This window comes from Cervus canadensis, chromosome 32 (assembly GCF_019320065.1).
Source record: "Cervus canadensis isolate Bull #8, Minnesota chromosome 32, ASM1932006v1, whole genome shotgun sequence".
Classification (NCBI taxonomy): Eukaryota; Metazoa; Chordata; class Mammalia; order Artiodactyla; family Cervidae; genus Cervus; species Cervus canadensis.
Window position 1 is genome coordinate 32,503,106 of NC_057417.1, and position 70,162 is coordinate 32,573,267.

The window sequence follows — 70,162 nt, forward strand, 5'->3', positions numbered from 1 at the left end:
TACCCATGGATAATCTCACAGATGTAACATTGAGTGAGAAAAGCCAGACACAAAAGAATATATACACAAGTCCACTTATATGAAGTCAAAAACAGGCAGCGTGGTGGTGGTTACTTCTGGTGGGGAATTGCTTGGGAGGGGGCTGAAGGAGCCAGCTGAAGACGTTTTAGTGGTTGGCTGTATGGACATATACATATGAGGTGTGCGTGTATGTGTACATATGTGTAGGTGTATGTAGGTGTACATATGTGTATGTGCGTGCGTTAGTCACTCAGTTGTGTCCGACTTTTTGCGACCCCATGGACTGTAGCCCGCCAGGCTTCTCTGTCCGTGGGATTCTCCAGGCAAGAATGTTGGAGTGCATTGCCGTTCCCTTCTCCAGAGGATCTTCCCGACACAGGGATCAAACCCTGATCTCCTTCATTAACCGTTTGAGCTACAAGGAAGTCCTTATGTAGGTGTGTTAATGTGTAAATGTGAATGCCCATCAAGATATAGAGCAGAATCAGTGTCTTCAGGTGGTTCTGTATTAGTTGGCACAGTTTCTTTTGGTCCATTATTATTGAACGAAGGCACACAAAGGGGTCCCCAAGTGAATCCCTGGGTTTTAGACAGCCCTTGACTTCACCTTGAAATGCCACCCGATTTCCCCTTGTTCATCAGAATCTATCAGTCCATTCAGGGTAGTAACTCCTTCTCTGTCTACTGGTTGGGCAGGTGGAAATTCCCAAATGCCCCAGGAGTTGACTGTTTCCAATTTACCAGAACTGTGACTGTATTCCCTGTAGTGATAGGTGACTGAATCTCAAAATCTAGTGAATGTAGGGTTGTGTGATGGAGACAGAAATTTCTTTTTTTTGTTTGTTTTTTTTTCAAACTTTTAAAAAATTTTATTGAAATGTAGTTGATCTACAATGTTGTTAATTTCTTCTGAACAACGCAGTGTCTTCAGTTATACATATGGATATTCTTTTTCATATTCTTCTCCATGATGGTCTGTCACAGGATATTGTATATAGTTCCCTGTGCTATACCATTAGACCTTGTTGTTTATCCACCCTGTATAAATAGCTTGCCTCTGCTAAGCCCAAACTCCCAGCCCTTCCCTCCACTGCGGACCACCCCTCCCCCCAACTTGGCAACCTCAAGTCTATTCTCTGTATCTTTGAGTCTGTTTTGCTCAGTTAGTCGTGTCTGACTCTTTGCAGCCCCATTGACTGTAGCCTGCCAGGCTCCTCTGTCCATGGAATTTTCCAGGCAAGAATCCTGGAGCCAGTTGCCATTTCTTACTCCAGGGGATCTTCCTAACCCAGAGATCGAACCGTCCATCTCTTGAATCTCCTGTATTGGCAGGCAGATTCCTTACCACTAGCGCCACCTGGGAAGCCCTGAGTCCGTTTTGGGGAAACAGAAATTTAAGTGAATAATTAGATGTAATCTGGAAGAAAACACTCTGCCTCCACTTCTAGTTTGCAGCCGTGAATGGCGTCTTGTTTTTGTTTTTGGCTGTGCCTCTCGGCTTGCAGGATCTTAGTTCCCTGACCTGGGGTCAGTCCAGTGCTCCCTGCAGTGAAAGTGTGGAGTCTTAACCCCTGGACCACCAGGGTCGCCCCTGTACTGTGTGTTGTAGTAGAATGACACCTGGGCCTCACAGGGCATGGTCTCTTAGCTGGCACCACAACTGAACCTTCAGTGAAGCCATCCCATCTTCTGAGTAACAGGGCACATGCTAAGGGTGGTGAATTCCAAGGGCATGAGCCCGTTGCCAAGCTCCCTTCACCTAAATGGAAGGGACTTGGTCAGAAGACGTGTGGTGTGGACACCTGAATAACCGTATTGAAAACAGTAGCCTCCACCCTTCTGCATATTCCCCATGCCTTTCATTGTGCTATATTTCCATTAACATGTATTATAGAAGGCTGCATGCTGCTGCTTTTGAATTATGGTGCTGGAGAAGACTTTTGAGAGTCTCTTGGACTGCCAGGAAATCAAAGCAGTCAATCCTAGAGGAAATCAACCCTGAATATTCATTGGAAGGACTGATGCTGTAGTTAAACATAAAACAGTTTGGCCCTTGATGCGAAGAGCTGATTCATTGCAAAAGACCCTGATACTGGGAAAGACTGAGGGCAAAAGGAGAAGGGGGCAGCAGAGGGTGAGATGGTTGGACGGCGTCGTTGACTCAATGGACATGAGTTTGAGCAAACTCTGGGAGATGGTGAAGGACAGAGAAGCCTGGTGTGCTGCAGTTCATGGGGTCGCAAAGGGTCTGACACAACTCAGCAACTGAACAACAACAATGATAGCTCTTATCTCGTCCGATATGTCCAATAATCTTCCTTCCCAACCAGAACACATGCTCCATGAAGGCAGAATTTTTGTCAGTGTTGTTTACTCTTTTCCCATGGCTTACAGCACTGCCTGGAGAACTAAATTCTAGGCCTCCAATCCTGGTGACGGGGATGAGCTGAGGGCTCACCCAGCTTTTGTTTCACCGCTTTATTATCTGCGTGGTATTCAGACACCTGCACATGTTGGCGAGCAGGCTGGCTTTGTGCCAGAGACCTGGACCTGCGTGTGATTCATACACCCTCGGGTCCCTGCACACCTGGGGATGGCATGGCTGACATTCCTGATGGCATGTGGGGCAGGAAGGAGGCTCAGGGGTTTGTCATCATTTCAGGATTCCTCGAGGTGACTGGCCTGAGGCCAGTCCCACAGAGAAGCACTTCGGTTCCTCTGATCAACCGTAGAACTGTTACCCAAAGTTGGGGGTCTGGCTGCTTGCTGCTGAAATGCCAATAAACAGGCCAGGTTGGTGGAAGGGAAAATCTGCTTTATTTCAGATGCCGGCAACTGGGGAGGGGGAGGGCAGACATCTGTCCAAAGGCTGACTCTCCCCACTGGCAACCAGTGGGCAAGAGCTTTTATAGAGAGCAGGAGGGGGCTACACGCAGAAACAGCACAGTCAGCTCTGACAGTCATCTTCAGGTTGGTCATCGGTGGTCTGACCAGCATCACCTTGACTGTTTTGGGTACAGCTAATCTTCAGTTCCCCTTCATGGGTCACAGCCTTGTCATGGGAAAGGGGCTTGCATCACTCAATGAAGCTATGAGTCATGCCATGCAAGGAGATCAGACTAGTCAGTCCTAAAGGAAATCAATCCTGAATATTCATTGGAACGATTGATGCTGCAGCTCCAATACTTTGGCCATCTGATGCAAAGAGCTGACTCATTGCAAAAGACTCTGATGCTGGGAAAGATTGAGGGCAGGAGGAGAAGGGGGAAACTGAGGATAGTTAGATAGCATCACCGATGTGAATGGACATGAATCTGAGCAAACTGCAGAAGCTGGTGAAGGACAGGGAAGCCTGTCGTACTACAGTCCGTGGGGTCATGAAGAGTCGGACTTGACTTAGCAACTGAACAACAACACATCTTCAGTTCCAGAGCTGTCTCATTTCCAATTCTTTGAGGTCAGTTCTCTGATTGTGGCAGCTCATGTCATGGGTACAGTCTGGTGATTATGTAGTTAATTTCTCCACCTGGGATTTCAGTATCTATAAGACAGCTCACAGGATGTGGATCAGAATATTATCTATTGCCCTTGAGAAAGAACTAAAGGTCCTTGACTGTACTTAGTGACCACATCATTATCATTTGATCTCCTTTGACTTTGTTTTTCGTGTGTTCTCATTTCTCTGATTAAACTTACTCTTTGACTGAAGGCAAAATGCAGGCAGAGGACATGAAGTGGGAGTGGGGGCAGGCAAGGACAGGGTCCTGCCCTGTTTCAGAACAGAGGCATCAGCTGCAACTGTACAACAGTCCTCGAGTAGTATTCTCACGTGCAACGCTGAGAGATCAGCAGCCCCCCGCCCACAGGGAAGGTCCCGCACAAACTCGTAGCATACACAGCTGGCGCAGAGGAGGGAGGGACGCGCGGGAGTGAAAGGGTGGTGGCGGGCATGTTGCTCGGGGTGCGGTGGTGGGAGGGGGGTCAGGATGTACGGAACACCGAGATCAGACAATGGCTCAGGTTCTTACCAGCTGTATGTTCTTGGGTCAGTCACCCAACCTCTCCGAGCATCAGCTTCCTCGGTAATCACCAGGACTAAGATAACTCACCTCCTGAGACTGCTAGAAGAAAGGTTGAACGGAGGCTTTCCCGACACTCCAGTGGTTGACTCCACACTTCCAATGCAGGGGGTGCGGGTTCAGTCCTTCGTTGGGGAACTGAGATCCCACATGCCGTGTGGCCCGGCCCAACCAACCAACCAGCCAACCTCCTGGCTTCCAAGAGTGGCCACTGCGAAGGAGCAGCTCGCTGTCTGGTGGCGGTTAGGTCAGGAGTTCCGGCGAGGCCCCGTGCCAAGGGGGCATCCATCTGTTTGGTGGGGCTGGATGCGCGTGGGGAAGGCTTTCCCCTTGACCCCGAGTGTTGCCCTGAGTGGGCATACCCTTGCCGCCTCCAGGATTGTCTGCGACCCCAGGAGGGCGTTTCTTGGTTGTCTCTCTGGCGCTCTCTCTTAAACTCCCGGACGTCCAAGCATCCCCACCAAGACGTGTGAGGTCTCCCTTTAGGCTTGGCGTGTTCGGCTCAGGGTTCCCATGTGGCCGGTCCCCTCAGGCACGAGAGCTGAGTCCTCGAGTCTTGCCGCTTTCTCTGAGCAGAATCCTGGGTCGCCTCACCTGAGCTGGGGGTGGCGACCAGCCCATCTCGCAGTGACACGCACGTCATCCAAGCTGTCCAAGCCAGCCCTGGGGGGACGCGGGGGCAGCCTACTTTCCTCCGCACGCACGTCTCGAGGTGGAGAGTGGACTGGGGTGGGGTCGCTGGGGACCCCAGTGTCCTCAGTGATGACTGGCGCACAGCTTCCGCCCACGAGGGCTGGCTGGAGAGCAGAGATGGGTCCTTTAGGCTGGTCACATGGGCCCGGACTGCAGTTCCTGCAACAGGGGTTGATGAGAAACTGGGGGAGCCCTTCCCTCCCATCCTGGGCTGGAGGGAGCCACATCATCTTCTTGGCCTTCCCAGCCGTCCGTGGAGCTTCTGTGACGTGGCCGTGGGGTTGGGTGATGTCCGGGGGTTGTGGCTCAAAAGCTATGGACTGCTGCTTTTCATCGATTTAGTCAGTATTCTCGAAAGAATGTGGCTCTACTTGCTGTCTGCCCCAAGGACCATTTCCAGAGATGTTGATTGATTGTTCTGGAATACTCGCACCAGTTACAGCTGTCTCCCAGGCAGAGGGGCCGCTGAACTCCTTATCGATCCTTAATGTAAGTCATACCTCTACCTGTAGCTTTTCCACTTAACCACGCAGCCTGGGGACACTTCGAGGCCAACCCAGATGGAATGCGTTGTTTTCTACAAGTTGCTCTGGAGTCCCACCATCTGGCTGTCCCACCCGTGTTTAAAGCAGCATTTCTGAGTTGATAGGTATCTAGCATGTTTCCACTTTTTCACTATTTCAGGACGTGTCGTCCCTTCTCTCATATTGTCCTAAATTGGCTGCACTGGGTCTTAGTGGCAGGCGTGTGGGATCTCATTCCCCAACCAGAGACGAAGCCCCGGCCCCCTGTGTTGGGAGCGTGGAGTCTTAGCCAGTGGACCACCAGGGAGGTGGTCCATCTTATTTTTGACTCCCAGATTTATTCCTTCTCCCCGACCTCTCCCCTGGGCTCTAGAATGTTGGAGTCTTCCCTTTAGAGACTTCACATGGAGCATCTCCAACTTAAAGACCCAAAAAAGCAGGCTCTGAGCCAAAGTGGTTTCCCCGAAGCCACTCTCCCCCTAGGCCTTCCCCACCTCGGCCAGGGACCCCCCTCCCCACCCCCCCACCTTTCTCTCACCGCCGTGGGCAGGAGCAACCACCACCTGCATGAGAACAAGCAGAGGCTGTCTACTCCGCACTTGCTATAGCAGGAGGGTCGCCCACCATCGCTGGGGGCTGGCAGAGACTCAGGCAGAGGGGTGGGGCTTCATGGGGAAAAGAAGGGGAGGTGTCAGGTGGGTCCTGCCTGGAGCCTGCCGCCGGGGGAGGCTGCAGGCAGGCTCCCTGGAAGTGAGACGTCCCGGTGCTCCTGCTGAGGGGCGCGTACTTGCTTTTCTCTGGTTGGTCCTGAGTTGGAAGTGGGGCAGTTGTCAGTTACGGATCAAGTCCCGGCATCTGGGGCCGATGGCTGCAGGGGTGTCTGTCTGGGGCCCTGGACTTACTGATCTGGCTGTGGGATGTTTGTGCATCTAGTCAGCCGCACGCTCAGCAAACTGCAGATCCTGCCTCCACAATAGAGTTAGAGACAGACCCCCACCCCCCGCCATCCGTGTCCTGTACCGTCGTCTCTCATGCTGGGGTGAGAAAAGGCTTTCATCTGGGCGCCCTCCTTGGCGTCCTGCGATAAGCGCTGACCTTTTCCTGCTCCACGACCGAGTGTCAGCAGACTGGCTTTCCTGCGTGCAGGCGAGCAGACCCAGGTTTGCTTTTGTAACGTGACCATGCAGGCCCCCAAGTCCCTGTCCCGCTGTCTTCTCTGCTCCCCCTTCATTTACTCATTTTGGCCATGCCACGTGGTGTATGGGATCTTACTTCCCTGACCAGGGGCCGAACCCGGGCCCTCAGCAGTGAAAGCATGGAGTCCTAACCACTGGACCACCAGGGAATTCCTCTGCTCCTCTTTAAGCACTTAATTAAAAAAAAATATGGATAGTTTCATATTCACCAAAAGCATAGAGCACAATGCATTTCTACAAACCCATAACCCAGTCTCACTGGCAGTCAGCACTTCACTGTCCTTGTTTCAGCTCCACTCCCCGACATCTGGTGGGAATATTTGAGAAGTCAATCCCAGATGCCATTTCATTTCACCCATAGTACCTCAGTTTACATCCCAGAAAACCTCCCCCCTGCCTTTAACACGGCCATAAATCCATGTCTCACCTCACAAAATGAACACTTGCTCCTTAACGTTATCAAGCACACAGTCCAGGCTCCACTCCCCCCTGACGGTCTAACAGGTCTTGTTTATGGTGGTTTCCTTTGAATCACAATGTGATGAGCCTGGAAGCCTCATTTTAATCAAAACAGTCTCCCCTCTCTCTGTTTTCATGCCAGGGATTTGTTGAAGAGACAGAACCAGTGGATCATAGCCTTGTGTAACTCCATGAAGCTAGGAGCCATGTGGTGAAGGACCACCCAAGACAGAAGGGTCATGGTGGAGAGTTCTGACAAAACGTGGTCCCTCGGAGAAGGGAATGGCAACCACTGCAGTGTTCTTGCCTTGAGAGGTCTGTGAACACTGGTCCTGCAGGGACACCCACATTCTGGGTTATGTGGTTTCTTTGATCTCGACGATGAGAACGTTCCTCTTATCTCTTTTACTGAGAGCCAGAGGAAGTGTGTTTTGGTGAGAAAGCTCATCCGGGATACCCAGAGCTGGGGTCAGCGGGTCGGAGAATTGGTGCATCTTAAGTTCCGACGTGTACCGCTGAGAAGGTTTTCCTAGTTTATAACCCCCACCCCCAGCCCCAGTCAGAGCCAAGCCCTGGATTGCCTTGTTCTTTAACATGTGATAATTCTACTTCTGGCCACAAGAGGCCAGCAAGGCCCAGATGTTGGACCCAAGGGACCCTCCAAGGCTGGATCCTGGGCTTTGGATCCTCTTGAGCGGGGCCAGGGTTGGGGTGTCAGTAAGCAGGAGGTGGGTGAGTGGAGTGGATGGGGCCGGTATGGATGAGGGGCTTGGCATGTCAGAGAGGAAGAGAGACGGGCTGGCCTGTCAGGGCTAGTGGTCAGCTCCTGGGAATTTGAGTGCAGAACATTTCTGTGATTAAAAACACGTGCTGGTTTTCCAATCATTATCTTAATTTTTAGTGCTATGGATAAAGAATTTGGAGCTTAGTCCACTGCTCTTGACTGAGGTCAGGAGGGGAGGCGTGATCAAAGGGAGTTGATGTGAATGGTTATTTCAAGTGCTGGACAGTGGCTGTGGACGTGCTTGCTAAGTCGATTCATTCGTGTCCGACTCTCTTGACCCTGTGGACTGTAGGCCTCCAGGCTCCTCTGTCCATGAGATTCTCCAGGCAAGAACGCTGGAGTGGGTGGCCATGGCCTCCTCTAGGGGATCTTCCCGACTCAGAGATCGAACCCACATCTCTTATGTCTCCTGAATTGGCAGGCAGGCCTTTACCACTAGTATCACCTGGGAAGCCCCAAAATGCCAGGCTTATCTGCCTGCTTCCTTGCTCAGCTGGGAGGCACAGTTCATGGGATTCTCCAGGCAAGAATACTGGAATGGGATGCCATTCCCTTTTCCAGGAGATCTTCCCGACCCAGGGATTGAACCTGTTTCTCCTGCATTGCAGGCAGATTCTTTACTGACTGAGCCACCTGGGAAGCATGGACAGCTATGGGTGAATCCCTTAAGGAGTCTGGATAAATACAGATGGCTGCTAAAACAGAGAAATTCAAATTGTCTATCCATATCCTTAGCAAGTTCATGTATATAGTTTTTATGAGAATGTCATTCCTAAGGTTTAATGAAATTGAGCTTCTACGATATTTAAGAATATGCTAGCTCACTCAATTCAGGCATGTTATCTGATGGCAAACAGAAATGATAAAGAAACGTCATTTTAAAAAAGTTAAAGTTGATAACCATCAATTACAGCAGAAAATGGGCCCCCAAACAACACACACTTTCTGTCTGCCTTTCTTGTGCACACACACACACACAGAGCAGGTACAACAATGTGGCTTTTTTTCTATATTGTTACATGTATTTTAAGTCTTTTCAGTCTAATTAAAGTATAATTTACACATAGCAAAGTACACTCTCGTGAAGCGTTCAGTTCTAAGAGTTTTGACAGGTTTATACAGTCATGTAATCACCCTCAAGAGTGAGATCCAAGACAAATCCATCACCCCTAAAATTCACTCATATCCCTTTGCTGTCACATGCAGCCACCCCAGTCCCCAGGCCCCAGAAACCACTGATGTCTATGAGTTCGTTTCTGTATATGATGTGAGATATGGAGGCAACAATATTTTTGCACATGGATATTAAGTTTTTCCCAGCACCATTTGTTGAAGAGACCGTCCTCTATAGCCATTAAGTTACCTTGACATCTTTGTAAAAAAATCAAAGGATCTGTTTTATTCTGCTGGTCTGTATGTTATTTTCCCCTGTTCATAACGGCTTGATTAGTGTAGCTTTAAAATAAATTGAAATCACCTAGCAGGATTACTCCAACTTCATTCTTCTTTTGGTATCGCTATATTTTTATTTTAGAGTTTTTTAAAGATTATTTTTAAAATCTTTTGGCCGTGCCTCATGGCATATGGGATCTCAGTCCCCCCACCAGGGATCGAAACCAGCCCCTTGCACTGGATGGGTGGAGTCCTAACCACTGGCCCACCAGTGGTTCCAATTTTAGTTTTAGAGCAGGAATACCTTCTCCTTCTCCTCCTCCTGCCCTTCTTCCCCTCCCCCTCCATCTAGGCCTCCAGATCATTGGAGAGCCTGGCGTTGAACTTGGCTTCTTTCTCTTAGAAGGTCCCTCCAGCCCTAGTGGTCTCTTTGAACATGAGACTGGTTTCACTGGAATGACGCCCTTGGGCACTTTGCAAACAGATCACGGGCTGAATAAGAGGTGTCTGGAGGATGAAGTCCAGACCCTGACAGCCCCACGGCCCTCCTCCAGTCCTGGTCTCTGCTGCTGGGGTGGTTTGGGGTTTGGACCCCCAGCTAAGTCAGGAGAGAAGTGATGTGTTTGGAGGAGGTGGGGGGCAGGGAAGAGAGTGAGGGGGCCCAGGCGGAGGCGGCAGTTGGGAGCCGCAAGACCCCCAATCAGAGTTACCCTCCAGGCTGCCAGGCCCGCCCCCCCCACCCCGGGGTTGCCTCACCCACCTCCTTCCTCTTCCTGCAGCTGCACCCCGTGACTGACGGATGGGGTGTGAAGACCCAGCTCCCTCACTCCTGGAGGGTCTCCCCAGCTTCAGAATGCCCCTGGGGACCTGCTGAAGCCAAGGCTTCACTGCAGCCCAAGGGCTCGCCCTGCCCTGCTGCCCACCCAGAAATACTGCCTCAATACATCCCCTCACTAAGCTCATCTCAGAGTCCGAGTCCTGGGAACCCGGCTGGGGGAGTTGCTTTCCCCTTTCTGGCCAGACCTGAAGCCGGCTGCTGGGGGAGGGGGTCAAGGCAGGAAAGGAGGAAGAGTCCCCTCCCCAGCCATCGCCTCGGCCCCCAACCCTGCCTTCCTGGGCGGGCAGTTCTCTCAGGCCACGGCACACGGTGGCCCGAGCGAGGGGCGCGTGGTCGAGCCCCAGGTTCAGCTGATGACAGAGGACGGAGCAGGCTGGCGAGACCAGCACTCCCGCAGTGATGCACACACTTAATGCAGGCTGTAAAATCTGGAATGTGCTATAAAATCTGAGATGTATATGTGTATGTAAGCCTCTTTGCTTCTCTGGTGACTCAGAGAGTTAAAGAATCTGCCTGCAACGCAGGGGACCTTGGTTCAGTTCCTGGATCAGGAAGATCCCCCGGAGAAGGGCATGGCTTCCCCTTCCAGTGTTCTTGCCTGGAGAATCCACGGGCAGAGGAGCCTGGCAGGCTACAGTCCATGGGGGTCACAAATAATCGGACGCGACTGAGTGACTAACACACTAACATATGTATTTCATCCATATACATGTATATATAGCTACACACATATACACATGTACACACACATACGTGCACACATGTATACATGCGCGCACACATGTACACACATATATACATATACACAACACACATGTACATGTATATACATATGTAACATACAGATAAGACACACGCTGGCTCCAAGGTGGCACAAAGGAAGAAGCTGTTTTCTTGAAAGCTCCCGCAGAGCCCTTTGATCTGAGTCTGGAAGAACAAATCGAGGCCTGCCAGGCAGATTAAGGCGGAAAGGCGTTCCAGGCGGAGGAAACAGCATCCATGTGGTCATGGAGCGGGAGAAAGCCATGCATGCTTGGAGGAGTTTAGAGTCACTTACTGTGATGGTGGGTGAGGCCCTTTTCTCCTGATTCCACCCTGAGGGCCATGGGAAGGAGAGGGAGCCTGGCCTGATCTGGTCTGCATTTCAGAGAGGCTGCTCTGGTAGGGAGGGGGTGGGAGGGAGGGGTCCTGGCAAGGACTCTGCTGGGCCCCTGAAGCCCGATGGGGGAGGGCAGGTCCTGGGCCCCTGTTGTCACCCCCTCTCTGTAGCTGGGGGTGCTTGGGTGGGCCTGTGAGTTCTGCCCCAGGAAGCTTCCCCGAGTCCTCCCTCCACTCCAGGGCCTGTCTGGCCCTTGGAGGGTCTATAGCCTCCCCCACAAAGCCTGGATCTTTGCAGGGCCCTCAAGATACAGGCAACCAGTAGTGGCACACTCTTGGGGTACGACCCAGGCACATTAGGCACCCCAGCCCCGCCTCCAGGGTGGGCAGCAGAGACGTTAAGCCCTGGACCCATCCTCCATGGCTTTGCCTCCTGACCCCTCCTCTCTCCGCTGTTTGACTTGGGCATGTCATTGAACCTCTTTCTACCTCAGTTTCCCCCTTTGTACAACAGGGAGGGAAATCTACCAAGGGATGCTGAAATGAGTGAGTCTGTGCAAACCACACACCTTGCAGGTAGTAAGTTCTCAGTTCACATTGGCTGGTACTGTAGTTCCCACTTTAGCCCTGAAATCAGGATGTGTCTTAGCATTCGGTGACCTCTTTATTGGCAATAACAGCCAGACACTGGAAAACAGCCCAGGTGTCAGTCAACAGTGGAGTGCGCACGCTAACCTCGGTACGCCCACACCCTGGGGAACGGACTCAGTGATAAAAGGAACCAGTTACTGATCCATGAAGCAACTTGGATGAATCTCAGAGGCGTTACACTAAAGATCAAAGGATATCAAAGGACATCAAAGGCATTATGTTGAATACAGACTGTGTGTGAAGTTCTAGAACAGGCAAAACTAACCAGAAGAGTGGTTTTCCCTGGGAATGGGTATGGAGGTTGACTGGCACATGAAGGAACTTTCTGGGGTTCTATATCTTGAAAGAATTTGGCTTATGCATGTGTATGTTCTTGTCAAATACCCATGACTGTTCGCTCAAGATTTGTATTTCATTTTTTGTAGATTTTCTCGTAAAAAAGGATGGTAAACACATATTCAACTCGCATTAATGATATGTACCCTAGTGTCTATTATGACTCCAAGCTACTTTGAAATGCACTCAAAAGAAACAAAAGATGGAATGATGGTATGGATCGAGGCATAGATACGTGACAGGACCAAATGCTAGCTATAGATTCTGGGTGGTGTGTACCTGCATGTTCGCCGTACCATTCTGTGAAGCCTGTATGCCTGAAAGAAGTTTGTGATACCATGCTGGCAAAATTAATTGCCAGCAATTTATCTTTCTGAGTGTCCCCTAGAAGTGCACCTTACCTGGATGGTGTCTTAGATTTGACGAAATGTGGCATTGTCGATGAGAAGCTGGGTCTCAGCTGGGAATTGGGGGGGTGCCCTCATGACTTCTCTTCCTCCATTTCCACTTGCAGACATTCTTTATTTATTACTTATTTTTGGCTGTGCAGGGTCTTCATTGCCGTGCGAGGGCCCCCCCCCCCACAGTGGCAGCGAGCAGGGGCTGCTCTCTGTTGGGGTCCAAGGGCTTCGTGTGGCTCTAGAGCACCCAGGCTCAGTAGCTGTGGCACCCGGGCTCCACGTGGCCTCAGGGCACGTGGGAATCTTCCTGGGCCAGGGGTCGAATCTGTGTCCCTGCACTGATGGTGGACTCTTAACCACTGCACCACCAGGGAAGCCCTTGAAGACACGTGGCTTCTGTCTCCCAGCATCTCTGTTCTCTGTTCCCTCAGCTCAGCTGGGTGTCTCTGCCTTCAATGGCCGCTGCTCTCCTGTGAGCACCCCCGCTACGTCCTCTGTACTGTGGAGAGGGCCACGCGCCCACGGCGTTGCTTAAAACCCGCTGCCTCTCCAGTGCCTGGAGGGTGTTGTCCAGACCCCGCACCCAGGCTGCCTCTGCACACGCCCTTCCCTCTGCCCGGAAGGCGCTTCCTCCCGTGGCTGCCCCTGGTCCTCCTGGCTCACGTCCAGCCATCGAACAGCCTCAGCTGAGATGCCTTCCCCTAGTCCTGGCCCCCAAGGCAAAGCCACTTCCCCTTTGTGGTCCCCGCATCCCCCAAGACCTCACCTGCGCCTTGGCTGTTGCTTTCCCCAGACCTGCCTCCTCCATCCACCTGGTGCCTCAAGCTGGGAGGCTGGGGGACTGAAAGGGAAATTCTAGAGACAAGCAGGGGGTTTGCTGTGAGGTCGGTGTGGGTTTACAACCTGGCTCCACCCTTCCTGTTGGTCCCCAGCCTCCTGTCCAAGCCTCAGTTGATCAACTGAACGGGAATCACTGTCCGACTGTTGAAAGGATCCATGCGATGATGTATGTGAAGAGTCAGGCAGGTGACAGGTACTCAAATTGATCACTTGGGCATCAAACAAATGGTTTGCGATCATCAGACCCCACGCTCTAGGCGGCCAGGACTTTGCCAGCTTTTAGTCCCAGACCCTGCTAGGAACATCATAGGTGCCCATTCATATCTACTGTTGGAGATTAACGTCACCAAGAGGGAGGGGGAGGAGGGTCGGGTCAGGGCGTGCTGGGGGGCCCCAGGCAGAGATGGCCCCATGGCTGGGGGTTGATCTGGGTGATGGGGAATGTCAGGGCTCCAAGGAAGGGGATAGAAGCATGGGCGGATGGGCAAGCTTTATCTCACCCACCTACTTCCCGCTCTGCCCCTCCGAATCACTGGGAACGCGCTGAGTGTGTGATCAACATCTGTTCGATAGCGTAGGGGCTCCAGGCTTAGACAGAATCGGCGGTGATTTTCAGTCTAGCCATGTGGCTTAAGTTGGCTGAGCCTGCTTCCTCACCTGTAAACTAGAGAGAGGATTCCGGGGAAACAGACTTTCCATAATCACATCAGACCCAGGCTGCCTTTGTTGCCTGGTGATTCTGCAAGGTGGGTGCTGCTACCCCGATTCTGCAAGTTGGGGCGGCGCTGAGGCTGGAGCACTAGCCCCCGGCCTTGAGTCCCGGGGAGGCCACTTCAGAGCTTCCCAGGCACTACCCAGGGGGTAGTGCTGGTACCACCTTTGGGGCTCGGGGGACCGAAGGAGGAGCAGCAGAGAGGAAGGGGAGCTCGCGAGTGTGGTTGCGGCCAGGCGAGGCTGAGGGGCTGACCCTCTCGGTCCGTGAGCTGTCACCATGGCGGAGCTGCAGGTCCCATCTGGAGATGAGGGGTGTCGCCCAGTCCCAGGAGAGGTGAGCCAGGCTTTGGTGACGAGGCCGGGCCGAGCCTGGGACCACAGACCTAGCAGGAGGCAGGACTTCCCAGGTGGCGCTAGTGGTCAAGAGCCCTCTGCCAATGCAGGAGATGTCAGAGACGCCAGTTTGATCCCCGGGTTGGGAAGATCCCCTGGAGAAGGAAATGGCAACCCACTCCAGTATTCTTGCCTAGAGAATCCCATGGACAGAGGAGCCTGGAGTCCATGGGGTCTCACGGAGTTGGACATGACTGAAGCAACTTACCGCGCGCACACACACACACGCACACACACACACACACACACACACACGCACGGGCTTGCACCAAAGGGTCAGCAGTGAGCAGGGCTGGACCTCCCTTCGGGGTGGGGGTGGGGGTGGGGCAGACCCGGGCCCTTTGCCCCGAGGGCGGGGGCCTGAGGCTTGTCCACCAGCCCCTGCTACCCTGGAGCCCACTTATCTTCTTTCTCACACGCAGCCCAACCCTGACTCCTGTGCAGGAGTCAGGCCCTCGGTTGCTATAACAACTGGATTCCGGTGGTAAAAATAGTAACTTATTTTTTATTCAACTTCTCTTGCTCTTGGAGGAAAAGAAAATCCATTTCTAGGCTTGTGTTTCCTTATGGGGGTCTTCGCTGGGGCCCTGCTGAGCTCACTGGCAACACCTGCTTGAAGGCTGACCATGGATGGGGGCTGGGAGGAGGTGAGCGGAGCCGGAGCCGGGGAAGGCCCAGGTCCCCTGCTCTAAGCGTCTCTGCTGGGCCTCTGGGGTTGTGGTCAGCAGCGGACACCCTGAGCCTGGGCCTGGCTACCCCAGAAAGGGGGGGACTCTCACCTTTGAAAAGCCAGCAGGGGCGTTTTGGAAATTGAGGTGGAGGGCATTGGAGGAGGTCTGGCTGGTGCCTGGGGACCGGTGTGTCCTGGTGCAGCTGATGGTGAGGCTGGGGGCAGAGATTGGGGTTCAGAGCAATGGCGATGGAGGTCGTCAGGGAAAAATAGCCACGATGTTCAGGGCTTGGCCTTAGCTGCCTCAGTGTGACTTTGGGCTCCTGGAGGTCTAAGAACTCCTTGGAACGGGAGGTTCTGTGCGGGCAGTGAACTCGGAGTCTGCAGAGCAGGGCTCCTCAGGCTGTGTGACCTGGGGAGGGTTCCCTGGTCCCTTTCAGCCTCACTTTCCCTCCTGTATACAAGGGGAAGAGGCACTGGCCACCAACGCCATGAGCCCCGCCCTTCTTAACCACGAGACCCAGTAAGAAACCCATTTTCCTTCCCAACCGGGACCCAGATGTATACAAACAAAAGTTTCTTGAATGTACGTGCGGGTTCAGTCCTGTCTTGACTCTTTGCGACCCTATAGATAGTAGCCCACCTTGATCCTCTGTACATGAGATTTTCCCAGCAAGAAGACAAGGTCCTCCTCCAGGGGATCTCCCAACTCAGGGCTCGAACCTGCGTCTCCTGCATTGGCAGATGGATTCTTTACCGCTGAGCCACCGGGGAAGGCCCTTCTTGAACGTGACCTGTTCCCATTGTCTCTCTTCTACTTCGCTTTCTTTTTAAACGCTGCTCACCATCCTGAGATTGACTTCATGATCGTCTTGTCGTGTGGTCCCACGGAACCTTCCATGATGTTGGCAGCGGTCTGATACGGTAGCCCCTTGAAATACAACTAGTGTAACCTGGGAACCACATTTTCAATTTTATTTGGTTTTCACTCAGTGTGAGATGTAAAGACCTGCCCGAGGCTGGTGGCCACTGTACTGAAAGTCACAGCCTTGGCAGGTCCAGAGAGCAAGTCGAACCCACGGGTCTCCTTCCAGCCCGGCCCTCCCGGGCCCTCCTCACTGGCTGGACCCTCAGCCCTGCCAGACCCTGTGGCCCACACATCTATCCCTTGGCCTTCATGCTTGGCATGCTTGGCGTCATCCCTTGGCACTCATGCCAACCTTGACCTCAAGCTCACCTGGCCAAAACCCCATTCATGCCCTCCCGGCTTCCTGTCGCTGCCCCTCTGGCCTCCTCCTCCTCCTTTCCCCACCCTCCTCCCTGTGCTGTCCTGTGCTTCCTTGCTCAGTCGTGTCCGATTCTTTGCAGCCCACCAGGCTCCTCTGTCCATGGGGATTTTCTAGACAAGAACATTGGAGTGGGTTGCCATGCCCCCCTCCGGGGATCTTCCCAAGCCAGGGAGAGAACCCAGGTCTCCCATATGGCAGGCGGATTCTTTACCACCTGAGCCAACAGGGAAGCTAGGTGGCATCCATACCCACCCAGCAGGGCCAGCCAGAAACCCAGGGGCCATCCCCTACTTCTAATCCTCCATCAGCAGGGTCTGCTGGATTTTACCTCCTAAGCACTCCTGGATCCCTTGCCTTGTCCATCCCGCCCCCCTAGCCCCGCTGTGGCCTCTGAATGCATATACCTGCAACCCTTCTGGTCCTTACCCGTTCCATGTGTGTGTGCTCAGCGTCTGGAACCCAAAATGAATTTGATGGAGTTCCTTTGTCTTTCTCCTTCTTCTTCTAGCTACCTTGGGGCAGAGGACGTGGGTGGGATTATTCTCTGACTGTGTAGTAAGATCTCAAATAAAGCTGGTTATAAAAAGTAGCAAGGAGCTGGGGCTTGGGAAGGGAGGGGAGGAGGGAGAGGTGTGTGGGTGCGAAGGGATGGCCTGTCCTTCTATTTGGGGACTTATCCTTCCCTGTTGGAGGCTGGCCTGCCCTCCAGCAGCCCCTCAGGGTGTCGCCTCTCCCAGTAGGTGGTTTCACAGAGCCCATCACCCAAGCCAAGGTCCTCTAAAGGAGACAGCTGCATTTTGTACAGACCCGGGGTGGGGGTGGGCAGATCCTGGTTATCTGGAATCTGGCGACCAAATGTCCAGACGCTTGTGCCCCTGTCTGGGGATCACGAGGGTCCCCAGAATCATAGCCTCTGGGAGTTGGGGGGTTCCCCAGAGATTGCGGCCATCTCCTTGGGGCCGTCGAGCCTCGAAGGGGCGTCAAGGCGGCGGGGGGATCGCGAGGTACAAGTACCCTCTGGGGCCGGGCACGCAAGGGGCTGCGGGGCAGGCTCGCCTGCAGGCTCCGCACGCCTTGCTGCCCAGCCCCGGCCGGGGCGGGGGTGGGAACAGTAAAGCCAGGGCAGCGTGGCTCCGTCTAACAGGCCGTCTTCGGGCTGGAAGAACTACGTGAGGAGGGGGCCCGGGGAGTGAGGGGGAAGGGGCTGCATTCGGAACCCCCGGGCCCCCCCTCCTCCTCCAGGCCCCCCGCCCCCCAGCGAGGCCGGGAGGGGTCCGCCCCGCGCGGGGAGGGGGCCGGGGCCGCGGGGACTCAGGCGATTGGCCCGGAGCCCCCCCGCCCCGCCCGCCACCATCTGCTCGGGATTTGGCGTCGGCGGCTCCCGGCTCCGCTCCAGCTCGGCTCCGCGCGCCCCCGGCCGCCCCCGCCCCGCGCCCGCCGACCTGCTGCTCCCGCCCCGCGGCCTCTCCGAGTTGCCGCGGTCGGAGCCCCCGGCTGGAGGCCAATGGAACCGCCGCGATGTTCGCCCCGCGGCTCCTGGATTTCCAGAAGACCAAGTACGCGAGGTGAGTGGCGGGGGCGCGCGGGCGCGGGGGCGCGGGTCCGGCTCCCCGCACGGCCAGCGCGCCCCCCGACCCGAGAATTCGGGGTGACCAGTGGACCCTGTCCCCGGGCCGGAAGAACCCGGACGCGAGACGTCGCGGTCTTTGTGAGCTCTGCGCTCTGGACCCTGGAGGCGCTCGGGTTCCCAGCGCCTCAGACACACTTAGCGGGGTGCCCTGGGGCCAGTCGCTTCACCTCTCGGAACCTCGATTTCCAGGTCTGCAAGGCAGGGATAACGAGCGTCCCCACCCCGGGGGCCCCCCGCGAGGGTTAAGTGAGACGATCCCTTGAAAGCTCTTTGCACGGGCTCAGTCGCTACCTGGAGCTTTTGTTAATGATGAAAGGCGTTGGCCAGTACCGCCCAGTCCCCCCGACCACCGCTGTCCCCGCGCTGACCCTTATCCCCAGCCGCCCCTGTCCCCCGATCACCCTGTCCTCCTTGACTACCCCTGTCCCCCCGACCGGCCCTGTCCCCTCACCACCCCTGACCGCCCTCACCGCAAGCAGGACGAATGGGCAAGTGCTCTTTTCAGGTGGGTAAACTGAGGCTCAGCGCCAGGACCTGTGCGTCTTGGCCTTTTCATAATATGAAATCCGTGGTCCCTCCTGAGCTTCCGTTTCCTCTTCTGAAGTGGTGATTTCAGATTGCTGAGTGGAAGCCAAGGTCCTGTGGCTCAGATTCCCAACTAAGGGGCTGGGGGAGGGGAGGGAACACTAAATGGCTCTAAGATCTGGGGAGGGTGGACTTGCCTGCAAGCTGGATGAAAACCCTTTTCTAGGGTTGCCCCTTGGCCCCAGGGGTCTCGGGGGAGATCAGGCCGCTCTGGGCGTGCAGCCCTGCCTTCTGCCTCCTGCCCTGGGGGAGCCTGCTCTGGGAGAGGACACTTTCCCTGCCCTGCCCCTGCCCTGCACCCACGCCTCCCGCCCCCGGGTGGAGGGGCGGGCAGTGAGTTGAGCTGGTGGGCGTCATTTTTGCTCTGGCACAACAGGGCTCATTGTCTCCGGGCAGTTGTTGAGGGCCCCTGGTCCCACGACGTCTCCTCGAGTTCCCGTCAGTGGGAGCACAGCTTGGCCCCAGAGGCCGGGCTGGGGGCGGGGAGAGTGGGTCCTTTCCCCCTCAGTCTCATCTCTGTTTCCCCCGGTGGGAGACGCGTTGTGTCTCCTTCGTAAAGGTGGGGAGTCCCGCTGGAAAGGGGATGCTAGTGGGAATTCCTGGGAGTTTCTCTTGGCGCGAGGGTGGGAGGGGCTGGCTGCGCAGACCTGTGAGGGCTCCTCTGGTGTGGACGCTCGGACTTTCTTAGGCTTTTCTCAAGGGTCCAGTGCGCTCATGTGAGATGTAAGTTGGTGAAGTGTTCACTCAAAGGGAAGGGGGATGCCTGGGACCCGAGGCTACACATGCAGACACTTGGGGGAGGAGCTCTATCCCACACCTGCTGTGTGATCTTGGGTAGGTGTCTCAACCTCTCTGGACCTCTGCTGGTTAATCTGTAGGACAGGAGGGTTGGTGTAAGTGATCGCTAGATTTCGGCACTGGTGCTGCCCGCTCTGTTACTGGAGAAGGGCTCCAGCTGGGCTGAGGGCCGGACCGTGAGCCCTTTCTTTCATGCTGGGACTGAACGACTCTTCTCTGGGTGATGAGCCCAGTGAGGAGACGGAGTGCATCGATTATTTCTGTTCTTCTCCTCCTGGTGCGGCCCTTTTTACCATCCAGTCCACATATTAGGGCCATAATCAAGGCTTTGTGATTGAGTGAATTTAATAATATAACCGAGTTCTCTCCAGTAGAGATATCGTACAAGTCATAGAGGTGGTTTTAAATTTCCTAGTGGTCATTCAGTTTAACATGTAGCTTATGTCCCAACTCAATGTCATAAAAAGGTAAAAGAAACACGTGAAGTTAATGATGAGAATATATTTTAGTTAACTCTTTCTATCTAAAGGACATTCAATATGTAATCAATATAAACAAATTATTCATGAGGTATTTTACATTTTTTTCCAACGATAAGTCTTCAGAATCTGGTGTATTTTATACTTACAGCCCATCCCAATTTGAACTAGCTATATTTCAAGTGCTCAGTAACCACAGATGGTCCAGTGATTGCTGTATTGAACAGGCTAAGACTATCCTCCAGGGTGAGATATGGGTATTAATCCATTCAGGCTGCCATAAGAAAGTACCATAGACTGGGTGCCTAATAAACAGCAGAAAGTTATTCCTCACAGTTCTAGAGGCTGGAAGTCTGAGGTCATGGTGCCAGCATGGTCTGGGTCTGGTGAAGGCCCTCTTCCAAGTTTCAGACTACTGATCTCTTCGTGTGTTAGAAAGACACAGGGCCTGCTCTTTGGCCTCTTCAGATAAGGGCACTAATTCCATTCATGAAAGCTCCACCCTCATGGTCTAATTATGTCTCAAGGGTTCTACCTCCAAATGCCATCACATGGGGGGTTGGATTTCAACATGTGAATTTTTTTTGGAGGCGGGGACATGAACGTCCAGTTCTTAATAGTGTTCTTAGTTAAATGCTGTGTGACATTGCAAAAGATGCTTTCCCTCTCTGAGCCTCTGTTTCTCAGTCGCTGGTTGGACCAGTTTATCTTTAAGGTTCTAGCCTCAAGTCCTTGAATGGCTTATCTACATCCAAAACACACTTATCGCAGAGCTATAGAAATTAAAGACAGGGTGCAGAGCTTGGCAAATTGACCAACGCAACAGAATAGAGAGCCCAGAAACAGACTCATGCGTATAAAGGCGTTTGACTTTTGACGGAGGTGGCATTGCTGATCGGGCAGGGATGGTTTAGTGAATAAATGGTACTGAGACTGTTAGTCAGATGCAAACAAGAAAACTGGAGCCCTACCTCACACTTTACAGAAAAAGCATTTCTAGATGGATTACAGATTAACAAGTGGAGGATTTCCCTGGTGGCCTGAAGGCTGAGACGCTGCATTCCCAATGCAGGGGACGGTGGTTCCATTGCTGGTCAGGGAACTAGCCATCTGCCAGAAATAAAAGTTTGCATGCTGCAATGATGTACTACAGCCTATATATATATATGTGTGTGTATATATATATACACATATACATATACACACACACACACACTCACATACATACATACATAGGACTTGGCTGCGGGGGGAAGAGGAGTGGACGCCCCAGGCCTGCCTGCTCTTTTCCGTCTCCCAGTGGGAATGGAAATGTCTACCCCACGTGCCGCAAGCCAGCTCGCGCCTGGGCTCCACCGCGCGTCTACCTTCTCAGAGTCGCTGCGGGTGTCATCGTGAGATGAGCTCGCCGGAATGGCGGTAGCCAGTCAAGGAAACTGAGGAAAATTTTGAGTCCCTGGACCTTGCAGAACTTGCTAAAAAGCAGCCATGGTGGCAAATGCTGTTTGGGCAGGAATCTGAACCTTCAGCCAAAAATGTAGAGTGTGGCTACCCAGCCGTTACTTGGAGATATCACTTGAATGACTGGGAAGCCTGGCGTGCTGCGGTCCAGGGAGTTGCAGAGTCGGAGACGGCGGAACAACAACTGGGTAGTGTGCGGGTTTCATATTCCAGAAGGTGGGAAGGTTGTCTGCGACAGCTTTGGGAGGTGGGTTTCTTCCCTTTCAGCTTGTGAACCATACTGGGGCCATCAAACTGGACTGGCAGCGGGTAGAGAAGGACAGGGGAGAAAGCCACGAGCAGCTGAAGATCCACAAGAGCAACTGGGATACCTAAGCAGAAAGAAAGAAGAAAGAAAGTCACTTAATTGTGTCCGACTCTTTGTGACCCCATGGACTGTAGCCCACCAGGCTATGGAATTTTCCAGGCAAGAATACTGGAGTGGGTTGCCATTTCCTTTGCTAGGGGATCTTCCTGACCCAGGGATCGAACCTACGTCTCCCATGCTGCGGGTGGACTTTACTGACTGAGCCGCCAGGGAAGCCGCAGGTCAAGAGCAAAGCAGAGGAGCTGGTGTCGTTTGTGAAGAAGAATGTTCTAGCGACTGGTGGATATTTTGGAGGCTTTCTGCTGGGCAGGGCATCCTAAAGAGGACGACTTCACTTCCATTTTTCCTGATTTTTCGAGCCAGCAGCCTCTTGACTCCACCCTAGACCAGCATGTCTCTCCTTCTCTTCTCCCGTGGCTTCCTACCTGCCATGGTGTATCTGATTGGCTTCTGTAAGCATCTGTTGGTTCACCTTGATAACGACGACTCTGCTGTGAGCTTGACCACAACCAGAGAGACGATAGACATTACCTTTTCTAGCACACTTCCCCTGGACTAAACTGTAGGTCAGCAAGAATATTCCTTTCTCCGCTACGTAAGGCGCTGACCAGAACATGGTGCAAGGTGGCATTCTATGGAGGATGAGTGGGCCCTCAAAGGTTGTCCCAAACTTGATCTGTAAAAGAGATAACAAACATATACAGTACCATATGTTCTGCATGGAAAGGAACTGAATGCATTTGCCTTTAAGCATGGAAAAAAAAATACAAGTAAAATTTAAAAAATTGAAAACTTTTTGAAAACTTAAAACAGTATATTTTGGCCATCATGCTAGGCAAAGATTTCTGAAGGCACAGAAATGTACAAACTATAAAAGATGGATAAACTCAACTACAATAGAAAATTTTACTTTTTTATTTGCCAAAAACAAACAAAAAAAATGCCAAGAAAACAAGAGAAGACAAGCCACAAACTTGGAGGACTTATTTGCAACACGTTTAACCAACAAGTAATTAATACTCAGAATCAGGAATTCCATGGAGGTCCAGTGCTTCAGGGGCTTCCCTGGTGGTTCAGTGGTAAAGAATCCACTTGCCAGTGCAGGAGACACAGGAGACTTGGGTTTGGTCCTGCGTCAGAAAGGTCCCCTGGAGAAAGAAATGACAACACATTCCAATATTCTTGCCTGGGAAATCCCATGGACAGAGGAACCTGGCAGGCCACTGTCCATGGGGTCGCAAAAGAGTCAAACATGTGTTAGCGACTAAAACCACCACCAGCACCAGTGGGTAAGACAATATGCTTTCACTGTTGTGGCCTAAGTTCAATTCCTGTTTGGGGAGCTAAAATCCCACAAGCCACACAGCATAGCCAGAAAAGTTTAATATCCAGAATCTGTAAAGAACTATAGTAACAAAAAGACAACCCAATGCAAAATGTAAAAAGAGAGTCCTTTCTGGAAAGGAGAGCGCAGATGAGCAGTAAGCATGTGAAAAGCTGCTCACTTGTGTTCGTGATCAAGAAAATGCAAAGCAAGAGTCCTCGGGATGCCGTGCTTGTATTCAATATGTTGGAAGCCTGACAATACCATTATAATTGCTTTGGAAAACAGAAATTATCACGTGAACCTGGGCACGGCCATTCTCTTCTGGGTGTCTGCCCTAGAGACACTCTGCACGCCTGGGTACCAGGGGAAGATGGCCCAGAAACTTCTCAGCAGCATTGTTCATGGTAAGCAAGACCTGGAGACATGGACCCAGAGGTCCATGCTGATTGAACTGGGTGTCCTTATACAGTGGAATAGTAATCCTGCAATGAAAACGACCTCCAGTTCCAGAGAGTATATGGATAAATCGCACGGATGTGTTGAACGATAGCAAAACACGGAAGAAAGCTTGACTCCAATCATGCAACACTTGAAACTCCTCAAACCAGCTGTGTGGTTTAGGAATGCAGAGAAAGGTATGCAAAAAGTGAGAAAGTGATGATTACAAGATCAGGTTAGCGGTCACCTCTAAGGGAGGGAGGGAAAGATACACAGGGTGCTTCTGGGTCTTTGTAATTCTGTTTTAAAAATATTTACTTGTTTTTGGCTGCGCTGGTCTTCGTTGCCGAGCGAGGGCTTCTCTCTAGTTTTTGTGTATGGGCCTCTCGTCGTGACGGCTGCTCTGGTTGCTGAGCATGGGTTCTAGGGCTCAGTAATTGTGGTGCTTGGGCTTAGTTGCTCCACAGCTTGTGAGATCGTCCCAGACCAGGGTTCGAACCTGTGACCCCTGCATTGGCAGGTGGACTCTTAATTGTGGGACTACCAGGGAAGTCCAGGGTCTTGAGAAGAAAAATAAATTTGGTTCTATGTGTCCTGGAAGGCAACTAGGTCTCACATTTCCTGGGCGAGCCCCATGAGGCCACACCTCACTGCAGGGAGACGGGAGTGAAGTCCCATCTGTCTGTCTGTGCCCAGAGCAACACCTGGCACCTGAGTAGTCACCAGTCACAATCTGTTGCTTGGATCCTGGCTGTGTGACTTTAGATGATTGAATCAAGCTGTGCCAACACCAGTGCCCTTTTTCGCTCAATGCAGTGTGACCTTAAACAGGGGTGGGGGTCATTATAAAATAGCAGTGTGGTTATAGATGTAGCTCATGCTCCTTGGAGAAAAGTTTTTAAATCCTGGGAAGTAGGTATGAAAATGAAAGCAGCAGACCCTCAATCCCATGATCCTGAGATCATCCCTTTTAAATGTGTTGATTTTTCTTCTGGTCTTTTTTTCTATAGATACCCTACAGCTAGCACCGTATGCTGATATTTAAAAATTGACTTGCTATACTCCTTTCTGCTTCGTCTTTCATAATTGCTTGCAGCTGCGGTTCGCCATGGGCTTTTTCGTCATGTCCCAGCTCACCATCACACCCTGCTTTATTTTATTATTTCCCTCTGTTGGACATTCAGGTTGTTTTCTGGGTTCTGCTTCTGTGCAGTCACGCTGCGGGAGCGTCTCTGCAGCACACCCTCGATCTTTTGTACATTCAGGGTGTTGCCCTGGTCACCAGGTCCATGTGAGGATCGCCGATTGCCAGGCTGGGGACCCCCACCCCTTCACAGCGCAGGTCCTGCCGTGGTGTTTGGAGTTGCTCCTGAGGTCAGAGCTGGGTTCTCACTCCTTCCACGGCAGCGTCCTGGGGGAGGAGGAGGAGCCAGGGGCTGGTGCTGTGATGCTGTCCTCTTCTCTGCTCCTTCTCACGGGCAGGGGTCTTTCCCCTGAGCCCCGCTTTCCCCTTTGTAAGTGAGGTTGACAGGTGGGGGCGGGGACGCACGAGGTGGCCGTGGGAGGCCTTCTGTAGGTTTAGTCCCGTCTTGCTGCCTGAAGTCGCTTCAAAGCTACTTAGTCCTGCTCCAGCCGGGACTCTGAATTCTGGAGGTCACAGGTTTCCTAAACCTTGGCGGTCCTTAAGGTGATTAAGATGAGGTACGCGAAGCAGCTGGTGAGGTACTGGTTTACAATTGGTGCTCCGGAGCGTGGTTATTTATGTCATGGTCACTCTGATCCAGGGTGTCTCTTTCCAGAGAAGCTTTGAGGCAGTTTGTACGAAGCAAGTTTCTGAAGATCCAGGGGCTGTCAGAAAAACCCTTCCATCTTGGCAAAGCTTTCTCTGACTTCAGCAGGTGTCTGGGTGGATGGACAGGCTCCATAGTCACAAGGGGCCAGCAGCCGCTCTACGGGACAGCACAGACATTTAACATTTCCATCACTGCAGAAATTCCTCCGGGAGAGCACTGGCCTAAAAGGTTCAAGTGGAAAATGTAATTAAAAGACTCAACAAATGTAAATTAAAGCAAATGTCAGAAACTGAAAAAGTTTATATGATTCTTAATTCTAAAGTATCCAAAAATTCCTATTAAATTGAAAAGGCAAAATTCAATTAAGATGGGTGAGTATAACATTTTAAAGTCAAACAGTATTTAAGTTAAAGCTGAGATATTTTATTTGAGTTTTTGGAAAATATAATTGAAACCCATCTTATGAAAATGAAACTGCTCACGCCTCAAGTCCAATGTCCAGCTCGTTGCCAGCGTAAGGAATAGATAGAGATCAGGCTTATGGTTGCCAAGGGGAGGAGGAAGGAGGGGGTGGACTGAGAATTTGGAGTTGGTAGACGCAAACTATCATGTAGAGAATGGATGAAAAGGTCCTATTGTGGAGCACAGGAGACTATCCAGGGTCCAGGGATAAACCATCATATGAATGTGAGAGAGAAAGTCGCTCAGTTGTGTCTGACTCTTTGTGACCCCATGGACTATACAGTCCATGGAATTCTCCAGGCCAGAATACTGGAGTGGGGTAGCCTTTGCCTTCTCCAGGGGATCTTCCCAACCCAGGGATCAAACTGGGGTCTCCTGCACTGCAGGCAGATTCTTTACCAGCTGAGCTACCGGGGAAGCCCCTAAGCCATCATGGAAAAGAATATTTATGTATTTTGGCGTGTGTGGGCTTTCTGTATTTGCGGCGAGCAGGGGCTTCTCTAGTTGCGGTTCGAGGGCTTCTCACGGCTCTGGAGCTCAGACTCAGTACTTGTGGCCATGGGCTTAGTTGCCCCTTGGGACGTGGCAGCAAGCGTCACAGACCAGGGTCGAACCTGTGTCCCCTGCCTTGGCAGGTGGATTCTTAACCACTGGACCGCCAGGGGAGTCCAGAGAGGAGTATTAAAAAATAATGTGTATATTATTATGTGTAAAACCAAATCACTTGGCTGTGCAGCGGAGATTGGCACAACATTGTAAATCGACTATACTTCCGTTAAAAAAAAGACTAGGACTTCTGTCTCATGCAAGCTGCCTTGCATGCAAGTCCCACACATGTAGAAGTTCAGGCGTGATACGAATGCATTCATATTTCATGTGTCCTTCAGCGGCCACGTGCACCGACTGGGGATTCCAGGGCAATTCATGAGTGTCTTTGAAACCTGGAACTGAAAGGGGAAGAGAGACAAACTGGATGCTGGAGATTGCTGCCTTGAGAGGAAGGCTTTCGAGGATGAATCGAGGTCCTCCCTCAGTACCCACCCTGGGTGGTGGGTTAGTTCCAGGACTCCCTCGACTCCCAGAGTCCGCGGATGCCCCTCTGTATCCTTGGGCTCCGCATCTGTAGACTGAACCAGCTGCTGGTCACTAGTGGTTTCCGCCTGCGGTTGGTGGATCCCTGAGATGTGTAACCTCTGATGGGGAGGGCCAACTGGACTTTGCTTTTCTCTTACCCAGATCTTTCTGCTGCTCACATTCTTCTTGTTCCCAGTGCCACACATGGCATCATCCACAAAGCTCCATGGCATTTGGATGTGATCGGTTTTTGTTTTAAATTGTGGTAAAATATGCATAATGTAAAGTTTGCCATTTCAGCCATTGAAAAAATGTTTATTTTATTTATTTGGCTGTGCTGGGTCTTAGTTGAGGCCTGTGGGATCTAGTTCCCTGACCAGGGATCAAACCCGGGCCCCCTGCATTGGGAGCTCGGAGTCTTAGCCACTCGACCACCAGGGACGTCCTTGTCATTTGCAGACTCTTTTATGATAGCAGTTCTGACTGGTGTGAGGTGGTATCTCATTGTAGTATCTTCCTTTTTAAGGCTGAATGACATTCCATTGTATGGATCTGTACCCATGTTTTGTTCTAGGGACACAGGACAGGAGATGTGACGAAGTACTTGTCTGGGGCCTGCCTGTATTGTTCATAAAATGGTCGTCCGGAGTCACAACTCACACTGCTGACAACGAGTGCTTTTTCCCCCGTGACCAAGGTGCTCGAAGTCTTGTTAACAGAGCAGCCTGTGTTTGTGTGAGCAGGGCCCCCTAAACCCTGATCTGCAGCACACTCCAGAGATCCGTTGCCTTGGCGTCAGGTAGCACCCATTAGAAATCCACTCGCGGTCTGTGGAATCAGAATCTTCATTGTCATAAGCTGCTTCAGTGATCAGGTGTGCATGAAAGTTGGAGAAGCAACAGATCTAAAGGACGGGGTTAGGGACAGAGGCCCTCTCGTTTAAGGGTGGCGCCGCCTGAACACAGCTCTATAGGATTATTGTTGTTGTTCAGTCTCTGAGTCGTGTCTGACTCTGCAACGCTATGGTCTACAGCACGCCAAGGCTTCATGTCCTCCATCTCCAGGAGTTTGCTCAAGTTTGTGTCCATCGAGTTGGTGATGCCACCCAACCATCTCATCCTCTGTCGTCCCCTTCTCCTCCCGCCTTCAACCTTTCCCAGCATCAGGGTCTTTTCCAGTGAGTCAGCTCTTTGCATCAGGTGGCCAAAGTATTGGAGCTTCAGCTTCAGCATCAGTCCTTCCAGTGAATATTTAGGACTGATTTCCTTTAGGATGGACTCATTTGATCTCCTTGCAGCCCAAGGGACACTCCAGAGTCTTCTCCGGCACCACAATTCGAAAGCATCGATTCTTCGGCACTCAGCCTTTTTTATGGTCCAGCTCTCACATCCTAATAGGGTTGTTAGAGTAGGACAGTAGCGCCCTTACTGCCGTCCTTCCCTTGTGCCCAGGGTAGACATCACTAATTGATCGTGGAATTCAAAATCATCCTTCCCACTGAGCAGAGGGAGCCTCGGGTTTCTCAGCCCAGCACGCTTGGCCAGCAGAGAAGCAGGCCAGGGGCACGGCCAGGCAGGTGCAAGAAGTGTGGCTCGAGGGCTTCCCTGGCGGCTCGTGGTTAAGACTCCACCCGCCAGTGCAGGAGACATGGATTCGACCCCTGGTCTGGGAAGATCCCCCGGCCGCAGAGCAGCCAAGCCCGTGCATCAAAACTGCTGAGCCTGTGCTCTCGAGTACGGGAACCGCAACTACTGAGCCCGTGAGCGCTAGAGCCCGTGCTCCACGAGACAAGGGAAGCCACCCCAGTGAGGAGCCCGCGGATCGCAACCAAGAGTAGCCCCTGCTTGCAGAAACTAGAGAAAGCCTGTGCAACAGCCAAGACCCAGCACAGCCAAAAAAAAAAAAAAATGTGGCTCGAGATTTGGGTAGATTCATTCCCAGTGTCCCAGACTGCTTCTCTGCCACTGGTTTTTTTTTTTTTTTTCATGTTAATTGCTGCCACAGTAAAGACACGCACCATTTCCCAAGTGTTTTGTATGTTCCAGGCTCTGCTTCCAATACTGCATGCATTGATTGTTAGCCATCCCGGACCCTGCCAGCTCAGTGTCCTTGGCCCCAAGTTACAGGTGAGGTGCCAGGGAGGCTGGGCCGGTGGCCAGGGAGAGGGGCGGCCAGCGCTAACCCCAGCTCCGTCTCACCTCAAGTCTGAGCTTTTGCCAAGCCCTCCCTGCGGGGAACCCAGCCCTCCTTCCAGGGATCCCCAGACCGCCAGAGCTCCCGGCTGAGGCCCAGACCCCTGCAGCCCGCTCCCTGGGGGGTTCTGGGGACCCCTAGCCAGGTGAGTGGGAGGGCCACTGGAGTGACCCCAGAGTGCTGGCTTAGCTCATGGTGTCACTGTGGACAGTGGCTCACCGTGACTAAGTGAAAATGGAAGAAAGTGAAAGTGTTGGTCGCTCAGTCATGTCCAGCTCTTTGTGACCCCGTGGACTACAGCCCGCCAGGCTCCTCTGTCCGTGGGATTCTCCAGACAAGAATACTGGCGTGCGTTGCCATTCCCTTCTCCAGGGGCGCTTCCCAGCTCAGGGATCGAACCTGGGCCTCCGGGGTTGCAGGCAGATTCTTTACCGTCTGAGCCATCAGGGAATCCTTGACTAAGTGAAGTCACTTCTTAAAAAGCAGAGCATCCGAGCTCGTTGCAGACTTTGGTGCATTTAGGGCTCCGTGGGGCCTGGAGCTGGAGGCCAGGTGCCCCACAGAGGCCTTAGCGACTCTCTGGGGGTTCGCCCCGTTCTCCACTTTCTCCCCGTCTCCCTCCCTCACCCTGGACTCTGTGGGTCCTCCCTGCCTCCTCCTCATAGTTCCCGCTTTCTCGGAACCTCAGCGCTCCACCTCTGCTGCTTGCAGCCTCCATCCTGTTGTGTATTTGACTTGCTCCCTTGGCCGTCTCCCCACAAGCTTGGGGGTGGTAGAGAGTGTCAGTGTGTCCTGTCTCTACCTGGGAGTGAACGGCACATGGTAAATGCAGCAAGTCCCCAATGGATTGAGGTCCGTTCCGAGAACACATTCGTGAGTCCAGTTTGCTTGTAAGTCCGACAAAGTTAGCCTAGGTACCCAACTAACACGGTACTGTACTGTAGTAGGTTTATAATACTTCCCACACAGATGATACATAAACACACACACAAAAGAAAACGTTTTAAATGTTATAGAACAGTACCTTGAAAAGTCCAGTAGTCCAGTACAACGGCTGGCGTACAGGGGCGGGTGTCGGGTCACCAGGCAAGAAGGGTTAGTGACCGGGGAAGGGAGAGGGGGTGAGAGGTGGTAGAGCGGAAGGGTCACCAGCGGTGGGAGACGTGGGGCACAGACGTGGGGCACAGACGTGGGGCACAGATGTGGGGCTCAGACGTGGGGCACAGACGTGGGGCTCAGACGTGGGGCTCCCGCACAGCTGACGCTGATGGCACAGTCTGGTTCCTTGCTGGAGTCAAGTCTTAGCTACCCTCTTGGAAAGAAAAAAAGATCCAGTGATGTCTGGGTAGTAGACATTCGCATCTTTGGAAGCTTGCAACTTGGGACTTAGTGTACTTGAGAAATGGAAAGTAGGGTTTCTCCGTGGTGCCTTCTGGCGTCAGACCCCCTGCGTGTGCCTCGGGGGCCCCGCCAGTGAATGGCTGTGTGATCTTGGGCTTGTTTACCTGGCCTCTATGTGCCTTGGTTTCCTCTTCTGAGAGATGGGGAATAATAGTGGTGCTAAACTTACGGGGTTGACTGAGTCTCTGAACATCGGTTTCCTCATCTGTAAAATGGACAGAATAGTCGAGCCCCGTTGTGAGAGGTCTGGAAGACTGAGTGCCGACCCTGGCCGGTGCTCGGCCCGAGTCCCGCGTGCAGTGAGTGCTCTCGTGGGTGTCGTCCGTCTTGGTCCCGTTGCTCCCCCACTGGGGGCTCTCGGGCTGGTCACTTAGCTTCCCCGGGACTCAGGTCCTCCATCACTGCATGAGGTGTGGGCCGGGCGCATACACTTACCAGCAGGCGGGCTGTGCCCCTTGGCCGCAGACTGGACAGTGAATAACCCTGAATGAAGCAGAATCATTAGGGTCACTCCAGGAGTGACTCCTCTTGGGACCGGGTCCTTGCACCCTCAGGTCCCGCTTTTCAGGGAACCTGAGCTGCAAAGCTGTGATCCTCAGGCCTGGGTGGGGGGCTCTGTCCTGGGGCTCCCTTCTTCCACCCGATGGTGAAGTTCCCCCTCCTCCCAGAATGCCCAGCTGAAGGAGTCATCCGGGGCGCGAGGGCATCTTGACGGGTTGTCGGGATGCCCCTGAGTCTCTGCCATGTGAGCAGATATGACCACCCAGAAGGCGGAAGCCCTGGGGATTCTGGGGCTGTTTTTTTAATCTATCTATCTATTATCTGTGCAGCATGTGGGATCTTAGTTCCCCGACCAGGGATCGAACCTGTGCCCCCTGCATTAGACGTGCAGAGTCTTAACCACTGGACCACCAGGGAAGTCCCTCCGATTTTAATAATTACTGCTGGGGTTGAAGTCTTTAGGTGGGGGTGGGGCAGGAGAGAGAGGGGCTCGAGGGTGGATCTGTGCCGAGTGTGTTGGCCGACCATGGGGAGGGCAGCCAGGAACACATTTCCCGCCGTCGACGTGGACACATGGCTGCTCCACACAGCTGCATCTGTGTTTCGTTTGTTCATGAATTCAGCAATAATCGCCGCATGTGGCGAGGTGCCGGGCGCTGTCCCGGTTGCTGGGGACACAGGGCTGACCAAGACAAGCTCCGTGACCTCATGGAGCTCACGTCCTGGTGTGAGAAACAGACAACAGACGGATGACTATGAGATGGGATTTCAGGGGGTGACTGGCCAGACAAGGATGTGAGGTGCAGGGTGCATTGGAATTAAAATGGACCTAATGATGCTTCCCTCGTAGGACTGTTTGGAGGAAATGTACGTAAACCTGCATTCAGGGGGTGCCCGTTAGGACTGGTTCTGCAGGGACGGGGTGCTTGCTGCGGAGCCGGGCACCCCAGGGAGCTGTCCTTTCAGCACCAGCAGGTCTCCGCTCAGCGCCCTCTGCCTGGACTGCAGACCTGAGCTGACAGATGTGCAGGGGGTCCTGGGAAGTGACAGTTGTCCGGAGACCCCGTGGCAGCGGCAGTGCAGACTCGCCCTCAGGTTCATCCAGACGCAGCCCCCCCCCCACTCCAGGTTTCTCCCAAGCCCTCGTCTCAGGCAGGGGACAGCATGGCAGCTCTTGTGTCCTTGGTCACCATTCCCCAGCCAGGCCGCAAGCTCCTTGGAGCAGGGGTGGGTTGGGGGCTATTCAGACCCCCTGTTTTGTCCCGTGAGGGGCCAGCACGGTCTGGCGTGTGGTGGGCGTGACTGACTCGTCCACTGGTTGGGCACCCACAGTTGGTTCACTGACTCACCTGAAAACCTTGTTTGAGGACCAAGGCTGGGGCAGAAAAATGAACCCTGTGCAAAGCTTGCCGCCTCCCCTTCCGAAGCTCATAGTTTAGGGGTCTGCTCATAGTATGTGAACACATGCATAGTTAGGATATTGATACATATGCTGGAAATGTAGGTGTGGTTTCTGCTTGAGTCCCTGGGTGAGGAGGGGTTTGAGGGTGACTTTGGGCCCTTCAGTTACAAGTAAGAGAAGTCTCTGTTTGAACTGGCTTAAAGAAGAGAGAGAGAAAGTGGCAGAGGGCGAGGAAGGAGGGAGGAGGAAGCAGAAAGAGGAGGAGGGAAAAGAAGGGCAGCAGGTTGATCTTCAGAAACGAATAGCTTGTCGGTTCAGGTCCAGCTGGATCCAGAGTCTCCAAGAGGCCCGGGCTGCCTCTGTCTGACTCGGGGGCCTGTTTCCGCTGGCGTCCCTGTTCTCTTGACTGCCCACAGCCCTTACGGGTGGAGAGTGTCCTGCAGACTCCTCCAGGAGCACCACGGCCCTGGAACTGAGCCTTCTTGTCCTGGCTTGGATTTCACGCCCATTTTTGGACTGTCGCTGGTGAAAGGTGGGGGGCTTCTTGGGATCCCCAAGGGTCCAGGGCTGCTGGAGCTCTCTGAGAAGGGATACTCGACTGGAGGGTTCCTTGTTGACATCCCCCTTGGCCCCAAAGCCTGCAGTATGTATTTGTTCAGTCCCAGGGCACTGTCATGAAATGAGATTTAAAAAATGAAACCTAGCCTTGAAAAGGAAGGGCATTCTGGTACAGGCTGTACCATGAATAAACCTTGAGGACATTCTGCTACTAAACGTAATAAGCAGAATGCTGTTGTTGCCTTCTGCTAAGAAGCTAACAAACAAAAAGACACCCCCTGTGTGATTCCACTTGCACGACGTCCTTAGAGTCATCAGTATCATGGACACAGAAAGTAGAAGACTGGGCGCCACGCGCTGGGGGTGGGAGGGGAGTTAGTGTTTCATGCAGAGTCAGAACCTTAGTTTGGGAAGATGGAAGGGTTCTGGAGGTGGAATGCTGTGATGTTCGCATAGCAATATGAAGTGCTTATGCCGCAAAAGGACACCCTTCAAAATGGTTAAAATGGTGAGTTTTATGTTGTATCTTACCACAATTAGAAAGTTTATGAAAAATAAAACTCAGCTGAAAATGGTGACATATGCAGGTCGTTTATTAAACGTGAGCAGAAACAGGAAAAAAAGGAACGTTGGCGTTCATGCAGTATTATTTGTTTATTTTTAAAAGATTTCTTTTTCTAATGTGGATCATTCAAAAAAATCTGTGTTGAATTTGTTACAGTGTTGCTTCAGTTTTTTTCTGTCTTGGTTTTTTGGCCGAGAGGCATGTAGGATCTTAGCTCCCCCACCAGGGATCAAACCCACAGCCCCTGCCTTGGAAGGTGAAGTCTTAACCACTGAACTGCCAGGAAGTCCCTGGTGCAGTATTATTTAAAGAGAGGCCCACAGACTTTCCCAGTGGCCACATCAGTGGTTCAGTGACCACTTCCCAGCAGCAGGATGCCCGTCCTGTCCTTGTGGTGTTTTAACCTTGACCCTTGCGCCTGAGCACACACATACACGACCTTGACCCTTGGTTCAGCTTTTACAGGTTGCCGTCTGTAAAGTTACCGTTTCTTTCAGTGATGAGTACCACTGCGGAGGGAGAGGAAATGCTTGAGAGTTTGCAAACATTCCATTCCTCCTATCATGAAAACGTCCATTCAAAAAGTAGAGAGAATAGTTACGATGGACCCCATAGCCTACCTAAAATTTACTAATGAACGGACGACTTGCCACACTTGCTTCATCGCGTTGCTTTTTCTCTGTGGACGGTTGAAGGCAAACCCCCGGTGATGTTGCTCTTTCAGTCCATGTCTCTAACTGGTGAGGGTTACTTCCATGACCACAAGACCCCTGTCACACCAACAGCGAGGGCCCTGCTTCCTAGCACGGTTGAGCAGTAGCACAGCTGAGCAATTGAACTGCACCTTTGATTTAGTTTTAGCGAGTTTTTGTTGACTTGGCCACACATGGCCCGTGGCTGCCAGAGTGGCCCACACAGGTGTAGAGCCTTATTTAATTCCGGATCGACGTTCTTGGCGAGACAGACAAGAAGCGTCGCTTCGCATCTCCCAAGGAGGCAGGGGGTGCCTGACTGTGCTGTTTCCACTGATGCTGGGGTCTGTCTCGGGGCCAGCGAGGTGATGCTGAGTTCCCTGGATTGGACCATCCCATTGCTTAGCAACCTCTCATCAACCTTCCCTGCATCTGTTGATCACCCTTGCCTGAATCAATGATTTCATTAGGGGTTGTAGTTTTGTGATTTTTCAGGAGCCTCTCTTCAGGAAAATAGACCCTCACTTCAAACACCTCTGCACTCAGTGTATCAAAGTGGTGGGATCTTTGTTATTATCTGAGAGAAAACCGACCCGTCATTTCTTTCGAAGAAAGGCCTCAGTGAGAAGGAATGGATCAGTCCCTTTTCGAAGTGGAGACGTTCTCAGGATGTGCGGGTGCTATTTCAGGCTCTTTGCACCCCCTGGTGTTGTGCACACAGTGTGTGTGCAGGTCTGTGTGCATACCTGTGTACATGTGGGTGTGCGTGCATGCACATAGGTGCATTTTGCTCCAGAAAGATGTAGGTCTCTGGGAGAGGCTGTTCCTGCCTGAAGGCAGCTGCTTTGCTCAGCAGTTGGCGCCTGAATCCTGGTCGTAAGGGATGGAGTTGGCTGGGAACCAGCTTTGCGGGGAGAGGACAGCCCAGGGCCCTCTGCTTTGGAATTTCCATGACTCCACCCAGGATGGTGTCCTGGACACTTGGACATGGGCAGGGCTGGGCTAAGCCAGGGCCAGTGGCACTGTGTTGGTGGAGATGGGGCGTGCCCAGGCCTCTGCCCTGTTCCACGGGCCCTGGAGTGGCCCCTCCTTCCACGGGGAATAGTATGAGCGTGGAAGAAACGATTTTCTGTGAAAAGATCAGCCATCCCAGGATGTCCCTGTGGTTCCGGTGGGAGGATGGTGCAGCCTACCTGTTGTAAGGTGGCTGCCCCCATCCCTGGAGTTAGGGCTGCTTTCGCCACTTAAGCTGAGCCCAGGGCGGCGACAGGTCCCCTGAGGCTGATGGGGGTGGGGTAGGGGGAGATATTTATTGACTTTCTTTTTGTGTAAATATTTATTTACTTATTTTGGCTGTGCCAGGTCTTAATTGCAGCATGTGGGATCTAGTTCCCTGACCAGGGATCAGACCTGGGCCCCCTGCATTGGGAGCCTGCAGTCTCAGCCACTGGACCACCAGGGAAGTCCCTTACTGAGTTTCTCCAAGTTCCTTCCAGTGGATTCTGGTTAGGGATGTGCCTCTTCGAAGGCACATCGGGTGTGGCCCCTGCGAGGAGAAGGGGGATGGTTGCGATCCCATCCTGGCTTCCAGGAGGAGAGCGCTGCAGAGATGGGATGTGGTGGGTTTAGGGGGGCAGGGATGGGCAGGGTGGTGGCCTGTCCCTTCCCGAGGCGGTGGAAGCTGGAGGGTGTGAGTGAGCCTTGCAGACTGGGATGCGCTGGGCAGACAAGCCTCCTGGGATCAGCAGCTGCAGCAGCCAGGACTGAAATCCCTCAGAGGCGGTACTGCTTCTTATTTGTCGCTTGTTGGCTGCAGGCAGCGCTATGCAGCCTGTGGGATCTTCGTTCCCCAGCGGGAGATGGAGCCTGGGCACCCCCCCCCCCCCCGCCCCGGAAGTGGAAACAAGGAGTCCTAACCACTGGACCACCAGGGACGTCTGCAGTCTTGCTTCTTGCCCAGAGTGCCTGTGGCTGTATCTTTGGGGTTTTACTCTTAGCTGCCAAGAACCTGCCCTCATGTGGGCTTCCCCAGAAGCTAAACCCAGGGACGAGGATACAGGGGCAAAGGGTGTATTTGGGAGGTGACCCCGAGATGCAGCAGCAGGAGGGAGCGGGAGTGAGGACAGGGGAGGGCGCAGAGCCACAATGGAAGCGGGGTGCCCTGTAGGCGCCCAGAGCTTGGTCCTGCACGGGAGACTGTGGGGAGCAAGGCTGGGAGTTGTCTCCACTGAGGGCAGAGGGGCAGGGTCTCCGTCAGCCCGCCCGGAGTCCCTGCGGAGGCTGATTCCTCTGAGCGTTAGGCTCCTAAATCTTCGGTGCAAATCTCAGAGCTCTCCGCCTGGGGTCTGGATGCTGGGGAGGGGGATCGGCATCCCCAGCTTCGAGGCGGTGAGTCGACCACTCGGCTTGTATCAGCTCCCCGTTATGGAGATTCCATAGGGTGGACGTCCACCCTGGGTTTCTGGTCCAGAATGTTTGGGTTCCCGTGGCACCTGTTCGTCTGTCATCTTCTGGGAGCTTCTGGTGAGGCCAGGAGGATGGGGTGAGGCCAGGAGGATGGGGTGGTCCCTGCTTCAGAGGCGTGGACCCTCATTAAGCCAGATTCTGCAGGGAGCCCCCGGGGGGCTGCAGGGCTGGACTCTGGCCCCAGCTGTGTTGGGTCAGGACCACCGGCTGCGCACCTCCAGGGAGGCGCCGTTCACGTGGAACACCACATTTTCTCTGCTCCAGGCCTACCAGGGACCCCGGCCCTTTCCCCTCTTCCTTGGCTTGCCTTCCTGGTCCCGCTCTCTCCTCGCTGGGGTTTCGATCTCACAACAGTTCTGAGCTGGCGGCGGCCCATGGTCTGCTCTCCCCAACTCTGTTTCCCAGAGACCGAGCCAAGCTGCTGTCTGCCATCCAGGAGGAGCTGGGAATTCATGAATGGACACAAAGAAGTAGCCCGGGACCCAGCTGGAGAAAGGGAGCAGTCCAGAGGGCCCAGGGCCAGAGGGACGGACAGACAGACCCCGCTTTGTCTCCTGGACAAATCCCTTTAGTCCTCTGTCCTGGGGATTCAAGGCTGCCACCGCCAGGCACCAGCCTGGCCCGGAAGGGGCGGCTGCAGCAGTTTCCCTGGGCCCTGGGCTCATTCGGAGGAAGAGGCCCGCTTCTCTCCTGGGGCTGCGGACCCCGGCCGGGCCCAGGCCTGGAGAGGAGGGAGACATTGCAGAACTGAGCCTGGGCCTGGCTGCTTCAGACCGCAGGCGGGGAGGGGTCGGGGCGGGGGGTAGGGCCAGTCGCTGGCATGCCCAGGCCTGGAGGAGGGCCCAGGTGGTGGGCACAGGGCAGGTGATCAGCAAGCTTAGGCCCTGCCCGGGGCTGCCCGCAGAGACCCCAGGGTGGTGGTTTAGTAAGCATACCTTTTATAGGCCCCGCCCAGACCTGGCTGGTAGGAGCCTGAGGCTACTCCATCTTTAACCCTTTATTGGAGTGTAACTACTGATCAAGGTTGGGAAAGGAGTAGACAAGGCAGTATTGTCATCCTGCTTTGTTTAACGTATATGCAGAGTATATCATGAGAAACGCTGGGCTGGGTGAATCACAAGCTGTAATCAAGATTGCTGGGAGAAATACCAATAACCTCGGATATGTAGAAGATACCACTCTCATGGCAGAAAGTGAGGAGGAACTAAAGAGCCTCTTGATGAGGGTGAAAGGGGAGAGTGAAAAAGTTGGCTTAAAACTCAACATTCAAGAAACTAAGATCATGGCATCCAGTCCCATCATTTCATGGCAAAAAGAAGGGGAAAAAATGGAAACAGTGACAGATTTTATTTTCTAGGGCTCCTAAATCACTGCGGATGGTGACTGTAGCCATGAAATTAAGACACTTGCTCCTTGGAAGGAGGGCTATGATAAATCCAGACAGCATATTAAAAAGCAGAGACATCATTTTGCTGATAGAAGTCCATATAGGCAAAGTTATGGTTTTTTCAGTAGTCATGTATGGATATGGGAGTTGGACCATATAGAAGGCTGAGCGCCAGAGAATTGATGGTTTCGAACTGTGATGCTGGAGAAGACTCTTGAGAGACCCTCCGACTGCAAGGAGATCCAACCAGTCCATCCTAAAGGAAATCAACCTTGAATATTTATTGGAAGGACTGATGCTGAAGCTGAAGCTCCAGTACTTTGGCCACGTGATGTGAAGAACTGACTCATAGGAAAAGACCCTGATGCTGGGAAACATTGAGGGCAAAAGGCGAAGGGAATGGTTGAGGAAGAGATGGTTAGGTCACATCACTGACTCGATGGACATGAATCTGAGCAAACTCCAGGAAATAGTGAAGAACAGGGAAGCCTGGCATGCTGCAGTCCGTGCGGTCGCAAAGAGTCAGACACGACTTGGCAACTGAATAACAGCAACTACTGGAAAGTATGTGCGTTTCCTTTAAGGCTGGAAAACTGAGCACCCTCATGGGACCATTTTGAGTTTGGCCGGTTTGGCCAGGGCTGCTCTGACCACTGGCCAGTGAGGTGGGGGTTTCAGGAGCTAGGAAATGGCTCTGTTCCTTCTCTTCTTCACCTCTGATCCACAGCCTGTCCTCCATCCAGCGGGGGATGATCAGATACTTTATACTACGGTGTGAAAGACTGATGGCAGAACCTTTCCCATCAGGACCATGGACAGGGCTGAAGGAGGAGGTGAGTGGACTGTCTAAACCTGTCTGGGTTGCAGTCAGCCGCACCACTTCTGAGTTGGTCTCAGAATCCCCATATACAATGACAAGCGTCATCTTGGCCCTGCACAGCTTACGGCGTCCTTGTGAGGCTGGGAGAGGGGGAGGGAGTGGAAGCTTTGGGGGGAGCTTTTACATCAGTGACGGCCGCCTCTCGCCTACCCGGCGCCCGTGGCAGACGTTGCTAATTCATCACCTAGATTCGTTCTCAGAATTCTTTCAGCACAGCACTCCAGGCCGGCTCCTGTCCATTGATCAGAACTGGCGTGTGAGCTGAAGTCCATGTACTCCCTCCGCTGGGCCCGGTGTTGATTCTGTGGTCCTGGGGCCCAGGGCCATCCCTGCTGAGTGGCACCTGGCACCGTCCAGGTGGGGCGCCTCACCCCCTGCCTGCCGGCCTCTTCCTCCAGCCCACTGCTCCTCGGCCTTGCCCCTGCCCTGGAATCGCGTGGGAAGTTTTTTTAAAAAAAATGTCGCCCCTGCTCCCCAGCTGCATTGATCCTGTTTTGTCAGGGACTTTGGGACTTTTCAGATCTCCCCGGTGATTGTTAAGGGCAGCAGCACTAGCCCTGGCCCCTTCCTCCAGCCTGCCAGGCGAGGGATGATGTCGCTGTTGTCCTGGGTGGTGTGGAATTCGGGGGAGCGGAGCGGTGATGGCCCAGCGGAGACCCAGCTCATGTCACCTCCATGCTGGCGTGTTCACAGAGGGTCTTCGTCCATGCAAGGCTTCTTCTTTCCTTACTTAGACACGTTGGAGCACCTCTCCCAGAGCTGGTGGAGGAGGCAGAGGGCGTCAGCATGTATACATGCCTCCTGTGGGCAGGGCACGTCACACGCTGTGTCTCGTCACCCTCCTGTAGCCCAGGTCTTGAGGTTGGACAATCCCAGGCTGAAATCCTGGCTCCTTCCTTTCATAGCTGTCTTGAATCACCTCAGTTCAGTTCAGTCACTCAGTCGTGTCCGACTCTTTGTGACCCCATGGACTGCAGCACACCAGGCTTCCCTGTCCCATCACCAACTCCTGGAGCTTGCTCAGACTCATGTCCATCGAGTCAGTGATGCCATCCAACCATCTCATCTTCTGTTGTCTCCTTCTCCTCCCGCCTTCAGTCTTTGCCAGCATCAGGGTCTTTTACAATGAGTCAGTTCTTCGCATCAGGTAGCCGAATATTGCATCAGAAAGGTGATTTGGTTTTTTGGACCTCAGTTTTCTCAGCTGTAAAGTGGGTTCAGTAATACCACGGAGGATTTTTTTTTTTTTTACGGAGGATTTATAGTAACAGAATCATCAGTGTCAGCCATGTGCCGATGTGTACGGAGTGCTGTGTGCAGACTAACCCATTCCATCCCTTTAGGATCCCCCAGGGTGGGTGCTGATAACGTCCCCATTGCTCAGATGAGAAAAGTGAGGCCCAGAAGGCTTGAGTAACTTGTCCACGGACACGTGGGTTGATAAAGGATGGGGCTGGGGTTGAAGGAGTAGGGACTGGAAGGGTTTTGAAGTTCATGGAAGTAAGAGGCAAGAAGGGACTTTTTAAAGAAATGTATTTACTTATTTGCTGTGGCGGGTCTTGGTTGCATCGTGCGAGATCTTTCATCGTGGGACACCTGGGTCTCTCCAGGTGTGGCTGTTGGGCTTAGTTGCTCCGCAGCATGTGGCATCTTAGTTCCCCAACCAGGGATCAAACCTGCATCCCGTGCATTGCAAGGCAGGTTCTTAATCACTGGGCCACCAGGGACGTCCCTTGAGAAGGGACTTTTCAAGGTAATTCCGGTGTGAGCCCAGCAAGAAAAGAGGAGAGTGGTAGAGAAAGCCTCTGTCTTCTGGGAGAATTCATGACTAGGATGTTGGCAGAGATTCGGACCCTCGCTTTTCTCATCTGAGCAACGGGGATGTTATCAGCACCCTCCCCGCTCCCGGGGCATTCTAAGGCCAGTGTGGCGTGGTCTCAGGTGGGGTGAGGAGCATGTTACTGGATAACGGACAGAAGGCCCTCATTGTAAAGCAGCTGAGATCTTTGCCTGAGTTGTCTCTGCACTCGTGACCTGGGTGAGGTGGGACTTGTACGTGGTGTCCTTGGACGTCGAGCAGAGGCGGTCCTGAGCCCACTGTTCATGGAGAGGCTCAGCCCTCCCAGGGGCTGATAGTGAGATGCGGGAGGAGAGAAATGAATCGAAGAAGGAATTGTGACGCAAAAAGCAACCGGGACGTAAAGATTCGGAGAATTCTCCGCCTGTCCAGACGTTAAATAGCAGGCACGTGTTCAAAAGGGAACACCGCAGATGTGGCCCGCAGACCATCCGTGAGGAGATTAGTGTCGATGGGGGGACCATGGGCCCATCTGCCTCTGCCCTGAAGCCAGGGCAGAATCCTCCCGGCCGGGGCGAATACATGGAGGAGGGCCGCACGCGAACGCGGGCGCTATTGCTCGGGAAAAGGGAAGAGCCACGAGCAGAGGCAGTTCTGAGATCTCGGGGCGGGACCCGCTGCTCCTGTTTCCAAGGGTGGGGGCGTCTCAGGGGTGGGGTGACCTGCTGAGCTGGGGGGGTGATGCTGTCACCCAGGGCCCCCGGAGGGCACAGCGTGGGACCAAAGAAGATGTTCTCCAGCCTGAAGGTCTTGAGGAACTTGCCTTGCTCCCCTTTGGCCTTTTTGGGCCCCATCACCCCTTCCTCCTTTTTTCTAACTCTAACAGATCCCTTCCTTTTTTATTTACTCAGTCTTGGCTGCGCTGAGTCTTTATTGCTGCGATAGGGCTTTCTCTAGTTGCAGTGCTCGGGCTTTTCATTCCGGGGCTTCTCTTGTTGCAGAGCTTAGAACCCTTTCCTTCTTTTTGATATCTTTTTTTTTTTTTTTTTTAAGTGGGAATGTCTGTCCCACGCCTGTCCCACCGTTGTATTTTGGAAGCACACAGTTTATTTCGTTTCCCAGACTCACAGCTGGAGAGGAGTTTTGCCTCGGAATGGATCGTACTCCCGCGTCTCACCCATGTCTGACTTAGATGTCTTCGCTTGACTCGACTTGCTCACTCAGTCGTGTCTGACTCTTTGCGACCCCGTGGACTGGCGCCCGCCAGGCTCCTCTGTCCATGGGATTCTCCAGGCAAGAATACTGGAGCGGGTTGCATTTCTTCCTCCAGGGGATCTTCCCGACGCGGGGGACGGATGCAGGGATTGAAGTCGCCTCCCCTGCATTGCAGGCGTACTCTGCCACTGAGGCATCGGGGAAGCCCCTCGATGACGTTTCGATGAGACTTTGAACTTTGGGCTTTAGAGGTAATGCTGGGTTGAGTTGAGACTTTTGGGATTGTTGGGATGGAACGAGTGTATTTTACGCTCAAGAAGAACGTACATTCGAGGGGCCCGCGGTGGTACGCTGTGGACACACGAGGAGGTCATGTGGCCGCCCAGAGACGTTAAGACGTTTCCCCTGTGTCACACAGCAGCGAAGTGACCATGCAGGCATGTCCCGCCCAGCTGTGTCTGGCTCCAAAGCCCCGCCCCGCCAGCTCAGGGTGGGGGTTGACCTTCTGTCCCGGTCTCCCTGGCAGCTCAGCTTGGGAGCCCTTCGCAAAGAGGTACCCTCTTTACTCCCATGAAATGCTGCGGCCACGTGGTCATCTAAGTGGCTGGGCTGGCCACAGAACGCAGATTCTGTTCTCCAGAAAGGAGGCAGAAGGCCCATTTCCCTCCTTTATTTGAACCAGCAGCAACTTGCTAGAAATGCTGACTCTGAAATTTCCCACAGTCTTGTAGGCTGCCAGCTCTGTTCCAGAACATTCTAAACTTTCTCTCTGCATTTCAGCTGTTAAAAGTGACTCCCTCGTCCCCGTACTGGGAAGACAGGTAGACAAGCCGTGGCACGGCCACACGCTGGACTAGTTCTCAGCAGTGAAAAGGAAGGGACCATTGACCCAGGCAACAGCATGGATGAAGCTGACCTGCATTAAGCTGAGTGGAGAAAGCCAAACTCAAAAGGCTGTGCCAGGGGAAAAGAAGAAAAGAGGCTGGAAGCGTTGAGATGATGGCCAAGAATAGTAATGTTAGGAGGGTCCATTTTTTTTTTTTCAAAGGAAACAAGTTTGTCTTAGATACAGTTTAAGCAGAGAAGAAGTAAGTCCCTGTTTGGCATTCCAAGCACAGTTTCTTTTCATCTAAGAATACACTTGGCTTGATGCAATCAATTCTTTTCAGACAGTAAAATAAAATAAAATAAATGTCTGCAGGGCTTCTGTGTGATCCCGTGTATGAGGTGCTGGAAATGGGGAAGCTATGAGGGGTCAGAGAGCAGAGCATCGGCTACAGGACTGCGGGGAGGGACGGGGCAGCAGGAGGGTGTTTGGGGGGATGGGGGATGGGCCTTTTGTTTCTCTTGGTTTCTCTTGGTTATGGGGGTGGTTATACAACGCTCTTCATTTACCTAAACGTGTATAAAGATGTGCCGCAAAAAGGAGAAATTTTACTGAACGTAAATGGAAAGGAAATTTAAAAACATAAACAGTGAATGCACTGTCCTCTTCAGAATGCCTGCCTAGAGGTTTGTGAAGGAAGAAAAAGGACGCCACAAGGAGTTAAAGAAAACGTTCTCGACTCTTGCGGGCTGTGGGAACTCTGTTTCTTGGGTCTTTGCCCCTGGCCCCTCTCCACTCTCCTGACCACATTCAATAGCGGCAGCTCTGGGTGAAAGACAAGGAAAGTTTTGTGGAGCCCAGAAATAAATAAATAAACTGCTGCATCCCAGTTGCCCTGGCAACCGTGACATCACCCTCGGACCTGAGAGGCTGGCCTCGTGAGGGGCTTGGTGTTTGTTAAAGGGGCAGGGGAGAGGGTGGTCCCGGCTACAGGTGGGGGAGAAAGGTGTCAGCTGCACCCCTTCACGGCTGGCCTCGGAGTCCCGGCCCCCAGCCCAATCAGCGCGGTGTGTAAACTAGCACCTCCTCTCTGGGGTCTCTGGGGGCAGACTCTGTCAAAGGGAACGCTGTGTGTGCCTGTGTTGGTGTCTCTGGTAACGGATGAACACACACTTTGTGGCTTAGTTGTTATTTTATTTTTTTGCCACGTCGCGCTACACACATGATCTTCGTTCCCCGACCAGGGATCGAACCTGTGCCCCCTGAAGTGGAAGCACGGAGTCTTAACCAGTGGACCGCCAGGGGAGTCGCCACACTTAGTGGCTTAAAGCAATGGAAATCGGGCCCCAGTTTGGTTCCCTCTGGAGGCTTGCGGATGCGCCTGCTCCGGGCCTCCCTCCCAGCTTCTGACGGCTGCCGGCACCCTCAGTGTGAAGCTGCCCCAGGCCTGTCTCTGCCCCGGTCTTCACTATGTGTCTCTCCTCTGCTTACAAGGACACCTGTCATGTTGGATGAGGGGCTCGCCCCGCTTCAGTGTGACCTCATCTCAGCTGATTACATCTGCAGCTCTTTGCAAATAAGTCAGATTCCGAGGTCCTGGGGGGTCAGGACTTCAGCACAGGAATTTTGGGACGACACAATTCAGCTGTTATGACGCTATTTTTTTGTTGTTCTATTTGCTCTAGTGGTGTAGGTCCAGCATACAGGAAGTACCCCACAAATGCTAAGTGGACCGCACCCGCAGCATTGGGGGTGCAGGGTCTTACCGCTGGACCACAGGGAAGTCTCCCACACCTAGCGCGGACACAGCATACAGTGGTGCTTTATGAATGTTCTGTGCAGTGTACTGCATTGAGCCCTTTGTTCTGAACCACACACTCATTTCTCACGTCTGTGGGAAATGATCGGGTTCCTGGGGTGGGGGCTGGTTTTCGGTGTTTTAGTGGAGTTAACCACCCCCCGCACAGGTGGATGATTCTTGGCAGAGTCCAAGGTGAACCGTCCACTTGCCCGACTCTGAGCCGGTGTGGTCCTGCCCGCCGCCCGAGAGAAGGTGTTGGCAGCTCTCATCCCCCAGCCCCCACCCCACTTCCAGCCTGACCTGGAGACGCCTGCAGGGAGTCCTGTCAGGGGCAGGCCCGTGCCATCCCACCTGGGTGATGTCGCTTCCTGACTCTGCCCTGGAGCATCCCCTCTGGAAAGCAGGGGTCGTGATGGCTCTGTGGGCCGGTGGAGCTCCTGTGAGGAGGAGACGAGAGACTGGGGTGGACAGAGGCGGGGCTGGGGCTTGGAAGATTCTCTAAAGACACCAGAACATCAGGAATGTTTATCATTGGAACTTCCGGGAGACCTGGGTTGGATCCCTGGCTTGGGAAGATCCTCTGGAGAAGGGAAAGGCTACCCACTCCAGTATTCTGTTCTGGACAATTCCATGGGCTGTATAGTCCATGGGGTGGCAAAGAGTGAGACACGACTGAGCGACTTTCACTTTTCCTGGTGGTTCAATGATTAGGACTCTGCACAGTTAGTGCAGGGGACACCGGTTCAATCCCTGGTTGGGGAAGTAAGATCCCTCATGTGGCCAAAAAAATTTTTTTAAATAGGAATGTTTACTGTCAAGATGAACTCACCTGGTCGTTCCACCTGTGGATCAATGCCGAGCAGAAATGAGTGCATATGTTCACTACCATGAAAGCTCACAGCAGAGTTACCGTAACAGCCTCAAGCTGGAACGTCCACCTCCAGTAGATAGGATAAATGAATTGTGGTTTGCTCACCTGGCAAAATACTGTGTTGCAATGAAAGCAACCAATTACCCTATCTGACAAAAGTCACGCTGAGCGCAAGGAGCCAGACCCAGAGAGTGTGTGCTGTGTGATCCCACAGATGGGAAAAATCAAGAACCAGCAAAAGTAATCTACAGTGACTGTGTGTGTGTGTGTGGGGGGTGGTCGGGGGTCAGGTTCCTTGAGGGGTGATGCTCCAGGGAAGGGATGTGAAGGCAGTTTCTAGGGTGTGGGAAAGGAGCTCCGGGCGGGTGTCTGTAAAATCCTTAGAACTGCACCCTGGGGAGCTGTATACTGTGTGTCTGTGACATGTAAAGAAAATTAAATTAGGAAATGAAAGAGCATGCTGCACCCCGAGATTTATTTATTTATTAATATTTTGTCCACACTTCACGACTTGCGGTATCTAAGTTCCCTGACCATGGATTGAACCTGGGCCCTCGGCAGTGAGAGCACAGAGTCCTAATCACTGGGCTGCCAGGGAATTCCCTGAAACCTGATATTTAGCAAATTCGACTTTGGGGATTTGGCTCAAAATGCTGGATAGTCCAAAAAAAAGGTGTAATAGAGAGAGGGAGTGAGGGGAGGGGAGGGGAGCGGAGGCGGGCCCTCCCCACCAGCAGGGCCGAGGGCCCCTGGGGCTCTGTGACTGGGGCTGCTGCCGGCCGCCTTGGCCCAGCTTCCGGGGGTTCTGTGTCTTCCCCCCAGGTTCATGAACCACCGGGTTCCCGCCCACAAGAGGTACCAGCCCACGGAGTACGAGCATGCTGCCAACTGTGCGACCCACGCTGTGAGTCTGGGGGGCCGAGAGCCACAGGAGGGCCGGGAGGCGTCCCGTTGCCCTTGGGGTCTGTGCTCTCCTCCCAGAGCGCTGACCCGAGGGGCCCTGTCCCTCAGGCCTTCTTCCGTGGCCCCGGAAGAGGGAGTGGGATCCCGAGGGAAGGCCGTGTGGGTAAATGGGGCTGTGGCTCTGAGCGTGCCTCTCTTTGGCCTTAAGAACCTTCAGTGGCCCCCTAGTACCCAGTACAGTGTCCGGGCTCCGTAGAAGCTCCCAGCGCCAGGTCTTGGCCTGAATGTCGGCCCACCTCCCCCTGCAGTAATCTTGCCCCCAGGCGCCAGCATCCTGAGCCCCATCTGCTGTTTCCAAACTAGAAGGCACGACCCAACATCTTTGCACATGCTGTTCCCAGGGCCTGGAATACTTGCCATCTCCCCCATGAAATCCTGCTCTGGGCAGCAGTCCTTAAACCTCTGGGCCCCTTTGAGGATCTTAGGAAGATCTGGACCTATGCTGTCCAGCTTCGTAGCTACTGGCCTCACGCAGCTGAAATATGGCACGTCTGAACTGAGGTGTGCTGTGAGTGTAGACTACACGGCAGCTTTTGAAGACTCAGCATGAAAAAAAGAATGCAAGATATCTTAATTCTCTTTATATTAATGATGTGTTGAAATGATACTTTGGATATATTGGACTAAGCAGAATATATCAATAAAGTCAGTTTCACCTTTTTTTAAATTTTTAAATAAAATTTTTTCATTTTTTTCATTTTTAAAATGTGGCTACTAGAAAATCTAAAATTACCTGTGCTGGGACTTCCCTGGTGGTCCAGTGGCTAAGACTCTGTGCTCCTAGTGCAGGGGGCCCCGGGTTTGATCCCTGGTCAGGGAACTAGACCCCACATGCCGCAACTAAGAGTTTGCAGGCTGCAACTAAAGATCCTGCACACGGCAGTGAGGATTGAAGACGCCAAGTGCCACAGCTAAGACTCGGCGCGGCCAAGTACATAAATTAAAAATAATTAGAAGGAAAGTTTCTTGTGCCACCTGCATTGTATTAAGTAGTTCTATCGGCTGGAGCTACTGTAGATTCTCTCTCCAAAATAAGTGCTCCTAACACACAGAATTAGACAAAGTCTTTTGGAGACCCTGTACCCCAACCCCCTCCCCTCCAGGGCTTTGGAGAACTCTGAGACTTCTCAGAGGAACCAATGGATAAACCAAGATCTGAAGATTGAGTTTTCCAGGTAGACATTGTGGGGAGGGACGTCTTCGGAGAGAACCCTGTGGGCAACAACGCGGCCGTGTGAAGCATCATGGCCAGCCTAGGGTGCTCGAGGCCGGGTTAGCAGTGGACATGGAGGATGGGGGCAGCAGCCAGAGATGCGTCCTGAAGACAGGAGATCCCGGCTTCCTGTTTCACCGCTACATCGTCTAGAGCTATGCTGTCCACTGTCCTGGTGTAGCTGTTGGATTTGAAGCTGAAACCAGTTAAGGTGAAATAAAATGAAGACGGCAAGGCCTTAGTGGTACAGCCACATTTCACGTGCTCGGCAGCTGTGTGGGCTTGGAGGCTACCATCCTGGGCAATGCAGGTCTGGAACCTTCCCTCCACCATGGGAATTCTGTGGGGCAGTGCAGGTCTAGAATGTTTCTACCATGGTAGGGAGTTCTGTTGGGCAGTGCAGGTCTGGAGAAAACGCGTGGGGGTCGCCCAGGGGCTCCGCACTTGCCTGGCCCCGGCTCCAGAGCCCGACCTTGCAGCACCGCCCCCTCCCTGCCTCCAGCTCTGGATCATCCCCAGCATCCTCGGCAGTTCCAACCTCTACTTCCTGTCGGATGATGACTGGGAGACCATCTCCGCCTGGATCTATGGCCTCGGGCTCTGTGGGCTGTTCGTGGTGTCCACCGTGTTCCATACCATCTCCTGGAAGAAGAGCCACCTCAGGTACCTGCTGCCCAGCCCACAGGTGGGGGCGTGTGCGTGGTGGGGTCACCAGGGCTGGTGCCCACGGCGGGCCGAGGGGGAGGCGAGATGCCTCGGGCTGTGCTTGGCTGAGCAGAGGGGGGCCCAGGATGGAAGGCCTTGTGCCACGTTTGCTTCAGGCCGGTGGGGTTGAGTCCCCTCGGGGGACCCCCCTCACCCTCAGAAGCCTCGTTTGCTCCCCTCTGAGCAGCCAGAAGAGCAAGCTCCTCACTCCCAGGTCGATATGAGGGACCCTTAGCTGTCACAGTAACTGCCCGTTTCTGGGCACCCCTAGGTTCCGGGCACTCTGCATCTGTCACTTTGGATCTCTCCAAAAATTCTGCAGTGTAGGCTTTAGCATCCTGGATTTTAATTTTGATTTGTTTTGTGGTAAATATGCATGGTGTAAAATTTACCATCTTGACCATTTCCAAGTGTACCATCCAGTCGCATTAAGCACATTAACACTGTTGTACAACCATCACCACCATCCACCCTGTGAATATTTTCATCTTCCCAAACTGAGGCCCTGTCTCCATTAAACGCTAACTCCGCATCTCCTCCCAGCCCCTGGCACTGCCCTTCTACTTTCTGTCTCTATGAGTTGTCTGCTCTGTACACCCCATGTAGGTGGGATCATATACTGCTTACCCTTTTGTGAGCACAACATCCTCAGAATTCATCCTCGTCATAGCACGTGTCAGAATTGCCTTCCTTCTCAAGGCTGAATCATGTCTCACTGTGCAGTTGTTTATCCATTCCGCTGTTTCGGACACTTGGGGTGCCTCTGCCTTTTGTCACTGGCTTCTTTGACTGACTGAGACTCATCCCGGGGCTCATCCACGTTGCAGCTTACAGAATCCCGGTTCTTGTGGATGACGACTCTGAATTTGGAAGGTGACAGGACAGGCTAAAGGTCACCTCGCTGGTCGTGTCCAAGCCAGAACTGATTCCAGGACTCCAGGGCCCCCACAGAGTGAGGGGACGCTCCGGTCCATTGTAGCAGCCGCAATGACCACTGATCCCCATGTCCAGCGCCCCTCCTGCCCCCCAGAAGCCCTGTGACTGCTGTGTCCCACCCGTCCTGCCCCTATTCTTTCCGTGGGTCCTGCTGGACCCCACTGTACGCTGCTGTAACGAATTCCCACACACGGAGCGTCCTGAAGCAACAGGAGCTTAGCCGCTCCCGGTTTAGGAGGCCAGAGTCTGAGACTAGCGAGTCAGTGGGGCCACGTCTCCAGGGGGGGACCCCGTGTTTCCTTCTCCGGCTTCTGGTGGCTCCTGTGGTTCCTCGGCTTGTGGCCGCGTCACTCCAGTCTCCACCTCTGTCTCCATAGGCCTGCCTTCTGTGCATCTGTGTGTCCCGGTCCCCCCTCTCCTTTTCCTTCTAAAGACACCAGTCCCTGGGCGTGGGGCCCCACACATCAGTGGTGTGACTGTGCCGCCCTCTGGTGTCCTCATCTGTGATGTGGTGGATGAAATAACGGCCCCTACCTGCCCAGGTGGGATTAAAGAGGTCATGCTTAAGAGCTTTGCACGGTGCTCTGATTACAGAATGTGCTCTGTACATGTCAGCTGTTGTCACTCGCTGTATTTCTAGGGAGAAAATCAGTTAGCCCAGCATCAGATACAAAACACTGGCCGTTTAGAGGGCTGCAGTGACCAGACTGAATCACAGTTTGTATTCGTTATCTACTGCCGAGTAACAAATTATCCTGAATCATGGAGACTTCAAATAATGATCAACTCCAATTCTCTCTCTCTAAGCTTCAGAGAGGCAGGAATTGGGGAGCTTCTCTGTGTGGTTCTGGTCCAAGGTTGCTGAAGTGGTCAAGATGCTGCCGGGGCTTCCAGGGGCTGGAGAAGCCACTTCCAAGGCTGCTGCCTTGCAGGGCCGGCGCATCGGTGCTGGATCCTTGGGGGGTGCTTGGTTGTTCCCACGTGGACCTCTCCACGGCCCCGTGGCTTGTTCCCCTCCGTAGTTAGCGATCCAAGAGAACAAGGCGGAGGTTGTCATGTCTTTATGATTGAGCCTCAGAAGCCACACACCGGCACTTGTGCAACCTCACATGGGTTCCACATGTTTGGTGTACTCATTGTGGGAAGGGCTGATGAGGGTGTGAGGACCAGGAGGTGGGGCTCCTTGGGTACCATTTTGGAGGCTGCACCACGCTGGCCAGACGTGTTAAGGAGTGTCGCCTGCCCTTGAAGGTGAGGTCATGATGGAAACAGGTGACGTGTGTGAGCACTTCCTGTTCTGTGTGGTGCTGAGTCCTGACCCTCTTCACCCTCACCCCGTGGTAGGATGCCAGTATTCCTCCCCGTTTCACAGATGAGGGAGCTGAGACCGCGGAGAGCAGGTACTTGCTCAGGGTCATCGTTCCTCCGTGGTGGGGTTGGCATCCGAACCCAGGCCTTCTGGCTCCAGAGCTGGGACCTGAACTGGAATACCAGAACCCAGAGGGTCTTCAGGGGCACCTAGGTTTGCTGGTTTAGTGAAAAGAGACTAAATATTTAATTTTCCATGTTTTCTTCTGCTTGCCGTGCTTCTATTGAGTATTTTTTAGTTCACTTTTATTTTTTTTAACTGAAGCGTAGTTGGTTTACAATCTTCTGTTAGTTTCAGGCGTATAGCAAAGTGATTCAGTTATACACACACACACATGTACTTTTTCAGATTCTCTTCCCATATAGGTTATTAAAAATGTTGAGTATAGTTGAATTTTTTTCATTATTTAATGGAAGTATCATTGATGTACAGCATAAGTTACAGGTGTACAATTAGTGATTCACAATTTTTTAAAGATTATATTCCACTTATAGTTACTGCGAAACACTGGCTCTATTCCCCGTGGTGTATGATACGTCCTTGTAGCTTATTTTATTGTGTTTTATTACTCAATATTTATTTAGCCACATCTCAAGGGATGCAGGATCTTAGTTCCCTAACCAGGGATTGAACCGGGGCCACCGCAGAGAAAGCACCCAGTCCTACCCACTGGACCGCAGGGGAACTCCCCTCCTAGCTTATTTTATAGGTAACAGTTTGTATCTCTTCATCGCCTTCCGCCCCTCCCCTCTCCCCGCCCCACTGGTGACCTCCTCTGTTCTCTATGTCTGTGAGTCTGTCTTTTGCAGACTGTGTTTTTCTCTCTCTGTTGTGAGTCTGTGTTTTTTTAAGCTACTGAATTTTTTATCATTTGAAATCTTTCGAAAAGCCCAGAATGTAAAACAGGATGCAGAGCTGCTTTGATCAAAGTAGAAGAGGAGGATGTCAGGGGAGGAGGGTCCTTGACGGGACCCCCGAGGTGTCTCCGTTCAGCCCCTGGGGTGACAGGGAGCCTGGCTGGAAAAGCACTGCCTTGGTTGCTCGCAGATGGGGACACTGAGGCCCGAGGGGTCGTGGCTGGCTGGAGGCTCACCAGCCCTGCGCCCAGGCCGCCCCAGCCCCGCACAGAGCCCGTTTGTCCAGGTTGGGCCCCCGTAACCCGCCTTCTCTGCTGCAGGACGGTAGAGCACTGTCTGCACATGTCGGACCGCATGGTCATCTACTTCTTCATTGCGGCCTCCTACGCGCCCTGGTGAGTGTCCCTGCGGGTCCCCGAGTGAGGCGGGGGCTGGGGCTGGCTTCCTCTCCTTCGCTTCTTCAAATCTCCCTGCACGTTTGGCTGGGTGATCTGTGACCTCAGCACAAGAATGTAGGTGAAAGGGCGTCCTCCACGCCTTCTCCTTCCTAGAAGCCGTGACTTAGCGCCAGTTTCCTGTGTATCCTTCCAGGGTGATTTTGTGTAGAAAAGAGCAAATGTGTATGTACGTGTATATGTATAGACATGCATTTGCATACATGCATATGCATATATGCAAATACACACACACACATATATATTCACACTTACACTTTCCTACTTTATTTTTTTAAAGTCTTTATTGATCTTGTTACAATATTGCTTCTGTTTTACCTTTTGGTTTTTGGGCCACGAGGCACGTGGAACCCCAGCTCCCTGACCAGGGATCCAACCGAGACCCCTGCCTTGGAGGGTGACGTCTTAACCAGTGGACCACCAGGGAAGTCCCTATTCTTTCCTACGTTCATGCTCTCAGTAGCTCGGTGGTGTCTGACTCTTTGTGACCCCATGGACTGCAGCCCTCCAGGCTCCTCTGTCCACGGGGATTCTCCAGGCAAGATACTGGGGTGGGTAGCCATGCCCTCCTCCAGGGGATCTTCCCCACCCAGGGATCAAGCCCAGGTCTCCCACGTTGCAGGCAGATTCCTACTTGAGTAGAAAAGGAAGGATACTGTTATAGTCGCTGAAGTCAACTTTCACTCTCTTAGTCATGTTCTGGGGGACCTCTTTTCATATTAGTACCATGAAGATTTCCCCATTCCTTTCTTATAGCAGCATAATATTCCCCGGCCGCCCCTCCTTATGAGTGTTTATGACGTCAGGACGCCCCTTCCTTCGCTGTAACACACAGGGCTGCCGTGAATGTCCTTGCTGATGGGTCATTCAGCATATGTGCCTGGTTGGGTTGCCTGGAAACAGGTGAAACTGCTGAGCCAGCCTGTTTAGAGCTACAGAAGCCCCAGGTTCTTAAGCCGAGCCTCATCTTTGTGGGGTGAACGCCGAACTTGGAGGCCCAGTGGCAGGAGTGGGCCTTAGTCCCTTGGCTAACTGTTGCCAAGGCACCTTGCACAGAGTGTACCGGTTTAAACTCCCCCGGCAGGGACCTCCCTGGGGGTCTGGTGGTTGAGAAACCGTCTGCCGGTGCAGGGGGGACGTGGATCCAGTCCCTGGGCCGGGAAAGCTCTCATATTTTGCAGTGTGACTGCGCTCATGGACCACAGCTGCTGACCCTGCTCTCTAGGGCCCGGGAGCCACAGCTGCGGAAGCCGGCCCACCCTGGAGCCTGTGCGTGTTGGCTTCCAAGGCGTGGGAGCTACAGAAAGGCTTGTGCCAATTTTGCCCAGGGAACTCCAATGTTTGGCTGTCGTAAATGGAGTGTTCTTTTTCATTATGTCAACTAATAAGTGGGTTTAGTTGGTGCACATGAAGGCGACTTGCCTTCGGACCACGTTTTGTTGAGATGTGCCTGGGGGGGGTCCACACAGGGAATTCCCACATCCCGCGGCCGGCCCCCCCGGATGGAGAAGCCATGTGTCCAGCCCCTCCCCAGCCCGCGGCTCCCGGGGTTGGTGTCCACATCCCGTGGTCGGCCGTCTTGGGGCAGCTTTGCCCGATGTCATCTTCCATGTGAAGGGAATCATCATTCTTTCCGGTCTCGCTTTCAGGCGGCCTTGTGTGGTGAGGGTCACGGAGTCACGGTCCAGACTCCTTGCTGGGCAGTGTTCTGGATGAATGAACCAGAGGCGTCCGTCTCCTGTGACAGGCAGTCTGCAGGGTTTCCAAGCTTGGGGTGATTATGGATCCACGGCGGGTCCTCTGGTTGTTCTCGTGAGGGTGTGGCGGTGAACTGAGGAGTGGGTGGGGCTTGAAGCAGGATATTCACTTGGTTTTATTTTATTTGTTCTGTGGACCGTTTTTAAAGTCTTTATTGAATTTGTTACAGCATTGCTTCTGTTTCACATTTTGGTTTTTTGGCTGTGAGTCATTTGGTTTCTCAGCTCCCGATCAGGGATTGAATCTGCTCTCCCCCTGCATCAAAAGGCGAAGTCTTAACCACTGGACCATAGGGAAGTCCTTGGTTTTATCTTTTGGACCGAAGGATGATGCCTTGGGAGCAAGGAGGTGCAAGGAGGCTGATGCAAGGAGCTGGGAGAGAGATGGTTGTGGCCGGGGCCATGGCAGTGGCCTTGGAGTTGAGAGGATGGATGGATGGATGGTAAATGTATTTACAGGAAACTGAGGGGGAACTGTGACTGACTGAAGGTGGGGAGGAATACCCAGGTTTCTGGCTTCCCCCAGGAAATCGGCCCATGCTGCTGTCAGCCTGGAGACGTGACCAGAGGCAGCCCGTGCCCAGCTGAGCTTTATGGGAGGAGGGCACGTATAAACCAGGATGCTCTGGTTGTCAGATGCCCGGTGGGCTGGTGTACGCGGGCCCCGGAAAGAACGGCCAGTCCCGGGTTAGGGGCTGCTGTGGGTAGGTGGGGGCCCCTGGAGATGCAGAGAGCAGCAGAGGGAAGCCAGGAACGATGGGAGGGTGCCTCCCGATGGCTCCGGGCCGCCCCAGGCACCACCTGCAGTTTCCAGGAGTCGGGTGATCTCTGGTTTCTTTTTGGCTGTTGCGAGTTAGAGTAAAGCTAGCTTTTGTGCTCTGCCGCAGTAACCGTCCTTGAGTGAGATTTCTGGAACCACCCTCTGACTGTCCCCCCGCCTTGGCTGGTTCAATGCCTGGGTTTCTGTCCTTTATCCCTGATGCTGACGGTCTGGGCACCGACTCTGTGCCCATCGAATGCTGGTGTCTGAGGATGTGGCTGTGAACAGAGACACAGGCCTCTGTCCTTGTGGGACTTAGCGTCTCCCGGAGGAAGTGGACTTTGTCCCGACACTGATGCAGAGATAGAACCGCCACTGTGGTCCAAGCTGCGGAGGGGGGACGCAGGAGCCGAGGAGGGGAGATGTTTCCTGGTTTGCGAGCTGTGTCAGGCGGGGAAGGGTCGGCAGAACCTGGTGGTTGACCGGATGTGGGGTTGAGAGAGGATCAGAGGCGATGACAGTGTCCTACCTGGACACCCGGCTGCATGGGGGAACAGAGACGGGAGACAAGGGTTTATGGAGTGATTTGTGGGTAGTTTTCTTCACAGTGCTCTGTTTGAGGGGGTGGAGGCGTGAATGACTCTGGGTCCCCCCATCCCTGCCTCAATCTGAAAAAATCTCTGTGTTTTGGTTTTTATTTTTGTTCTTTAAAATTTTATTTATTTATTTTTGGCTGCGCTGGGTCTTGGTTGCTGTGTAGGTTTTCTCTAGTTGCGGCTAGCAGGGGCTATGTCTCTTTGCGGTGGCTCCTCTTGTTGCGGAGCGCGGGCTCTCGGCTGCTCAGACTTCAGTGGGGGCGGCTCCCGGCTCTACAGCGCAGGCTCAGTAGCTGTGGCACAGGGGTTTGGTTGCTCCGAGACAGGTGCGATCTTCCCAGACCAGGGATCAAACCCGCGTCTTCTGCATTGGCAGGCAGCATCTTTACTGCTGAGCCACCAGGGAAGCCCCTTTATTTTCGTTTTTGATAGATTAGACTTACATACAAGATTCTAGCATATCACCTTTACTTAAAGAAGGGGTCTAAAAGGTGGTCGAAAGGCTCCGGCATTGCTGAAAGAGAACAGTTGTGGCATCAGACCGCACGAGGCCCTGGTCCTCTGATGAGCCCTTCCAGAGCCGCGTGTCCTGGGATAACTGCCGAGTCTGTCCGAGCCTCAGTCTCCTGAACTTTACAATGGAGGCAGTGATATTTAATACCCCGTCCCCCAGCTGTTGTGAAGAGGGACAATGGTGACCTGCACACAGATGCCATTCACGCAATTAACCAGGCAGGGAGGACCGTGTCATGAATGATCGAGAAAACTGTCTGGGTCAAGGGTGACACAGAGCTTCCTTTCAGCAGTGCTTCAGAAAACTACTAATAATCGAGTCATAAATATTGAGGAGGACAGAAGACAAGTCACCGTCTTCTGGAACCAGAGCCCCTTCTGCAGGAATCTAGCGTGCTTCTGTGCAGTCAGGTTGTACAGACGGCGGCACAGGCCGGAGGCAGGAATGCATGCACGCGGGGCTGGAGAGAGGGCTTAGGACCAGCCTCCTGGCCTGGGGCACAGGCCTGCATTGTCCGGGGCCCCTGGCTCTGCAGCCATTTCCTAAGCTGGGGTCCCCATCCTCCGAGCTCTAATGCCTGATGACCTGAGGTGGAACTGATGTAATAGTAATAATAAAAAATAAAGTGTATAATAAGTGTAATGTGCTTGAATCATCACGAAACCATCCCCTCCCCAGTCCATGGAAAAATTGTCTTCCATGAAACCCGTCCCTGGTCCCTCAAAGGTTGGGGACAGCTGGAGCCAAAGCCTAAGCCAACAGCTGGAGCCAAAGGCCGGGCTCTGTAGGCACCTGGCCCAGGAGACAGCACTTGGCCCGAGCAGCGGAGAGAAAAACCCACTTTTCTGGGAGCCTGGGGAGAGAGTCTCAGGAATGGGGAGGGAAGGAAGGAGTTCCTCCTGCAAAGTCCCGTCTACTGCCAGACTGCTGGCTGCAGAGGGAGAAATTCACGAGGCCCAGCTCAGCTGTCACCCAGCAAGCAGGACTTGCCTGGTGGTCCAGTGGGTAGGAGTCCGCCTGCCAATGCAGGGGACACGGGTTCGATCCCTGCCCTGGGAAGATACTGCGAGCTGCGGAGCAACTAATTCCGGGCGCCAGGAAACGCCCTCTGGTTTGAGATGCCCTTTTTCTTCATGCTGGGACATCCTCAGTGTTGCTGACTTGGCTCGAATAATTGCATACAGTTTCGTCTTCTCTGTCTCTCCACGTGTCCTCTGTGAGGGGCCACATCCCACACGTGCAGCCACAGGGGACAGGGGTTCTGTGGGGTCTGTGTCCCTGGGAGGGGCTGGCTGTGGAAGGCGAGGTCCCAGGCCCGCCCCGGCACCCCCTCAGGCCCCTGTGCCCTCCCGTCCTGCCTCCCAGGCTGAACCTCCGCGAGCTGGGCCCCTGGGCCTCCCACATGCGGTGGCTGGTGTGGATCATGGCCTCGGTCGGCACCGTCTATGTCTTCTTCTTCCATGAGCGGTAAGCCGGGGCCGGGGGAGAGGGGGCGGGGTCTCGGGGGGGCCGGGTGCCTCCATCAGGGCCTCCTCCCTGCCCCTGGCGGGACGAGACCACAGGATGTGCCCAGAAGCTTGTGGGCACACAGCCACGCCTGTCTCCCCTGTGTCCAGGCCCATCGGCGGTCCCTAGGCCCACAGTCCATAGGGTCAGTGTGAGGAGGTTAAAATTAAAAGGTCATTGTTGGGGCTTTACCTGCTGAATGGGGTCTTCCTGAAGCTGTGTTAGCAGGTGAGAAGGAGGGTGTCCCAGGGCCGCCCATCCCCTTCCATCCTGCTGAGAGACAGGATGGAAATGAGGACGTGGGGGAAGGAAACAGCTGGAGAAGGGAAAGGCAGCCGCACACCCCTGGACTGTCCGAGGACGGCAGACGGGAGTTGGTTGGTGCAGCCGCTCGGATGGATGGAGAGCGATTGCTCGAGCCTTGTGGTGAAAGGTGCTGGGGTCGAATAGTAATGCCTGCCCTGGGTTGAGCAAGGGAGGAGCCCCCAGGCACGCTATGCCCACCCAGCATTTGCCACTCTCGAATGTCAGTTCACGGGTGTGGAAACCAAGCCTCAGAGAGGGACAGGCACCTGCCCACGGCCACCTGGCTCTGCCAGCACTTACTGGGTGCAGCTGGATGAAACCCGAGCTCAGGGGTGCTGGCCAGGGGACAGAGTCCCCTTCCATTACTCTTGCGGTGGGGGTGTCCCCTCCCAACCCCAATGGGGGAGGTGCTGCTCACCGGGAGGCCTTGTCTTCCTGGCAGGTACAAGCTGGTGGAGCTGCTCTGCTATGTCGTCATGGGCTTCTTCCCCGCCCTGGTCGTCCTTTCCATGGTAAGTCACCCCCACCCGCTGTGGGGCTTGCGTCTGGCTGGAGGGGGCCCCGAGTGGTACTGGAGATGGTGAGGTTGAGCCTGCTGCCCCGGCAGATGGCGATCTGAGGCCGGGGGTCCGCATGACTCGCCCGCCAAGGCGGGAGATGTGCAGGTCACCCTGGGCTCGGCTCCTCGGTTCTGGGGCTCCTCCTCTCTCTGCTTCACCTCAGCGGGTTCATCAGTCCCTCTGGGCTCCAGTTTTCCTGCTTATTTAGGGATCAGCTAAGAAAACTCAGGGAAAGGGACTGGAAGGGTGCCTGCAACAGAGTAAGTCCCTGCTGGCTCAATTAAATCTATAATAATAATAACATAGGTGGCCATGGAGGCGGAGCTGAGTCTCCAGCTTGTGACAGCCCCCTTAGCGTTCCTACTCAACATTTTCCCTGTGAAAACGTGAGTTGTTTGTTGTTCAGGCGCTAAGTCGTGTCCGACTCTTTTGCGACCCCATGGATTGCAGCATGCCAGACTTCCCAGTTCTTCACTGTCTCCCAGAGTTTGCTCAAATTCATGTCCATTGAGTTGGTAATGTATGTCCATTGAGTCCGTAACGTGAGTTATCTAATGCCTCTTCATGAGAAACAGAAAAGATATACAACAAACCATTACGGATGGTTAACAGGCACATCTATGTGGATATGCAGACATGATGACTTGTGTGCTTTTCTTTTACAAAAAAAATGGGATCACGCTGTACAAACTGCTCTCCCACACGCTTGTCTCACTTGGCGTGATGTTGAGGGCCTGTCACGCAGAGCCGCAGAGCCGTACCTGCCTCGGGAGAGTGTTGTGAAGATGGCATCGGGTAACTCACGTCAGGCCCTTAGGGCGGGGCATGGCAAGCAGTCCATGCTGAGAAGTGCTACTGTGATATGTCTTTAATAGTCAGGCATCACCCCATGGAGGGCTGGGTGCGTGCTTGTACATACCTTCAATGAAAAGCTCCCCAGCTGTTCCGAAGACCAAGGTGGGTCCCCACATGGGGAGGTAGATAAATCCCCACGAGACTGCATGGTGGAATTGATGTATCAGATTGACAGGCGTGGCCCGAGCCCCCTTATCTTAAGTGATCTGTCCCTCTGGGCGCGTACATGCTTATGAAGTGCGTACCGTGTATTGTGTGCATATAGACGAGTCTGGAAGGATACCATCAGACACTTATTGGTGGTGAGCAGTGAGACCTCTGGGAAGGGGGCCCAGGAGACAGGGCGGTAGGTTCTTACGCCCCTGTCCCTCCTGGTCTCCTGGAGCCCTCGTAACAACCACCCAGGGGTCACTCGCGCTCATCTCGGAGGGCTGCGAATGCCGCTCTTTTCTTACTGCTTTTTGTTTTTCTCTAAAATGTTTCGCCATGGATCAGTTCAGTTCAGTTGCTCAGCCGTGTCTGAATCTTTGTGACCCCATGGACCACAGCATGCCAGGCTTCCCAGTCCATCACCAACTCCCGGAGCTTGCTCAAACTCATGTCCATTGAGTCGGTGATGCCATCCAACCATCTCATCCTCTGGCATCCCCTTCTCCTCCTGCCCTCAATCTTTCCCAGCATCAGGGTCTTTTCAAATGAGTCAGCTCGTCGCATCAGGTGGGCAAAGTATTGGAGTTTCAGCATCAGTCCTTCCAGTGAATATTCAGCACTGATATCCTTTAGGATGGACTGGTTGGATCTCCTTGCAGTCCAAGAGACTCTCAAGAGTCTGCTCCAATACCACAGTTCAAAAGCAAAAGTTCTTTAGCACTCAGCTTTCTTTATAGTCCACTCTCATGTCCGTACCATGGATACATACTACTTTTTAAGAACTGTGATAACACACATACAGTTTATGGTTTTAGCCATCGTTAAGGGTACAGTTCAAGGGCGTGAAGTTCATTCATCTTGTGCAGCCATCACCAGCGTCCTTCCACAGGACTGTCTCGTCTTCCCACACCCTGTCCCCACTAAACCTCAGTCCTTACCCGTTCCCCCCAACCCAGCCCCTGGTGGCCAGACAGCCACTGTGCTTTCCAACCATGAATTTGACTTGTTCAGGTTGTCAAAGCCTGCAGTCGCTGTCCTTCTGCGTCTGGTTTATTTCGCTTTGCACAACGTCCTTGAGGTTTCCCCCGTGTTGTATCATGTGTCAGAGTCTCCTCCTTTTTAAAGACTGAGTAATACTCCATCGTGTAAACGAACACGGATACCATTCTGCGTATCCATTCTCCTCCCGGTGGATGCTTGGGTTGCTCCCCGCTTTTGGCAGCTGCAAATGATGTGGCAGTGAACTTGGTTGTACAAGTATCTGTGTGTGTCTCTGCTTTCCCTTCTTTGATGTATTGCTTTTTAGGAAAGACAAAAAGCTACGGCATACCCTTTGAAATGTTGACAGAAATGTGTTACACACGAGGATGAATCGGCGCGGCAGGGGTGGGGTGGAAGAATTCATGACATCGGTGTGTGGAGATGCCCCTCCTGGGACTCTGGGCGGCCCCGCCGTCCACGTGTCGTCTTGTCTGGGGTGGCGGGGGGAGGGCTGGGTGGTTTCGGTCTTGCCGGCCGCTCATCTGACCTGTGCTCATCCTTGTCCTTGCCGACAGCCCAACACCGAGGGCATCTGGGAGCTGGTGACCGGAGGGGTCTTCTACTGCTTGGGCATGGTGTTCTTCAAGAGTGATGGGAGGATCCCCTTTGCCCATGCCATCTGGCACCTCTTTGTGGCATTCGGTGCTGGCACACACTACTATGCCATCTGGAGGTACTTGTATCTGCCCAGCGCCCTGCAGGCCAAGGTGTCCAAGTGAGGCCGCACAGCACGCCTGGGGACATGTAGGCCTTTGGGGCAGAGCATCACGGGGCATGTTCCTGCAAACCGAGCCCAGCGCACAGCGTCCAGGCCCGTCAGCCCTCCCACGGGTGAAGCTTTCAGTGGGTCCGAGATCACTTCTGCTGATATGCCAGACCATCCCTTGGGTTCTAGGTGGGAGAGAAGGCATTTAGTCATTTTCACAGAGGAGAAATTAACCCTGTAGTGCATTTCTATTCTAGAGAGATGTTTCCTAAAACAACCAACGTTCACATCGTCAGAAAAGGGGGCAGACGGGGTCCTGGCCAGTTGAGGAATGACGGGCCCCATACATGCTTCTCAAGGCCCTGAGAAATCTATCGGGGAGTCTGGTGTTATTGATACCCCAGGTGGCCTGCGCCTCCTTCTCTGCTACCAAAGTCCTGGCTGGGGAATTATCCCCTGCTCGGGGGCGGGGGGGACGTCCCCCAGCTTGTAGATCAGGGATGGTGAGAATCCGTGACCGTGGCAGGCATCCCCGATCAGCTGCCGCGTGGTGTGGTTTCAGAATTCTTTCCGCGACTTCTCTGGGCAGCCACTGCCAATCGACTTGGCACTCGTGAGGGCACCTCTTGGCCTTGCCCGCCCCCGTGCGCTCTGCAGTGGGGTCGTGGCCAGACCACTTCGGCGTCTCCGTGCTGGGGAGCGGGCCTGGTCCCCTGGCGGGGGCAGCTGGGGGCCGTGGGGGGGAGATGAGGGGCACCCAGAGCAGCCCGCCATCCTGCTGCTCTGCTGGGGGTTCTCCGCACAGAGGGCGGGCGGCGGGGGATGCGCCTCCAGTGCCTTGGCCGTTTCTTCTCTCGCCGACAAACCCAGAGACACGACGAGAGCCATTCACTGGGGTGGGGGGTGGGGGGCAAGCAGAGCCCAGGAGCTGTTTGCTGGCTCCAGATTCAGGGTTTGTGGTGCAGGTTCTCAGTGGCTGCCGATCAGCCGCCCCTGGAGGCTCCTCGGATGAGCCCTGGAGGGAAGGCCTCGGGTCGTCTGATGAGGATCTGGGCAGAGCGTCCGGGACACCCCCAACCTCTGAAGCCCACGGCAGTCCAAAGACCAGGAGGCTTCCAGGGGTGTGTCCTCAGCCCTCTCGCGGGGCCAGTCTGGCGCTCGGGACTGGCACACGAGCATCTGCTAGGGAGGGAGCCAGGCCGCCTGCAGGGCCTGATCTGGCGTCTCAGACCGCGTCAGGACCTCTGTCTCGTTAGACGGACGTCACTCTGAGACTCCCAGCCAGGGTCAAGTGGGCAGAAACAGGGTGCCTTACGCTGAGTTCTCGAACATTCCAGGGTGTTGTTTCAGGGCTCTGGCGTCTGGAACCCCACATCCAAGACGATATTGAGTCCTCTGACACATCCTCAGGCGGGTGGGTTTCTGAGCTTGGGAATTTTTGTCCTCTTGCCTGGGTGTGTGTGTGTGTGTTTGTGCAAACGTGCCCTGTGAGCCCACCAAGGATTTCCTATCAGTTGGGGGTCAGGGTTGGAGGTGGGGGGAGGGGAAACTTTGAGGGGGAGGGCAGGCTCGCCCTGGTGGGGGGCAGGGACCCGTGACCCCACCTCTGCTGGGGTCGGAGGTGGGGGAGGGACCACGTGGGTCCTGGGATGCTGTTTAGGAAAACTCCCGAAGCATGGCACCATGGCAGGCGGAGACGACAGTCCCGTCACCGAAGGGCAGATGGGAGCCGAAGCCCAGCGGCAGGGCCAGTGCTGAGTGCTCAAGACTCGGACCTGAGACTTCTGTACTGTCCCCGAGCCCCCGCTGAGCGCCTCTGATGCCTGCGTTTCCTCATGCTCCTTCTCCTGGGTGTTGGGTATGACATTTCTCCCTAGACGGCCCGCTCCTTTATCCCCACACCTTTGGAGGTGCCTGTTCCTCTGATGGGGACTCTGTTCACCCCTCATCCACCCAACTCCTATACATCCTTCAAAGCCCCACTCGGGCATTAGCACGGAAGCACTTCCGATCTTCCTCTGATTTAGGGGCTCCCCCACTCTGCTTCCCAACGCCCCCTGTGCTCACCTGCCCACCCATGTTCCTTCATCCCCTGGTACTTGTGCCTGCTGCCCCACACACGCTCCTGGAGGGACGGACTGTGTCTTGCTAGACTCGGGACCAATTCCAGCATCCTCCCACCCCTTTGTGAAGGCTTGGGCCAACTCCTTAGCCTCTCTGAGCCTCAGTGTCCTCTGCTGTCAGATGAGTGTGGTAAGGCAACACCTCGCAGGGTTGTTTGAAGGGTCAGCAGGAGGCTGAATGTAAAACACTTCGGCCTGGTATCCTCATTAGCTCCCTGAGTTGGAAAGCAATCCCCGATGATGATAATGAGAGGTGTGGCAAAGCCTGCACCGCCGGAAGGAATGAATCACTAATGGTGGAATGTCTGACTACAGACAGGCTGGTGAGGACCCTGGAGGGTGTTCTGTGCAGCCTTGACCACACTGCCCCCACCACCCAACTCCAATTCAGGACCTGCTGCCCATGAACTGTCTCTCTTTCCCAGTGTCATTCTGAAAATGAATTTCCCATTGCTTCTCGGCCTTTTGGCTAAGATCAAGTGAAAATGAATTTCCCGGATGCCATTTAACCCAAGACCCTGGCATTCCTTCACATATATCACAAACATTGCAGGCAAGGAAAAGACATTCCTGAGTCTCTCGTTAGGTAAGACACCGTCCCAGTAGCAACCTAGGCTGTGCCCGGGGCTGAGGGGCGGGGTGGTCAGGACACTGGAAATTCAGATGCCCGCCAGCTCCCTCGTCCTGTCCTCCTTTGAGGCCATTCTGTGCCAGGATGACCCAGCAAGGCAGCTACTGTGTCCCAAGGAGCTGGGGGAGGGAGGGGTTGGCCGCAGAGTGGCCTGTTGGGCATTCCGGCACTTCAGCCACTGCTCCTGGGTTAGGCGGGCACTTCCAGGGCAGGGCGAGAGGTGGAGCTGGTGCGAAGGTTGGGGAGGAAGGCAGGAGCGGGGGCTGGGGGGCCCCCAAGGCATCCCGCGCCGCTGGGCCGGCCTGCCGTTGACCACCTGCTCAGTTAGTCCACTGGCGATCGTCACGACAGGCGTGCTTGCTGCTGGAGGCCTGGCTGCCGGCCGGCGGGGCTTCCCTGAAAGGCCCGGAGCAGAGCTCAGCCAGGGCCGGCCCCCCAGCCCAGGGGAGGGGTTTCAGTCACTGTCACAGACCAGAGCTGCCTTTCTGTCTCGATTGCCAGTTGCAATTGCATGTACAGCGGGAGCAGGACTGAGCAGCCGCCGTTCCACCAGCCCCTGGGTCGGGCTGGGGAAGAATCCTAGAGAAGCACTGGGAGAGGAGGGGGGCTGCAGAGATGGGACTCGTCAGTGGGCCTGGATCTGAAGCCCTGAAGCCACCTTGGCTGTGGGTGGACGCCCCGCACAGAGGGGTCAGTCCTGGGGCTTCTGGGGGGGTTGTTTCAACTCTGCCCAGATCTGTTTTCTGTATTTGCGAAAGCTGAAGCGCTCTGAAGTTTCTCCCGTAACCCTGCTCAAGCCACTGCAGTCGGACCCAGGCCTCCGTCAGGAACAGGGCAGGGTGGTGCCCACAGCCCCCGCACGTGCTGAGACGGGCAGGTGGAGCTCAGAGGCTGAGAGATGGGCCTGGTGACCTGGTCAGAAAAGGACCTGTCAAACGCACCAGCGCATACTGTGTGATCAGATGCTGAGATGCAAGCTCTGGGGATGGCTTTGAGGGGTGCTGAAGGAGCCCGGGGAAGCCCCAGCAGCCACTTCCCCACGGGCAGAGCGGCTCAGGAGTACCCACAGGTTACAGGTGTGGGTACAGGTGAGGGAAAGAGGCAGATACTGTCGTTGTATCATTATGAAAGGGCTTTCCTGGTGGCCTGGTGGTAAAGAACTCACCTGCCAATGCAGGAGATGCAGGTTTGATCCCTGGGTCAGGAAGATCCCCTGGAGGAGGAAATGGCAACCGGCTCCAGTATTCTTGCCTGGAGAATCCCTTGGACAGAGGAGCCTGGTGGGCTACAGTCCACAGGGTCGAAAAGAGTTGGACATAACTGAGCGTCTAAACAACAAAAACAATCATTATGAAAACACTTTAACTTTGGGAAGCCTCTGGCAGGGTCTTGGGGGAGCCCAGGGACCTAGACTAAACATTGTTGAGAACCGCGGGTAGATCCAGCGTTGTCCACCTTGTTTTACATCTGGAAACGCTTGGTCAGTGGCATTACCATAGACCAACACTATCTGGTTCTAGCTGAACCTGCAGACGTGGGCGCGTCAGGGCGGCAGAGGGGAGTGGACAGTGGTCTGGGAGACTCTCTCGGTGTCAAGGGCAGGCCCCATGATCGTCAGGCATTGACAATAACCCCATGCCCAGCAGAGCACCTAGCGCTTAGCAGGTGCTCAGAGAAATGTGCGGACGGAACGGGGGATGGTGAGCGTGGTCTGGCGTGGGCTCCACCTCGTCCTCCTCCCTGAGGCTGAAGACGGGGCAAGGAGTTTCGTGTGAGTCTTGGTCCCTTTACATCTGGGGCCAGATGGGGCAAGCTCGTGACCAGGGTCTCCAGGGACACTGCCCTGCCTTTCCTCTTGTGTCTCTGCTCATCGGAAGACACCTCGGGGCTGTTTTTTTCCAACTCAGGTTTGTGACGAGCTTTGCCTCTGCCCCAAGTGGGTCTGGAGCCCTGGTACTGCAGGATGAGGGAGACAGGAGCCCACGGGGAAACAAGGTCTGCCCACGTCGGGATGGCAGTCTGGAGGGGCCTGAGGCGCCGTGGCTGGAGGCAGCGTGTATCCTAGTGACTAGGAGAGGGTGGCTTGCTTGCTTTCTCTTTTTTTGACTGCACCAGAGCTTGTGGGATCTTAGTTCCACAATCAGGGATCAAACCTGGGCCCACGGCAGTGGAAATTTGGGAGTCCTAACCACTGGACCGCCAGGGAATTCCCCTGGGGGTTGTTTTCTTAAAGATGTTTTCATTATAATAATAAATGCTTACTATAAAAATTTCAGAAAATGCTAGAAAGGTAGAAAATATTTGCCAGCATCTACCTCAGATAACCCCGGTGGCTCAGACAGTAAAGAATCAGCCCGTAATACGGGAGACCCCCGTTTGATCCCTGGGTCACAAAGATCCCCTGGAGAAGGGAATGGCAACTCACTCCAGTATTCTTGCCTGGAGAATTCCATGGACCGAGGAGCCTGGTGGGCTGCAGTCTGTAGGGTCACAAGGAGTTGAACACTACTGAGCAACTAAAACACACACACACACGCCTCAGATAACCACTCCTATTTTTTTCCTTTCTGTTCTCCTCACTCAGTGGGTACTATTTTTGGTTCATTTTGGCTGGGAGAGCTGCGGGGTCTTAGTTCCCTGACCAGGAATTAAACCCAGGCCCTCCTGCAGTGAAAGTGCAGCGTCCTAACCTCTGGACCGCCACGGAAGTCCCTCAAGGCGTACTTTTAAATTTTGATGTTTTCTTCTCTTGCCATAGACACCTTTATAGCCTACTTAAAAAAATGACATCTATTTCTCCTTATTTCAAGCTCTCTGTAAACATTCTTTTAAAAGCCTCCATTAAGTGGACGTACCACAATTTCTTTAGTCATTCTTTTAATTCAGGAGACAAATTAGATTGATCTGTGATGAGGATCTTTCACCATCAAGTTTTGCCTCCTATGTAGCGTGTTTGCTTTCGGCCCCATGCAGACGGTAGGTGGAATTTGCTTCCCGCTAATGTGGACTGCCCCATCCTGGCCACCACCATTCCTGTGGACACTGGGCAGATTGTTCCTACAACTGGCCACCGTCCTCATCCCTGAAGGAGTGCGGGCTTCTGGGGACTTCGTAAGGAGTTCAGGTTTCCGGGGACCTCCTGCCTGGGTGCTGCCAGAGAGCGGGATTATCTGGGAGGTTTGGAAAAGCCAGCCCGTGAGGCCTGAGGTGTGAGCAGTGGAGGGGGAGGGAAGCACGTGTCTGTGTGTCCTCCAGGTGGCCTGTAGATTGAGGGCAGGAGGAGAAGGGGGCGACAGAGGCTGAGATGGTTGGACGGCATCACCGACTCAACGGACATGAGTTTGAGCAAGCTTTGGGAGATGGTGAAGGACAGGGAAGCCTGGCGTGCTGCAGTCCACGGGGTCGCAAAGAGTCGGACACGGCTGAGCCACTGAACATGAGGTGGTCTGGTGGCTCACAAGAGGGAGAGGCTGGCGGGCATGCTGCTGGGTGTGGATGCGGCCAGCTGCTGGAGGGAGGTGAGAAGCCCCTGAGGGCGCTGGTGAGCTTTACACATGTGCGGTGCCATGCAGCCCGACTGCTAAGTTTTCAGGACTTTGGAAAGTCCTTAAACCATGGCTAGTGTGAATCTGGCCAGAGTGGAATATCGACAGTTGTGGAAATCGGCACAGCCCGCACATCAGAGCTTTGCCTTCTGGGGAGCTTGTTCACCAGTGGGCCGCGGCCCGCACCCCAGGCAGGCATTCTGTGCTCCATCCCCTCTTCATGATTGGCAGGTCAGGCACACACAGTTGGAGGGCTTCCCAGGTGCCGCAGTGGTGAAGAACCCGCCCGCCAATGCAGGGGACATAAGAGACACCGATCGATCCCTGGGTGGGGAAGATCCCCTGGAGAAGGAGAAGGCAACCCGCTCCAGTATTCTCACCTGGAGAATCCCATGGACAGAGGAGCCTGGCGGGCGATAGTCCAGGAGGTCACCAAGAGTGGGACACGACTGGGCATCTGAGCACACAGTCACACACAGTTACAGACGAGTGCTATTCTCATCCCTGTTTTCATGTATTGCTCCCCGCAAAGCCTGGCAAGACGAAACTGCTGTTTGTGCGTCTTACTTGGGGAGACAGGCTGCTCAGAGAGGCCGAGTGATTTGCCCAGGGCGGCCCAGCGGGCGGGGCCTGGCATCCAGGGCGAGGTCCCTGGCTGAGGCACCCTTCCTCCTCCCAAGGGGCAGGGCTGTCCTGCTCCCGAGGGCTGAGCTCTGGGCAGCAGGTGAAGGCGTCTGCTTAACATCCTTCTGGGGCCAGGTTGCTCCTGATTTGGCTGCTGAATCCCCGAATTCCGTCAGTTTTGCCCGCTCCTCGGCAGCAGCGGGTATTTCCTGCTCCCCCATGGTGCTTGTCTTCTTAAGGCGCGCGTGTCCAGCCGACGGCTTTCCCACCAGCACACGGCAGTGTGTACACGCACTCAAATGGGTCCACGCATGGAGAAGCGACTGCTCTCATCCACCTGGCCTGTCGGGTGAGGATTTGGGGTCTGCTGGGCCCGGCACAGCCGTGACTGATGAATCCACCTCAGGTCCTCTCAGAATCTCTGCCCATGCCGCCTCGCCACCTTCTCCTTGCAAACCTGGCCTCGCGATGGGCTTTCGAACCAACGTGTATGCTCGTGGTGGTGGTCGGAGGGGAGGCGCCCATCCCGGCGGTGGCCCGGCAGCCCATTTCGGGAGGGTGACCTGTGCGTCCCGGGGTTGGCCCCGTGTGATCGCGAGGAGTCAGGCTGCAGGGCGCATGGATTAGCTGGCGTTCGTGTTTTCCAAGCCTTCTTAATACCCATCTAAGAAATGCGTTTTACACGGCGACTCCGGTTCATATGTCCCGCCCTGAAACAGGACCTGCTGGTGCGTGCACTGTGACCTTCCCTAACCTACCCCGACCCCCCGGCTCTATCTTATCCTACGACATTTTTTTCAAACTGTTGGTTGCAACCCCTGGAATGATTCTGTGGCATCCTCAGTTCTGGGAGCTGCTCTTGGCACACCCTCTGAAAAGCCCTGGGCCTTGGTGTTAGGGGCTTCGTGCCAGTTGGCCGAGATCGGCAGGGGTCAGCATGGTGCCATGCCTCGGGAGCCTGGGTGTCCCAGGGCCATATGGGGAGCTCTGAGGATCTGGTTACTCCCAACCCTGACCCCCCTGAGGGAAACACAGCGTCAGACTTTGGGGGTCTCTTGTCCGGGGGATGCTCCCACGTTCAGGGGCCCTTGGAGCTGAGTGGTTTAGACCTTGGGTGGGCGACACGCCTGGACGTGTGGGTATTAGTGCAGGAAGCGCTGGGAAGGCGGGAGGGAGAGGGGGAATCCAGATTTTGGAAGAGCAGCTTTGCCTCTGTAAACAATTTCAAATTTCAGGCTCTGACTCTGGGGAATGACCAGTCCTGTTTACACCGCCAGGTTTCATGAGGAATCTGCCCACTTGTGGGCAGGTGTAGACACTGCGGCTTGTTAAGCCCTTTCTTGGGGGTGGGGGTGGGGTAGCGACCAGGAGCTCTGATTGTCTTTCCTGCTCATCTTTATAGATCTGTCATGTCTACAATGTTTGGGATTGGCACATTTGTGGCATGACTTTTAAAAACCGTCCTGCTGGTACTGGACCTTTTCTGTGGTTGTGAAACTGTCGTTTTGTATTAACTCGTTATTGGATAAACATTTGTATTAAGAAGAATAATCCTGCTGGCGAATGTGGTCGTTTCCAGCGGAGTAGAAAGAACTTAATAAAGATTCAAGATGCCTCACGCTTGCCCAGTTGTCTTTTTAAAAATAACATTGGTCAAAAGTTTTTTTTTTTTTAATAAAAGCTGTTCATTGTAGAAAACTTGGAATATTTAGAAAAATATAAAGGAAAAACTGTATATTGCTATATAACAGGTTATCCTAGAATGCAGTCTTAAAACAGCAAATAACCATCCACCTCTCTTTTGGCTTCTGTTGGTCAGGAATTCAGAATCAGCTTCAGCTGGTGCGGGGAGTCAGCTGAAGGCATATCCAGTCGTATGGTGCTTGGCGCTGGCAGCTGGCTGTGGCCCCTCACTGGGGAGGCTGGCCGAACACCCTGCTTTAAAAGGTAGATCGTGGGACTTCCCCGGCCGTTCAGGGGGTGCAGGTTCAATCCCCTGTCGGGGAACTAAGATCCCAGATGCTGAGTGGTGTGGCCAAGATATGTGTTTTTTTAAGTAGATTTTATTATTATTCAGGGGTGGCGAGGCCAACAGATCAGGAGATGACTGCCACTGAAAAGACAGCTATTCACAGACCCCAAGGGAAGGGGGCGTGCGCGGCCAGGCAGGGCTGCAGTGGGAAGCACCAGGTGGGTCAGGAAGCAGTCGGAGTGGGAGAATGTGGACCACAGCCTTCGCTGTGATTTCCCGGAAGGAATCAGCAAGGCTCTTTTGGTCTTTTCGAACCTTTTGTCCAGACTTTGCCCCAGCTGTGCATGCACACAATTATTTTTGGTTCATCACGATTTCCTGTGTATTGTAGGTCCCAGTGCAAGCGTTGCGGCAAAGGGTTCTCGGGTCCCAGGCCCGTCTTGGTACCTCCCCCAAAATGCTCCCAGGCAGCAACAAATCAAGTAAGCAATGAAAAATTAATCTTCATGGAAATGCCAGACCCAAGCAAGCATTTTGGCTCTTCAACAATATGCCCTCTAGAGGCCACAGTCTTATGTTTATCACGAGGTCATATTTTTGGCTAATGAAATTAATCTTGATTCCTATGTGGTCTGAAACATACTCCCAGTCCCAAGAGCGCTAGAACTTC

The 70,162-nt window shown here is 53.8% G+C and overlaps 1 protein-coding gene, 1 long non-coding RNA gene, 1 other non-coding gene and 1 pseudogene across 4 annotated transcripts in view; 3 read left to right on the forward strand and 1 right to left on the reverse strand.

The window, feature by feature from the left end:
- The first annotated feature begins 17,900 nt into the window (after positions 1–17,900).
- On the forward strand, positions 17,901–46,961 carry LOC122432964. Its single transcript, XR_006266987.1, has 3 exons — positions 17,901–17,943; positions 46,171–46,252; positions 46,653–46,961. It is a non-coding gene; the product is annotated as an uncharacterized LOC122432964 (long non-coding RNA).
- Positions 21,176–22,018, forward strand: LOC122432963 (annotated as a pseudogene).
- On the reverse strand, positions 31,232–31,304 carry TRNAR-UCU. The gene has a single exon. It is a non-coding gene; the product is annotated as a tRNA-Arg (tRNA).
- Positions 46,962–51,720: 4,759 nt separating the features above from the next.
- RADIL (Rap associating with DIL domain) overlaps positions 51,721–70,162 on the forward strand; it is a 97,781-nt gene continuing 79,339 nt past the window's right edge. Inside the window, exons 1-3 of one of the 2 annotated variants that reach the window (XM_043455301.1) lie at positions 51,721–51,786; positions 56,839–56,940; positions 57,728–57,797. In XM_043455301.1, coding sequence (XP_043311236.1) covers positions 56,919–56,940; positions 57,728–57,797 — 92 coding nt within the window. In that variant the 5' untranslated portion in view covers positions 51,721–51,786; positions 56,839–56,918. The remainder of the gene's footprint in view (positions 51,787–56,838; positions 56,941–57,727; positions 57,798–70,162) is intronic. The other variant, XM_043455299.1, reaches the window with a different exon arrangement.